The sequence below is a fragment of the Electrophorus electricus genome, chromosome 1, assembly GCF_041902795.1.
Source record: "Electrophorus electricus isolate QZ-2024a chromosome 1, ASM4190279v1, whole genome shotgun sequence".
NCBI lineage: Eukaryota > Metazoa > Chordata > Actinopteri > Gymnotiformes > Gymnotidae > Electrophorus > Electrophorus electricus.
The window spans coordinates 28,669,437-28,741,525 of NC_137497.1; the positions used below are offsets into that span (position 1 = coordinate 28,669,437).

General features: G+C 37.3%; 3 protein-coding genes across 4 annotated transcripts; 1 reads left to right on the forward strand and 2 right to left on the reverse strand.

Moving 5' to 3' along the window:
* Positions 1-2,393: 2,393 nt before the first annotated feature.
* fbp1b (fructose-1,6-bisphosphatase 1b) lies at positions 2,394-8,551 on the reverse strand. The gene is made up of 7 exons (XM_027007947.3): positions 8,311-8,551; positions 6,845-7,007; positions 4,031-4,123; positions 3,626-3,766; positions 3,225-3,362; positions 2,926-3,045; positions 2,394-2,647 (listed from the first exon to the last, which is right to left on the reverse strand). The coding sequence occupies exons 1-7, from the start codon at positions 8,478-8,480 to the stop codon at positions 2,459-2,461; spliced, it is 1,014 nt and encodes a 337-aa protein (XP_026863748.2). The 5' UTR covers positions 8,481-8,551; the 3' UTR covers positions 2,394-2,458.
* Positions 8,552-12,877: 4,326 nt separating this feature from the next.
* Positions 12,878-32,168, forward strand: ttc33 (tetratricopeptide repeat domain 33). 2 transcript variants are annotated; one of them, XM_027007952.3, is made up of 5 exons: positions 12,878-12,983; positions 14,181-14,402; positions 24,056-24,137; positions 26,428-26,559; positions 31,589-32,168. In XM_027007952.3, exons 2-5 carry the CDS (start codon positions 14,182-14,184, stop codon positions 31,952-31,954), a joined length of 801 nt encoding a protein of 266 aa, XP_026863753.1. In that variant the 5' UTR covers positions 12,878-12,983; position 14,181; the 3' UTR covers positions 31,955-32,168. The 2 variants fall into 2 exon arrangements, with proteins under 2 accessions (XP_026863753.1, XP_026863752.1); XM_027007951.3 differs by lacking the exon at positions 12,878-12,983 and adding an exon at positions 13,076-14,005.
* A 3,165-nt stretch (positions 32,169-35,333) lies between these two features.
* Positions 35,334-40,630, reverse strand: ptger4b (prostaglandin E receptor 4 (subtype EP4) b). The gene is made up of 2 exons (XM_027007955.3): positions 38,980-40,630; positions 35,334-37,983 (listed from the first exon to the last, which is right to left on the reverse strand). Exons 1-2 carry the CDS (start codon positions 39,754-39,756, stop codon positions 37,363-37,365), a joined length of 1,398 nt encoding a protein of 465 aa, XP_026863756.2. The 5' UTR covers positions 39,757-40,630; the 3' UTR covers positions 35,334-37,362.
* Positions 40,631-72,089: the final 31,459 nt, after the last annotated feature.

Consider the following 72,089-nt stretch of genomic DNA (forward strand, 5'->3'; position numbering starts at 1 on the left):
ATTTTCCTTTTATGCAAAAATATTTGTACACACCTCCTGAAGCTGTGCTTGTAAAAAATGAGTAGCCAGAGTCTCATCTGCATCTGGTGCACAAGAAACCAGTAAGCATAAAGGGCATAAATGGTATACCAGCTTATTATAGATGTTGAATAGGTGTACCTAATAATTTGATTACTGTGTATGTACAGCAGGTAAAATAAGTTTTGAACATGTCATCAATCTTCTAAGTAAATATATTTCTAAAGGTGCTATTGACATGAAATTCTCACCAGATATTGGTAACAAGCCATCCAATCCACACATGCAAAGACATCAAACCATAGATATTCATAAATTAAGTTATGTGTAATAATGAGAAATGACACAGGGAAAAAGTATTGAACACATGATGAAAGAGAAGTGCAAAAAACCATGGAAAGTCATGACATCAGCTGAAATCTATCAATAATTATAAAGCAACCCTGTCACTTAGTGCAAATTAATATCAGCTGGTTCAACTGATGGCCTATAAAAAGGTGTCTCATTTCCAAGGTGCCACACAAGAAACATCTCACGATGGGTAAAACCTGTGAGCTCTCGCAAGACTTTCGTAACCTTATTGCTGCAAAACATACTGATGGCATTGGTTACAGAATAATTTCTAAACTACTGAAGGTTCTGGTGAGCACTGTTGGGGCCATAATCTGGAAGTGGAAAGAACACCATTTCACCATAAACTGGCCACGACCAGGTGCTCCCCGCAAGATTTCAGACAGAGGAGTGAAAAGAATTATCAGAAGAGTTGTCCAGGAGCCAAGGACCACCTCTGGAGAGCTACAGAAAGACCTGAAATCAGCAGGTACAATTGTTTCAAAGAAAACAATAAGTAATGCACCCAACCTCCATGGCCTGTATGCATGCTCACCACGCAAGACTCCATTGCTAAAGAAAAAGCATGTTGATGCGCATTTAAAGTTTGCTCAACCAACAACATTTAGACAAGCCTGTGAAATACTAGGCGAATATAGTCTGGTTGGATGAGACTAAAATTGAACTCTTTGGCTGCTATGATACACAGCATGTTTGGAGGTCAAAAGGCTTTGCATATCACCCGAAAAACACCATACCAACAGTTTGGAGGTGTGAATATCGTGGGAATAAGTTTGGAGGTGGGAATATCATGGTGTGGGGCTGTTTTTCAGCATATGGAACTGGCATGCTTCATATAATTGAAGGAAGGATGAATGGACAAATGTACCAAGACATTCTTAATAAAAAATCTGCTGCCATCCACCAGGATAATGAAGCTGAAACAAGGGTGGACATTTCAGCAAGACAATGATCCCAAACACAGCCAAGGAAACTCTCAATTGGTTTCAGAGAAAGAAAATAAAGCTGCTAGAATGGCCCTGCCAATCACCTGACCTGAATCCCAATTGAAAATCTATGGAAGGAACTAAAGCTCAGAGTTCATAGAAAGAGCCCACGGAACCTTCAGGATATGAAGAGTGTTTGTGTGGAAGAATGGGACAAAATCACACCTTTTCTACGAAGTATTAAATAAATTTCAGTAAGCATGTTCAATACTTTTTCCCTGTGTCATTTCTCATTATTACACATAACTTAATTTATGGACATCTATGGTTTGATTTCTTTGCATGTGTGGATTGGATGGGTTGTTACCTACATCTGGTGAGAATTTCATGTCAATAGCACCTTTAGAAATATATTTACTTAGAAAATTGGTGATGTGTTCAATACTTATTTCACCTGCTGTATAATAACTATAGTTTGGAATAATATTTAGCTTTCTTTTTTTCCCCCTTTTTTACTTTATGCTTTATGTTGAATTCCTACTGTACCAAATCTTAAGGTAATAATGATAAGCTCATGTTCGACATGCATAGACTACTGAAAGGTTCCAGCTGATTTTTAACTTTTCTGAAGTACCAGCACATTTTCACCAAAGATAAAACTTCAACCACATCTGTAAAGTAAACCTACATAAAGAAGGAACTGTGACAGACTACTGCCACCTTCAGGTTTAGTGCCTCCCAGCAAGAAAGAGAATCTCTGATGACTCTGGTAAGCAAAATTAAGAAAATTATGAAGTAACTTTTATCTATTCCAATGTGTTTGTAATGTTTTTATTATTTTTTTAAATTCAAAATATACCCTTCATGCTTACATGGTTATGGCACATAATGCGAATAGTGGAAAGTGCTTGATGTGACCAGGGATGTTTCAAATACACACATTCATTAACAAAATGATATAATACAAGAAGGTGAGATGACTGGGGTAACTCCACACAACCAATGCAACACATTCCAGATAATGTATATTCCGCTCTCTATTTTAGATCCCAGTTATACTTTATACTACAGCTTTTTTGCTTTAGGTTGTCTTTACTGTTTTGTTTTTTTTTAAAGTGTGGAGGGGTCTGTGGCTAGTGATTTATAGATAACCCATGGATGTTTTACTTAGCATGCTTCTTGTAAATTGAAATATACTCTTTTACGTCATCAGGGGAACCTAGCACAATAGGAACCCTCTGGTGTATGTTCTCAGGCTGGATATCCAGTACATTCCTGTCTCCAGTGGTGGCCATTCCTCCTGCCTGCTCCATGATGAAGGCCATAGGATTGCACTCATAAAGCAGCCTCAGCTATGGCCCCATCAACCAGAGAAACGAGCCCGTGTCAATGAAACCAATCAGAGAAATAAGATAGTCAGTGAAACCAAACAGAAAGTTGCTTCACAACTAACCATTAAGTCAGCGGAGACATAATTATGTACTCCCAATCAATGAAAGTTGTGGATTCAGGCTTATCTGACATGAGCTCTCACACAGCTAATTTCAGCCATGTTGTGTTTTTTTTTTTTTTTTTTTATTACATTAGACTTGCTCTTTGCATTTTTCTGTATCATCCTGACATCTCCCACCTTGCCCTTTGGACTTTTGACGTTAGCTGGATACAGGAAGATCCCTCCATAGACCAGTGTCCTGTGAACATCAGCTACCATGGATCCCACATAGCGTCCTCCATAGGGTGAACTGCTATCCTGCAGACAAAACACAACACAATAATTAGGACATTAGGTATACAGAAAGGTGTGATCATTAATTTCACACTACATGTATAGGAGTTACAGTGCTCTAGTTTGGGCTATCAAATTGCGTTAGAATGAAGCACTCACTTTTACATATTGGCGATATGAATCTCTGAAAAATGGCATTTTACCTCTGGGAATTTTTTCTTTTGTAGATACTCTGTGACATCTGGGTAAAAATGCTGAGCATAGCCTTCGTTAAGACTGTAGATCTTTCCCTTCTTCTTAATCTTAACATCCCGGTCCACCAAAATAAATTCCCCAATAGCCTAGTGATGTAGAACGAGATGGTTAGGGGAAGATGAGGTGTAGGTAAATTAATCAAACAAAATTTTAGAGAGGTAAATTGCCAGATTTGCATTTAAATTTTAAATAAAAGTTAAAATAACCTTTTTCTTACACTTTGTTGACAAAGATTTATAAAAGTAATAATTTACAGTAATAATTTATCAATGTTAACCATTATCTAGTCCTAGAAAGGTGAAAATGGTAATGGAAATGAAGGTGGAAATGGCAATGAGAATTAACTCACTGGGTCGAGCATGAAGCTGTTGACCCCTGCACCTGTGGAGAGAACCAGCATGGTGGCACTGCCATAGAGGGCATAACCAGCAGCAACAATGTTTCTACCAGCCTGCAAAGCATCCTTCTCTGTGGGTTCACTGTCATTGTCCTGAAACATGCACACACACCCCACTGTCATTGTTCTGAAACCTACACACATGCCCTACTGTCATTGTTCTGAAACCTACACACATGCCGTACTGTTATTGTTCTGTTGCAGATGTGAACTATTAGCCCAACTAAGCTATTTCTTTCATGTTTTTTTTTTTTCAAGATTAGACTGGTAAAGTTTTACTGACAGAATGCTGTTTAAAATAAACTTCATATCCAAAGTAACGCGTTTTGAATTGTCTGTATAGTCTTTAAATAATACCTTTCTGTAAATGGCAAAAATAGTTCCAATTGATGCTAGACAGTCGATGTTTGAAGATCCATCCAGAGGGTCAAAGCAAATTACATATTTACCCTAGAAGAGAAAGATGGTGAAGGTCACTGCTGCGTGTTTTATGCACCATAATAATGTACACAACTACTATTTTAAAGTAGATTATGTTTAGTCTAATCCAGAGATAAGACAAAAAGTAATTCTATTAGAAACTCACCAAGACCTCCCAGTTCAAGTTATGGATTTCTTGAACAAAATCATGTATGTGCTATTAAATTCAGGAAACCTTGCAAAACCCTACAGTTCTATTCAAAATGTTCAACTTAGGAATTTTTTAAGTTTAGCCCTCTGAGCTAAATTTTATTACTTTAGCAGTTCTTTGTATGTGCACTCTCAGCCTCACCAATTGTCAATTTTCACTGGATTGGGTTGGAATTTTACTGAAAATCCAAGAAACCCTAAAGATAATGCATTCAAGTAAATGCATTAAATGCATCAAATGATGATAATTTTTCAACCAAATGAAGAATCAAGAAGAATCAAAAATGAATATTGCCTAGTTTTCACTTTCTTGAAACCAAATTTTGTTTCTGTGTAGCATTAGTACAGTTCTATCATATCTATACGTTATTTGGTTTTGCAAAAAAAAAAAAAAAAAAGGGAATGCCACAGATCTTTCCTATTAGATGTAAACTGTTTTATGGGAAATGTTAATATTCATTGTCTATATGAAAGATTTAAAAATGTTATTTTACTCAGTCATTTAATACTTTTATGTAAAAGAGCATTTCTTAAACTTGTAATGGTGGGCAAAGCGAAAGAAACATGAAATATTACATTTTATAAATTTAAATGTTATTGAATCTTAGAAATATAAGTGGGAGGTACATTGATGGGATCACACTACTGTTTCTGAAGAAAGCTATATTTCACCAAAAAGTACTTCTGGTAATGCAAACAAAATGTGGCATCATCTTCCAAGTCAGAATAGCCACTTGTCAAATTCAGTAGTTCCTTGTCTGTTCCCAAACTGGCCAAACATTTTTGCAATAGAGTGGGGCTCCATGAGCTCACTGTCATGTCAAACTGTGTAATGATGAAATTAATTTGGATTTCACACTTTTATATACTTCTGAGTATTAACAATCCATTCTGCAATCAGCCTAAACTTGTACCAGGTGGGATTAGCCCAGACTGTTTTTTCTAATACTATTAGTTGATGATGTGAGAAATTAGTTTATATAATTTGCTTACAAGCTATAACTTGTTAATACCTTGATCCCAATGGAAATTAAGCTCAGTGGGTATCACACAGAGATAGAAAACCCTGAAGTCATTATAGTACAAATATCTATTAAATAAAATTACATAATGAATATTATAGCCAGAACAAAATTATGAAAAAACTCTATTTTCCAATGATTATTGAATGATGGAGTAATATTTTTATTCTTTTATATATTGAGAATGAATATTAACACGTTCACATTTCCCAAAAATGTTTCAAGGAAATTGGAATAATCCCTCTTGGGAAAAGACTCTTATAGTCCAAATATCTTTACTATATTTAGCAAGATCTGTGGCACTCAATATTTTATGCAGCACCAAATAACTTCTAGATGTAATAGAATTATATTAATACTACACAGTAACACAATTTTAAAAGTTAAAAACTAGTGGAAAGGAAAGTGATTGGGTAAAAATTATTTATGTCTATTAATCACCTCATTAATACATCCCTTACTTCAGGTTATGTTCCTTCAGCTCTCAAAACCTGAGCTATAATTACCATTCTTAAAAAACCTGGACTTAAAGCGCACTCCTTGATAATTACTGGTCCATTTCCAATCTCACCTTTCTAGCCAATGTATTAGAAAGGATTGTAGCCTCTCTGCAGTCTTTCTGAAATACCCATCCTCTAATCAAACCTTTCCAATCTGATTTCTGCGCACTGAGGCAGCCCTCAATGATTTTCTCTCTACTGATTCTGGTCACCTGAGTATTCTCCTCCTTCTAAGTGCTGCATTTGATGGAGTTAATGATAACATACTCATCGCCCGCCTTTCAAACATTGGAATTACTAATACGGATCTTGATTGGTTCACCTCCTATATTTCTAATAGATCACATTTTGTCACTTGGCTTCAAAACTATGTAAAACATTACCTCAATCTCAGTCACAGTCTCTGCTCTTCACTTTCCTTTTTCATCATTTTTTTTTTCTGTTAACAGTTCTTAATTGGTGTTAAATGTGTCAATATGTATTTTTATTGTTCGTTTTTCTCTATCTGTACTGTTATTCTAAAGCGACCTTTTGAGTTTGAGAAATGCACTATATAAATTAAATGTATTATTTTTATTATTAATTTGATTACTGCAAAACATTCATCAACAAATATCATCCTTAGGATTTATTGGATGTTCTGTACAAATGTAATCCAATCCAGTGAAAAATTGGTGAGACTTGTATAATAAGCCTCTATGTCTTAAACATAAAGAATTGCCAAAGTGGTTAAATTTAGCTCAAATGGCTAAACTTCAAAAATTCATAACTAAAGAAAGTATTTGGAGTAGAGCTATAGGATATTGCAAGATTTCATTAATTTAATTTCTGTCATTTTTTTTTTTTTTCAAGAAAATCCTATGCCATGAACTGGGAGGTCTAGGTAGGTTAGTATGGAATGACACCAAAATAAGTGGAACAGTGTGGAGTGCATGAATTTTTTTTTCACAGAGTGATTCATATAAGAATATGCAACCACACACACACACACACACACGCACACACACATACATACTCACCCTTCTTTCTGGCTCTACAATAATGGCTTTCTCATTCTCCTCAGAAACCAGCACACAAGAAGTAAAGGAAGACTTGATCATGTTGATGACCAGGTCATTGGACAAGACATCCAGTTTCTTTACTTGGTCTCCAGTTACGTTTGTGCTTCCTGCAATGCCATACCTGAGAGATATTGAGGCATAATGAGACAAATATAGCAAAAGAATGGGAGAGACAAAGTGATTAGCCACTAAAAGCCATTTTAATGGAAACCTATGTCATGCAGACCACTAAAGTTTTGTTGTAGCGCCATTGTTACTGCAGTCTATCAAAGGAGGTCAGAAACTTTGACCCCTGTTTGAGGCATCAACAAAGGTCTAATCATAGCTATCAGTATTAGATTTGATTGCAAAAACGTATCTAGACAATATAGTAAATAGGTCAGCATTTTAACACACTATACCATTTAAATGTCATAATAATGGAAGTGCACAATCCCAGGGCAGAACTCAATACTAATAATATGTATTAATAAAAAGTAATATGTGGCAATCCTTAAAATATTTATATAATAGTAAAATAATTTATAGTTATTTTCTAGAAAATGTTGTGCAGAACATAATGTACAAAACACTCTGCAACAAAAGTTTTGTATCTGGTCCTAATCTATCAGCATCTATCTGTATTGTCTGAAAGATCATACTTTGTTTGTGTGTGTGTATGTATGTGTGTGTGTGTGTGTGTGTGTGTGTGTGTGTGTGTGTGTGTGTGTGTTTAAATAAGTCTAATAAAGACCTTGACAAAATAGTGATACAATAATCTTCATTCTGACATGTATAAATTATCATGCATAATTTATGTGCCTGTGTATTTTTTGAATAAATGAATGTGTGTGCAAACGTGTGAGTCTGTATACGGCAGAGACCTACAAAAATTATGAAGGATGATTAGTAGTTTGCCATAATGATCACAGCAAAAGCTCCTTCACAAAGTTATACATAAATTAAGAAAAAGGTGTTATCAGCTACCACCAGTATTTTGCATTTCTTTCCTACAATGCAAACTCACAAAAAGAGGAACCCTTACTACTCTACAGAACTGCATTTGCTCCTGCATATACACCTCCAAAGAAAAAGTTTTAACAACAAGAGTTAATCAGTAACAGAGTTTGTGGCAAAGTATATTCAGAAGACTTGCTCAACATTGACTGATGTTACAAGCTGGCTTGTTTCAAGTTGGCTAATACTGCAAATGAAATAAAACAAATTGTATTAATACATTGCTATATTGCATACAACATATATTAAAATGCAACCAAAAGTATACAGAGCTGGTAATGACACCGTATCAATTATCACCACGTTTCATATATGATGATTAATTGCAAGTGATTCATAATTAGAATCTAGGTTATTCTAATGTATATTAGTGTACATATTAGAGTATAATTTCATGTTGCAAAAAACAAATAATAGGTGACACTTACAAGTTAGCAATTCCTGCTTTTCTGACAGCAGAGGAGATAGCTTTAATGGCTGTGCACATAGAATTGAGCAGCGTGGTCAATTCTCCTGTCCCCTTGGCCTTCCGACCCTCTTCCAGGACAAACCTGGTCAGTGTAACCACATTGGTGTCGAAGGCGCCTCGATCTGACATTGTGAGTTGTGGTTTGTAGAGGTACAATGTAGTTTGTACTACAAATCAGACACTCAGCTATAGATTCACAAAGAGGCTGTAGATGGCATTGTTACTGGAGTTTAAGGGAATTTTTAGTGGGCGTGTAGTCGGTTCAACCAATTAGAACTGTAAATCTGAGAAGAGGAGGAACTTGCACATGTTAGGAAGGATATTGCAGTGTCTGAGTGAAGTTCATAGGTTATGGAATTTTAACTATTACAGTTTCTCTAAGAATGCTTATGTTAATATGCATACTATTCTTGACCTAACCATAGTGCCCTTAATTTAAAATGGATTTAACCAAAACTCAGTAATAAAAACTGACAAAATGATCACTTTATTAAAAACTATACATATCCATAAAGAGATACATAATTATAACAATAATGTTTTTCCTTTATGATGCTGCACAAAATGAAATGACAATATTGTGTAGGATGTTGTGATTTGTTTTGATTTTAATAGCATGTTGTTATAAACATGTCATAGGAATGTTCTTTGATTCATTAACTATTTCACTGATTAATTCATTGTCTGGGTTACAGTCCTGATGGAGTGTAACTGATAATTTGTTTTACAGTCAGCAAAAGCATGCACTGCATGCATGAGCACGTAAGGACAAGGTGCACTTAAAAGATTAAAGTGCTTGTTTTTTGTTCAGTGAGGCATGTCTGTAATAAGAACAAAAGCAATGGTGAAAATGGCAAGGTTAGCCAGGTTCATTAGACTTTGGTTTGTGGGACCTTATAAACAAGTTTGCACAAAAGGTAAACACATAGATACGCAAAGAAAGACAAAAGGCTGCACAATATATCACTTGTTAGTCATAATTTTATAACAACAGAAACAAATAGTGTGTGTTGTAAGCATTGTGACCCGGTGTTTGGATCAGAGACATTCCAGGTGAGATCTGTATTTTATATATTTTTCATTCCATTTACATGTAAATAATCTTAATGTTAATAATGCAGTTTTAACCATAACCTTTTAAATATTTAATGATGCTTAAATGTACTGCAAGCAAAGATAATTATAATAATTTCTCTCTCTCTCTCTCTCTCTCTCTCTCTCTCTCTCTCTCTCTCTCTCTCTCTCTCTCTCTCTCTCTCTCTCTCTCTCTCTCTCTTTCTTGTGTGTTTTGGTTCCATCCTGTAGTACATACACAAAAAAGCCTGGGACCTTGAGAGTTCTGCATAGTATCTTAGCTGTTCCCAGCCAGGACTGCACTCTTTTGGATGCAGATCTCAGATGTTGTTCCTGGGATCAGTTGGAGGCTTTCTCCCAGTTTAGAGGTCACAGCTCCTGGTGCTTCAATTACTGTGGGAACCACTGTTGCCTTCACCTTACACATCTTTTCCAGCTCTTCTCGCAGTCCATGGTATTTCTTGAGCTTTTCATATGTTCCTTGGTCCTAATTTCCACTTGGGATTGCAACACTTATCACTACAGTCCTCTTCTGATGTTTGTCTATCACTAATATATCCGGTTGTTTAGGCATTACCATTTTATCAGTCTGTATCTGGAAGTTCCATAAGATCTTAGCTTGGTCATTCTCCACCACCATCAGGGGTGTATCCCACTTTGGCCTGGGAATTGCCAGTCCATATTCAACACATTTCTGTATGCTATGCCAGAAACTTGGTTATGGCATTCCATGTACACTCTGCCTGCTGGCATCTTGCATGCCACTGTTGTGTGCTGGATAGTCTCAGGGACATCTTTGCACAAGTCTGCATCTTGGCTTCTGCCTGGTGTGGTAGATCCCAGTTTCTATTGATCTTGCATTCAGAGCTTGTTCCTGTGCTGCCCTGACTGTGCCTCCGTGCTGTATTTCACAAAAGCCTTTTCCAGTCATTGGTAGAATTTCTCCACATCAGCCACTTCCATTATTTCCCAGTGGTACATACTATCCAGCGGTTTACCCTCCCATGATGGTTCCTATTCCTCCTCACTCCAACCCTGCTTAGGTTTCTGTTGTCTGATGCTCACTAATCCTTGCCCAGCCTCCTTTCACTTAATGTATATTCTTATATTGTTAGGAGATTCCTTGCCTTGATGTCTTCTATCTTGTCCTTTGGCCATCTTATTATGCCAACTTTGGAAGATTGAAGACGTCGATCTGCTGCATTCTGGATAGAGATCTGATGGCTCTTAGAAGAAGACTAGCAAGTAGCAATTTGCTGTCTTTGAGATTACAAGAGAATGCACAAGCACCTGGGCAGCTTCTGTAACATGAGGCGATTCGGTGGAGGATGCATTCACTAAGAAGAATGACAATTATTAGGGACAAATCCAAAATCAGAGACGTTAGAACAGTCCAGGGTCAATAAGCCAACACGGAGAGTAGCAGGGTACAGTAGGAGGGGCCAATCTTGACAGGTTCCTGCAAGAGAAATGGCCGAATCCTTTGTATGTTACAAAGCAGAGATCTGCAAGACAAGGTCAGATTAGAAGCATGAGTTGAGAATGACAACTCGTTGTCCAAAGTTATGCCCAGGCTACTAGCAGCTTCAGATGGTGATACCAGCTTCACATGGTGATTCCATATGCTTCGCCATCACCTGTTTGATTACCTCAATGTACATGCAATCCTCCCAGCACTTGACAGCATACACTATATTGCTTTTTTTTGTGCCAGGGGACACAATCTTGGGGTAGACCAATTTTTGGCATAATGTGATTTAGGGATTGAAAGCAACAGATATGTGGTGTTTGGAAAATATCCATCTCAATTGTTACACTACTCCTGCCACATATGGCATCACCACTGGTTTCAACAATGTCATTCTCCACTCTTCAAACTGCTGAAGAGCTGTTTGGGTATCTTCCCAGCTTCAACTCATGCCTGGTTTGGAGAACCACATTGGCCTAGGGCCTGCCTAATATGAGCTTTCTCTCCTTCCCTAGTTTTCCTCCCCAGTGTCAGTGGAGACACTGCTGGCTTGGTGGAATAGCACCCCGATGACTCCCAGTTTGTGCTCTAGTAGGTGATAGAGTCAAACCTTAAATACTGTGTGTATGTGTTGGCGTATGTTGCATATCAGCTTTCAGTCGTCCCCCTTCTCCAGTCATAATTTTACAATACAGAAAGGCTAACCTGCCATTTTTCATGTCCTCCCAGGTAAAATTGATGCGTCTTACCACTGAGTTGATATGGTCAGTAAAATGTACTTCTTGAGATTTCATTTTAACCCAGGTATCGTCTTGGGTCTTTACAACTAGCTGAGGCTGAAGAATTCACCTAGATGGGTGATGAAATGTTTCTAAATAAATAAACTTGTGTCCAGATAGCCTAAGTCAACCTTCATGGTTTCTTCTACCTGAATTACTGAGTATGCATCAAGGCATTGATCTTATAGCTCGAGATAACAGACTCTCTCCATCTCCTTCACCTTTCTTCAGTTTCTTGTTTTGCTTATGTTTTGACACTTTAATATAATTTATGAAGTGTCCATAGTCACCAGGATCATTTCTGTTGTGAGTAACCTCAAATGCAGCATTTTTTAAATGATTTTTTTTTTACTTTGGGTAACGATGTTGTGTTGTGGTGTAATGCTAAGGTAATATCATGTCATGTTTCAGTGCATGTTTCATTTTTTCTTTTTTTTTGTGATGTTTTGTGTTCACTCTTCTGCCTTAATGTATTTGTGATTTTGCTCAATGAGGTCATGTTCTCAACATTTGTTTGCTTCATCAATAATACTGTGATTTGATCTTCCTCAAAAGCACATGTATATCTATGAGCCAGTATCTCAGAATGGGTATTAAGGTGCTATTATGAGAATTATAACTGAAGAAATACAATTATTGTAAATATTCTAGTTATTCAGATCACACATGAAGATTTCTGTGAGATAAACCAGCAACTAATGTTACACTTTCTGTGGCCTTTAAATTAAGTGCAGTTGGAATGTCAGTGTTTTCCAAAATGAACAAGATTTTCTGATTTGTTACATTAGTTAATGAATTCAAAAACTGTGAAAAACTATAACAGGTTTTAAAGGAAAGTCATGTCATCTGGCTAAATGCTTATACTACCAATCATTCGTTGTAATCTACTCTTGCTATGTTACAACAAATCATAGCAATCAGTATCTTTACCTAAGATGACATTAATCCTTAATGAGACCTAATATTGAATTTTGAGTAAAATGCTGAAATTACATTAAAGGTTGTTATTCTTGAGATTTGTTTTGTCATGACACCAGAGATGTAATAGTTGATGTTATTTCACGGTAGCTTGTTTTGCAACATCTAGAACGGTTCGTTCACAGACAAAATTTTATGAGGGTTATGATTGCTAAAGCTAACTACTGATGAACTCTCCGTCCCTTTGTTTCCGTAATGAACAAATTCTCAAATCTTATCATATTAATTTATCACAGATTTGTCATTGGCTGTGTACCTTTAAGAGTGTTTGTTTATATTGTAGTATTTCCGGTGCTAGTCTGGCGTTTCTGACGTTAGGTCCCTCTGTATAACGTGAGTAACAAATGTTTTCTTGTGGATGGCATGCCAAGCCAAAAACACCCACTTATTTTGTAAACCTATTTGTCTGTGATTGATATTGCGATTTTGCGTGTCCTTAACTGTGTTAAACTGCGCCACTCAGGTAGCTTTAGTCAGCTAAGATAGTTAGCTAGCAAGCTAGGCCAGGGTGTGAGCTGTGGCAAGGGTTAACCATATGGAAATGCATCAGCATAGATTTGTGTGGTAAAAGGCTGACTGTTGTTGTAAGAATAAATAATTTAGAAAGTGCATGACAACGTAATGTTAGATAACTCGCTGTATCTCGATTGTTACTCACCATTCCTCTATAAAAGGTCTATAAACTGGATAGTTTAAATGTTTTAGCTCAAGAAGTGCGCAGTTGAACCTGGCTAGCTAACTGGCAACGTTAGCTATCTTTAGTTAGCACTAGCCAAGTTATCTGGCTTAATGCATGTAGCTTTTGAATGATTTAAAAAGCAAGGAACGTACCTAGCTAGTGGAACCATAAGGATTTTGCTATATTGCTAGTCATCTGCCTCAGCGTCATGTCTTATTTAATAAATTTAGCCTTTTGCATCATAGCTACGTCATGCGCCACTGATTCACAGTACATGGTAGCTTCGTTAAACCGTTAGTCAAAACCACCCTTTCTGTTGTTTACCCTGCTCCAGTGCACATAACATTTTGGTGCGTTAATTAGATTGCTAGCGAATTGTTCTTGGAAACGCCTGTAAATTGATCTTACTTGTTGTTCGGTAGATGTGAACCATTCCATTCATAGTAAGAAAAATTAAGTTTACCTACGTTACTGATTTATTGTATTAGTATTTAGGGGCAAATAGATACTTTGCTCGCATGTAGTTATAATTTCTTGAGTGGCCTAAGACTTTTCACTTCGGTTAAATTTTAATTATATAGCACTTTTCACAACACTCATTTTAATAGCACCTTTACAAGAATCAAAGAAAATGGAGCTTGTAAGAAAGTGTCACATCAGGTTCCATGGAGAGAACGTGGGTGTATGTGTATGTGTATGTATATATGTCTGTATGTCTGTATATATGTATATGTATGTATATGTGTGTGTGTGTGTGTGTGTGTATGTATATATGTGTGTGTGTGTGTGTGTATATATATATATATGGAGTCAGTTATACACTGTTACATACGTGATGTCATCTTTAACAGAATGGCCTCATTTGGCTGGAAGAGAAAAGTGGGCGAGAGGGTTTCTAAGGCAGCAGTGCAGCAGTTTGAAATGGACTCAGAAAAGGTGGAGGATAATGGTCAGATAGAGGGAGTTGATTGGCTGCACGTGATCAAGCGTAGGCGGGAGTTGTTGTTAGAGGACTGCACAGCCAAGAGCAAGAGGTTGAAGGAAGAGGGAGTACTACTGGCTGAAAATGGAAGGTAAGTGTTTGAGCATGTATGCATGTAGGTGTGTTGAAGGGTGTACGTGCATGCATGCACATGCATATTCTTGTGTATTTGTCTACAGTAGATGCTCCTTTAGGCAGATATACATGCAGTACCTGCTGTATTATAAACACATACATTGCACTTCACTGGCTAATGTAGATACACTTGCATGTGCATTTTACAGATGTACAATTACACTGTAACTGTACTGTCATTTGGACTGTAACCCATAGGTTTCCATTCACACTGTCAGCCACCATTTACCCCTCTCACCTCTGCTGGTGTTTTTACATGTGAGAGCATCACTGCTGGGTTGCCACCCAAAAATACTATTCAGCAGTGGTGGTGTGGTCAGATATTTGTCCACAATAAAGCTGTACTTAATGGGAGTATGTGGTGTACGTGTTGAATGTATCTAGTGAAAACTTAGTACTTGAGATATTCAAGTACGGTTTAAATTTCTTTTGAATCTGCAGTTGTGGTTATTTTCTGAATGTACTGGTCCCATGGACTAAATTGGGTCCATTCTCATGTTTTCTACTTTTACTCTTTTTATTTTTGATGATTGGTTTCAGTTATGAACATTTAGGTTGGGTTAACATTTTCAGGTGGTCATGCAACACTTCAGCAGTTCATCTTTGTTTATTGTGTTCCTGGAATAAATGTGTTTCCACAGCATTAGTTTCTAGCATCTTTCTGACAAGAAAGCCATTCCTAATCTCACTCAGTAGTTGTTGGAATCCTTGATATGTCTGTGAAGAAATAAGGGTATTATGCAGTTGGAAACAAACAAACAAGAAAACAGTGTGCTGGTGATTTTGCTGATTTGTTGGCTATTTGGGGACACAAATATGAGGATGGGCAATAGAGGTTCAGTTATGTAAGGTACAGCAGCTTGCTCTGGCAGAGGCTGGGATTGTTTGTTTTTTTGTTTTTTTCTATAATTCACATTGACTTGTGAGCATGATGGTGGGGGGGGTTTGTTTGTTTGGTTTTTTTTACATGGAAGTTACATTTTCATGTACATTTTAAATTTAATTTGAATTGTTGTGACATATAGACCTAGTTCAGTTTTCAATAAAAATTGCATATATTGAGGTTGTTTTGCGTGAGTCCATCAGTGAACAAGTAAACGAACAGCTCTGGAAAAATTTAAAGGTCCCCATATTTTTAAAATGTATTCCAGTAGGATGCCATATTCATGTAGCGATGACAATATCAGGTTTTTTTATTTGGCATAAGTTTAATACCACTAAAGACTTTCCTGGAAAGGGAGGGGGGGGGTGCATGAGCGCACATCCTGAAGACCTTGTGATGGAGGGGAAAACTGCAAAGTCAAATCTGTTTTGGTAATCAGGTTTAGGATATAAAATTAAACTAAGAAAACACAGGTTGCATTCATCCCTCGTGGCTTCTTATCTGTCATTACTTATCCCCATGCCATGGCTTTACCTACTACATAAAAAACAGTTTAAAGTGTTTGAACTAACTGGTTCATGGTGGATCTGGCCTGAGCAGATTCTTTAGGTAATGTGGTGATTTACCGTAGGTAGTCAAAAGATGGTGCTGTTGTTCTTATACTGGACAGAGAGAGTAGGTTTAGAGCATGTAGTTGGTGTTTGGTGTTTGTGCTGGTTTTAGGAATAAGTACACTTTATTTGTAGTGTAAAATGGCATTTAAAAAACTCACATACTCTTGAAGAATGTTGAGATTATCCCCTAGTGAACATAAATACCCTAAAAATGTACCAGGCTGACGCTTTTATTCAAAGCGACTTACAGTTCTGAGTAAGATGCAGCTTGAGTGACTGAGGGTTAAGGGTCAACAGTGGCAAACTGGCAGTGGTGGAGCTTGTACTGGCAACCTTCTGATTACTAGTAAAGTAGCTTAACCACTGAGCTACCACTGCCCACTGGTAGGTGGGACAGTAGAAATCCTGCCAAACATCTACAATTATGGACAGTGCAAATCTTATATTAGGCGGTAAGACATGAAACCAGTACACACATGTATATTTGTTTATGTATATGTTGCATCATTTTATATTTGATGTCAGGGATGCATACATTTAATATACTGGTTTTATGCTCTTCTATTAGTATTTCTATTGTCTGTGCCTAAATTGGAAAAGCTATCCGTATGCCATCAAGCACACTAAAACTGTCATTTCTAGTGTCTTTTAGGATTACCTAAAAGAAATCAAAGTGGACAGTGAGTCTTGCCCTCAGTATAAGCACGGTATCATATATCAAGCAGCCCCCATAAACACTGGCTCTGTTGAATCAGAGCACATGTTGAACAAAAGCAATTAAGTCACAGCCCGCAACTGGTTTGAAAGAGCCAGAGAATGGCTCAGATTTCCTGGAAAGATGGAATTGGGGATGAGGGAATACATGTGATTAACAGAATCCAAACCTGTACGGGAAGTGTTTTGTTCTATATACGTTCTTGTATTGTATTCTTAGTCTTAAAAACTGTATCAATCTGTAACAATTTACTAGATAAATTGTTGGAATTACTTATTTTATTAGTTGGTATGGCATAACAGCAAAAAAGATAGAGCCAGAAGGAAACACGGGCATGAGGGCTCCCTGGAACATCAGCACTATTCCGCTCTGTCAAACTTGAGGACAAAAGAGAGGTGAAGTGACAGCATCATCACATCCCAGTTTACCCTATCTCTCAATTCCCCTGATCCACACCTTTACCTAAAATGGGAAGTATTTAATACAAATATGTTTTCAGCCTAGCTTTAAATATTGAGACTGTGTCTGAGTCTCAAACATTTACAGGATGTTTATTTCATAATGTGGGAGATTTTATAGGAAAAGGCTTTACCCCTTGCAATAGATTTTTATTCTTGGTTCTAGTAAAGAGCCTGCACCTTTTGATCTAAGCAGACGTGGCAGGTCATGATGCACTAGGAGTTTGTAAAGGTACTGTGGAGCAAGACCGTTTGGTGCTTTGTAGGTCATTTAGAAATATTTTATAATCAATATGCATATAGCTAAGATAGGAGTAATGTGATCAAACTTTTCTAGTAAACTATTTCTAGTAAATACTCTGGCTGTTGTTTTGAACTAGCTGGACCTTGTTTTAACTGTTAATGAAGGTGAGATTGGGAGACCATTGAGGTTTATTATGTAATTAAAAAGCAAAGTCCTAACTCTGTGGGCCTAATAGAAGCACTTCTGTTTTGTCAGGATTAAGTGAGAGAATGTTTATCAACAGTCAGTGTGTGAAGTTCTTTATGCCTTCCTCAATCATAGTAAGATGATTTGTCCTCTGGTTTGGTTGAGACATATAACTGTTATCAGTGTAGCAGTGAAGTTTAGCACAGTGTTTATGTATAATGCCATGTAGAGGTAGCATATATAAAGAAAAAAGTAGAGGCTCTAGAATGGATCCTTGTGGGACACATGGCTAACCATGTTTATGCTGAAAAGTCTCCATGTATGTTAACAAACTGATAGCAATCGGCTAGATAAGATTTAAACCAGGAAAGGGCTAGTCCCCAATCCCAACGTTTTCGAGTCTATCTAGTAAAATATTGTGGTCTGTGGTGTCTAATGCTGCACTGAGATCAACCAATATAAGGCAAAGAGGCATAACAGCAGTCAGAAGCCAACAACAGGTCATTAACTACTTTAATTAATTAGTGCTGTCTCTACTATGATGAGGCATAAACTCTGACTAAAAGACTTCATGTATCTGGTTCTGATTCATGTATGAGCTTAGCTGTAGTGTTACAGCTTTTTCTGGGATCTTGGAAATTAATGGAAGGTTTGAGATTGGCCTGTAATTTGACAGCTGACATGGTTTGAGGTTAGATTTTCTGATAAGTCATCTGCTTACTGCTATTTTGAATGATTTAGGTATGTAGCCAATATTCAAGGAAGAGTTTTTATTAAATTTAGTAAAGGTTCAATTACTTCCGGTAGGATTTCCTTAATAAAGAGTGTGGGCAGTGAATATAGTAAGCAAGTGGAAGATTTTGAGTGTTAGATCAGAGATATAACTTCAGGCTCTTGGATGGGTGTAAAGGATTCTAGAGTCTTTTTTGGCTTGGTTGTTCTGATCTCCAGTTAGCTGCCCAGTGTCACATTAATCTTTAATGTGCTTAATTTTCTCATTGGGGAAAAAAAAAATCATGAACTCATTACTACTATGTGATCTGAGCTTTGAAGTCAGTTTTACCCTAGTTAGATGTGCAGTTGTACTAAATAGAAATCTAGAATAATTTTTCCTTCCACGCGAGCTGGAACACAGTTTAGTCCACAGTTTAGTGTGGCAACGTTTACATTCTTTCAACTGTTCTTTTTTTAAACTGTGAATGTGATCATAATACCATGGTACTAATTTTGTCATTTTTAATTTTTTTTTTATTCCTAAGTGGCACAACCTCATTGAGTGTACAGCGAAATACTCATTCTAAGCATTCGGTCATTTGATCAAGTTACGCGGGGTTTGGGGATATCTCGGTCACAAATGATGACAAGTCTGGGAGAGCCACAATAAATCTAGATGCAGTGGCTGACATGATTGTGTGTCTAGTGTGGTAGCAAGGTGAGGTTACTGTATTGTGGCTCATATGTAGTTCAAATGAAATGAGGGAATGGTCCAAGGTGGCATCAGACTCGGATAGTATGACTGTTCTCTATGTCTACATTGTATATCGGTACTAAATTAGTAATTAGATTAGCACTCTTAACTCCTCATATAAGCAATTTAAGAATTAATCTGTTTGTACAAGTTGTTCTTTCATGAGGCCTATAGACACTGATGTGAATTACTACTTTATGCTGTTCACCAGCCCTTGTTTAGTGCTTTTAGTGCCCCTTTTGCAGAATCTTTGTCATGCTAAAGGTGTGAGGATGTTACAGAAATAGACAGAAGGGAAAATGGCCCTTTATATCTTCATGAGAGGTCAGAAGAAAAATGACACCTTTTGTCTAATCACCTACTTATAGTCACTTAAGGACATTTTCAGACTAGAATATTTTCTGGACACAAGTCCGCTTGCTCCGCAAGTTCGATACGTTTGCTCAAGTGTGAAAGCAATTTTCAGGGTACCGAGTGGTTCAGGATACCGATCTCTGGTCCTTCTGAAAACGCTGGACTGGGGTGCAAGCTCTATTGTGGTCCACAGCAAGTGTGGAAGCTATCTGCTCCTGGCACCGTGTGGGGCTGCATGATTGGTTAATTTTGTAATGTGACTGCTTCAACTTTTGTTACTTTCCTTTTCAAGTTTCATGTATTTTCTGAGTAAATAAATGCTTACTATCCAGAAAATGGATTCAGAAAGTTTTTCTCAGGTACCTAACTTTTTTTTTTTTTTTTGCATAGCACTGTAGAGTATATTTTACTGGAAAAAATTAAAAACTGTATATGCCCTCCTTGCACAGTGATTGTTTGTATCCAGACAAAATGTTAAAAAGCAGCAAACTGATGCTTTTTCCTACCACTTTATGAGCCTGCACACAGAAAAGTGAAGTGTGGACTTGTGAAACCAATCTACTGTTCAGATAGAGTTCTTGTGCGTCAAAGCAAACCAGTGAAAAAGAGCTCCTCCCTCAAACAAGCTTACAATCTGTCCTGGGTGCAGACTCGAGTATTTGGAACAAGTGTGAAAATCCCCCAAGTGTAGTTAGCAAGAGAGGTCTCTCTCTCTCTCACACACACACACACACACACACACACACACACACACACACCAGTCAGCAAAAATGTGAACCTTATTTGCAAATAGAATGGCTAAACTGTAACCAATATTGTGCTCTAGGCTGCTTCCATGAATTTATGACTATGTCCATATATGATACCACAGTTTGTTTGTTCGCTACTGTATCCTGTTGAAGCTGTGTTGTAAAGATCGTAGAGATTAGGTTTGCTTTTTCCACGGTTTCACTTGCGTATTATTACATCCACAGCATGCAGGAAAAGACGCTACTGACTGAGTCACCAGAATATCACATGATCATGTATGCATAAATTGGTTCCACAGGAGCAAATTGCAATTAGTGTAAGACGGAGAGTTGGGTTTCCAGTAACTGACATTTGGCAGAGTTTCAGTCACTTCTCTTCTCTCCACCTGCACATAAATTAGAAAAGTACTCTTTAACTTTTGTTGATTTTTAAGCTTGTCTCAACCAAATTTGATTTTTACATTTCGGCTAATATGACTCAGAGGTCATATGCATATGTTATCTCCATACCTTCCAGTCTGTTATACCAAATGCAAAAATAGGTTGCTCACCCTAAAGTGCTCTTGGGCAATATTTGTGTATTACTGAATACTGAGTGTCTCGGAAAGAAGCTTGTTGCCATTGACGAAGTGTAATTTGGTTTTAAGGTGCATAAGTTAATTGTAATGAGGAAATGATGTGGATCTGGAGAGTAGTGATGATGGTGGCTCAAAGCCTAACAATGTTTCAGAACAAAATCTAGATTTCTGACTGTTGCCAGAAGAAATAAAGGTGTGTGTGTGTGCGTGCGTGCACATTCTGTGTATTACTGTAGTTGGTGTTTTAAGAGAGTGAGATGATGAGAGATGCTTACTTCAAACTGAAGAAATTAATTTCACTTGTTATTAGTCCATGTATATTGGACCTGCTGACTTATGTAGGTGTCCTCATTCAGATCTTGGCCAATTCCTTTGGCATTGTTCTCTACCCTTGGAATGAAGGCATCCTTGAAAGCAGGATACTTTTGTGTAGCACAGCTATACCAGTTTCCAAAGTAAGGAGTATTACTCAAATCAAAATATTTTCCCAAGTTTTACATTGTTGAAATTGTCACACAAGTATATAAATATGACTTGAATCAGATATGAAATTATCATAGCAGCTGTTGCTGCTGTAATTTGAAAGTAAATTGGGACAGTATTGGGATGTGCATCATGCTTTTACGTGCCTTTTCATCATGCTGTTTTGTTTGCTATTGGTGTATATACACATAAAATGGCAAATAAAACAGCAATAGAATTTTTTGTTCATATGCATATTTTCTCAGAATTGGCTTCTTAAGAACACTTTTTTTTTTTTTTTTTTTTTTTTTTTTTTTTTTAAACATTTGTTTTAGTGCAGATTGGGTGTATAAGAAGTGTAAGAGTGATAGCATTACACCTGAATTAAACCCAAGGCACAAACACCTTTTGAACCTGCTTCATTGTACACCCTGTGAATTCAAAACTTTCTGCATGCTTTTAATGGTATATCCACTCAAATCTGTGTGTGTAATATATAATCTTTACTGATCATTCGCAACAATAAAACCACTGACCGCTGACGTGAATAACGTTTGTTTATCTAGTTACAGTGGCATCTGTCATGGGATGTGATATATTAGGCAGCAAGTGAAGTCACTACTTGAAGTTAATGTTAGAAAAAGGAAAAATCAGTTTCCCTATTTGACACGGGCCAAATTGTGATAGCCAAATGACTGGTTGTAATATTGAGAGGAGAGCAGGACTTGGTTGCAAGTTGATATATTTATTTAAAAGAACAAGCTAGAAAAAAAAGTATCCAGTAATGGAGAAAACAAATCACTATAGAACTTTAGTATTACAACGGACACTGAACAGACATGCATGAAATGCCAATTCTAAGAGATAAACAATAATTGACACCTACAATGGAAAACACAAGTTATAAATACACAGTCATCCAAAAACAAGATACAGGTGGGATCATGGATGTGTGGAGACGCACATAACTAGAAATGAAGGTGTTAATGAGCACAGACCACAAAAGAGTGCATGGAGCTAGTTGGAGTGGAAACCACAATATCAGAGGAGGGGAAACCCTGACAGACTGGTTCCCATTTTGAAGTGGTTAGGACCTACCAAAAGTGATCCAATGAAGGACAACTGGTAAATTGAAAACAGGGTCATGGGTGCCCAAGGCTCACTGTGTATGAGGAGCAAAGATTAGCTTGTCTGGTCCAATCCCACAGAAGAGATGCTATAGCGCAGACTGCTGAAAAAGTTAATGCTGGCTATGATGGAAAGGTTTCAGGACATATTGCATTGCAGCTTGCCCATGCTGATGTCCACGTCTAAAAGCACCTAGTCTGAGAAGAGACAGTACCAGGATGCATTATGCAGAGAAGTCGTCTTGTTTTTGTTTTTTTTCCACAATATTTGAGTGTGTCTGTGAGAACCTTTTGCCCATTCAGTCAAAAGAGCATTTGTGAAGTCAGGCGCTTGTGTTGGATGAAAAGACCTGGCTTGCAGTTGACATGCCAAATCATCCTAAACATGTTCAGTGGGGTTAAGGTCAGTGCACTGCGCATGCCTTCTGGAGTTCCTCCACATCGAAGTCGTCAATCCATGTCTTTATTGACCTCACTTTGTGCACATGGGCACAGTCATGTGAGGACAGGAAGCTCTTCCCCAGTCGTTATTATGTTCAAAGCATATGCCTGTCCAAAATGTCTTTGTATGCTTTGTCGCATTAACGGCCCCAGACCAGGGATCACACAATCTCTAGCCTGATGTCCTGTGGCAGTCAAGTTTTCAAATTGGTCTACCAAAGTATAACACCACCCTGCTAGATGGGCTATCAGAAATAATCAATTTGACAAGACAAATTATTTAAATTGTATAATATTTAAATAATTTCCTATTGCAATTGTGTAAATATAATTTTATCCTCATCATAGTGAAAATAATAATAATAATAATAAGAAGAAGAATTTTATTATTATTATTATTATTATTATTGTCATAGTGCCATATGTTAGTTTGGCAACCCTGTACTTCTCTCAAAAGTATGGTTGTTTCATCTGTGAATTTTTGTTTGTGCTGCCGTTCCTCCATGTTTGCTGCCATCATTGTCACTGTGTCGCTGGCTCACATTCAGCTTTCAGATGGAATGAGAGGGATTAACTTGATTGGATATTGCAGTGGTACACCTAACCGCTGTGGGTCATGTATCCAGTCAAACCAACCTTTCTTTCTAAATGAACCACTTTGTAAAGGATTAGTGTGTATGTGCCAGTCAATAACATGGTAAACAACATTTCTACCATGACCATATGTGCCTTTGGCTTATTTCTGCATTTTGTCCACAAAAATGGAGCCCTATGCATGCTCCTTGGGTTTCGAACCCATTACCTTAGCATTGCTAGCATCTTGCTCTACCTGCATTAACAGGTACTGTTTTCAGATGATTAATGGAGTTTACTTGAACTCCATTATTCATTTGGCATGTACATTTATACAATGTTGAGTATACATTAAATAGACATTGTTGCATACAAAATGCACATCTATCACTACTTTAAAAATAAAGATAATTTCAGAACAAAGTTGCTACTGCGTTTTGTCATTTACATGTACACTGCAATGTAGTATATCTTTATTGTGAGTATTAGGTTCAGAACATAATCTGAATTTCATATTGACACATACCTACCATCAAGTGGTGTATAAAATGTTGGTTTGTAATTGATTTAAGGTTGTGTGGTGATATTAAGTAACATTTGTAACAGGTGACCTTAACAGAGGCTTAGTGCTTTTATGTAAGCAAAGATCCCTTTTCATGTGTTAGCATGTTTGAGTATAAAAGAAGGAATCTGTGTCTGTGTCTTTCTTGTAAATGTTCGGCAGTATATAAAACCTGTTTTTGTGGGTTTCCCTCAGACATTGGGAGGCGATCAAGAAATGGGATGAAGCAATTCAGATGAATGCAGAAGAGGCCACCCTTTATGAAATGAAGTCACAGGTTTGACTACATTCTAAATACTTACAACCCTTTAATATGAAGTATGATCAGCTAGGCTTGATTTTATGAATAATTCTCTGTGTAAATGCTGATTTGGTAGGACACATCTAAGTGTCCTTGGCTTCGTTTAAAGGTGCTATATACATTTAACTTCATTCATTCATTCATTCTAGCTAAGCTCATTCTCTTGCTTTCTTCCAGAACAGCTATAAGCATGCTCTCTGTCTGTCTTCATATGCTGTCACTCCCTTTGTGGCTTCCAGTAAACTAACTCTCTCCCTCCCTCTCTCTCTCTCTCTCTCTCTCGCTCGCTCTCTCTCTCTCTCTCTCGCTCGCTCTCTCTCTCTCTCTCTCTCTCTCTCTCTCTCTCTCTCTCTCTCTCTCTCTCTCTCATACTCTCACCCCTGCTTACTTTTTCTCTGCCAAAATGATTAGCCCACTATCCCTGGATATGCTAAGCGTTTGGCAATGCTATTAAAACACTTGTTAAATTACTGGCGCAGTGGTAGCTCAGTGGTTAAGATAGTTGTAATCTGAAGGTTGCCAGTTGAAGCCAGGTTGCCACTTGCCCCTGAGCAAGACCCTTAACCCTCATTTGCTCAAGTTGTATTCAGTCATAATTGTAAGTTGCTTAGGATAAGTGTTGGCTAAATGCCATAAATATAAATGTACTGGGATGTACATCTTTGCAGCAGGAGCAATATAGTTGGTAACAAGTATATGCCTAAGGTTGATACTGGTTTGATTTACTATGGATACTGTGCATCAGTCACCAAATCAGTTTATTTGTATGTTTTGTTTTTATTACATCTGTTGGTCATTAACAGCAAATGCATCAAAGAGACAGCCAGTGCACACCCATCAGAGGTGCAGAGAGAAAAGATCATCTGTCTACCTCTGTCCTTTACCTGTCTACCTTCTATTTTTCTATTATTTCTATTTTCTCTCTTTCACTTTCATGTTTTCTTTCTTCTGCTGACAGATCACATGTGAATGGCATGTGAGGCATGCTGTGGCGACTTTTTTTTTTTTTTTTTTTTTTTTTTTTTTTTTTTTTTATGCTTTTGGTATGGTAAATGCATGCTGATTTACTTCATGTATTGCTCTCATTTTGCCATCTATGATCTTATCAGTAAGTTAAAACATTTTCAGGAAAGGCTCTTGATCCCAGATTCCCAGAACAAAGTTTGTAAGGACAGCCCCATATGAGTCTATTCAGCTGAATTGTAACCACAGTAGTCTGGATTGCTCCCAGGAAGTACTGGAATAGGGATTAAAAGCAACATTTTTAAAGATATTTCATTGTAATTCATGTATAATTTTATAACTTCAGGTATTAACATTTGAATTTATTTTGGTTAGGATAGTATTGAAAAAATGAAATTGCCTCCCTGTCAGTGATGGAACTGATTTTAGTGCTGTTCAAGTCTTTACAGGTGAGGGCAATGAACTGCATGGTACTGAGAATTGTCAAGGAAACTTGACAAGCTTCAGAGGTTTATTTGCAAATTCCAAAACACATGTAATTCAGGCATATAATTCAGTTAATCCTTTTTATGCATTACTGCTATTTTTCTTGACAAGCTTGATATTTTCCTAAGCAAAAGGTATGTATTGTCTGGTGATTTTGTCCAGTTGGACATGTTTGATATAATGAATCTGCATTCCAAGAAATTCAGTAAACCAACCATCCATCCATTGAGGGAGCCGATGTGGGAGAGTTTAAGTCTCAGTGTACGGAAGTAATAGTCATACTGGTTCTGATATTAGTGTCTTGTTTTGGCTGCTTATGGGGAGAAAATAAACCTCTGCAAAAGAGCAGGCTTCATGGGGCTAACCTGGGGAAATGGTACTACTAGAAATAAAGGAATATGAGCTCAGCAAGATGTGAAAAATAGAGTTCTGACAGATTGTTGCAATATTTGCTCTAACTAATCAATAGCTAATGAACAATTAAAAGCCTGAGGGCAGTAAAGCTCATTTTTCTAAAGTACTGCTTTTAAATTAACAGTTTTGTCTTTCTGTTTAAACCTAGATGACTTGCATAGTCATTCCTTTCATTTAATATGTGCATCATTGCCCAACAGTGTAGTGTTCCCTATGTGTGATTCTAAAACAATTTGTTACATGACACAAAAAGAATGTTGCAATTCTAAATACAGCTGACCACTGAAGGACTTAACTGAGGAAGTTTCAGTTGTGACCATGTGTAAACTCTACTCAAAGAAATTCTTTATAGACAGTTTTGTTCTTTGTTCTAGTCTTTGAATTCTGGCCTGTAAACTTGTAGGTGCTGACAATTCTTCAGGAGGTATTCCCTGCAGTGCAGGCAGCAGAAACTGCAGTCAGACTCCGCCCGAACTGGTGGGAGGCATGGCAGACTTTGGGCCGTGCCCAGCTAAGCCTTGGTGAGGTGGAGCTGGTAAGTATTCGTATCCTCAAGAAGTGTGTGTGTGTGTGTGTGTGTGTGTGTGTGTGTGTGTGTGTGTGTGTGTGTGTGTGTGTGTGTGTGTGTGTGTGTGTGTGTGTGTGTGTGTGTGTGTGTGTGTGTGTGTGTGTGTGTGTAAACCTTAAACATTTAGATTTAATCATAGTCTTTGGTATAACTGTCTGAAGTTAATAGTTAATTTGCTTGTTGTGCATTTTCATATGTAGATGTAATGGTGAAGCTTCCCTTAAATACTTGGATTGTGGGGTTTGTATTCACTTGTTTCTGCATATAGAAACATTTTGAACATTTACATATTGAACATTTGAACATGTGCTAATCTTTAAACTCCAGGATGTGCAGGGTACATTTTTATAATGATACATGGGTGTATTTTGTGTTTGTGCAGACATGCATGTCGACACCCCACTCACCTCCACCAATACTCAAGTTTTAAGGCATGCTAATGCCAAGAGTTGCATGGTTGAAGTGTTGTACATGCACAAACAGAAAAGCATTCCATCTCCCTCCCCTGAAGCTCTGTTAGGTGTTCAATTTTGAAGTCAGCGTGTCAAGTCAAGTCGAAATGTTTTATGTGTCTGCCTATTTGCGGTTCCTCTTTTTTCCCCCCTTTCTTTCTTAAATGTACTGCTGCAGTACTTTAGTTCACTGGCAGCAGTATTAATGGAAGAAAATGGCAATGAAATAGCAATGCTAATATTAACAGTCATGTCCAAACTTGTGCAGCAGAACCTTTGTAGAGAAAGTGTTAATATTGGGAATCTATCAGAATATATAAACTTAATGACTTGATGTTTTTCCAAACCAAATTTTGTTTTAATTCTGCTGATTAGTTTTTTAGGGAACCCGTAGCACACAACAAAAACTAAACTAATCTTTATTACTCAACTTTTTTTTTTTTTTAGTTCATGAACCACCCAGCATTAAAACTTTTGAATGACTCAGTTACCACCAACTGCGTGTGAGTACATGTCTGTTAAACCTAACCAGTAACACTGTAAAAATGGGGCAGAGACTCATAGTTGATATTAGGGGTGCCTAGTTTGGGGGGGGGGGGGTGTAAGTTTAAAGTCCTGGGCACGTCATTTTCTGCACACTCTTTGGTTTTCCTTAGTGAGATACCTGATACTTGGCTAAATATCCGGCTACTTATCCAGAAAAGAAAGAAGCCCTGCTCCCTAGCCTTTCATTGATTTAAGTAAGAGTTAAACCATCATGTCAGTGAAAATGACGTTTATGTTTTCTGGTAAACCTATTGTGGTTTATTATGAATTATTTCTCATGACTCTCAAGATGTGATACCTAATCTAGTGTTTCTATACAAGATCTTAATCCATCTTCTGTTGAATGCAAAGTGTACTGGCCACTTTGAACATTTCTACATGATTTATACAGGTGACATGCATGAAACACTTCTGCCTGTACTTTAGAAAGTCTCTGGCTCTCCATCTGTAAACGTGATTGAGCTCTTTAGAGTAAACTTGAAACCTCCCTTTTACAAGACAAACCATGAGCCCAGCTGAGTAAACGGCTTACTTTTCTGTCAGCACAGTGTTTGCTCATTTGAGAAATGTATGGTGAAGTGAGGTTAACTGGTAGAGAGCAGGTTATTTTAGAAATGTTTTCTACATTTTGTTTAGTGCTATTGATGGAATGTGTGAAAAGCTCTCATTATAAAGCTTCATAATACAGCTTTTTTTTAACTGACCATTAGTAAAATTTCAGGGGATAATTTGACTTGTTCACATATGTTTTATCCACACTTCCACATCACTCAGCATATACTGGGATGCTTATCTGGTCCCACATATCGTGTGTGTGCGCGTGCGCGTGTGCGCGTGCGCGTGCGTGTGTGCGTGTGCGTGTGCGTGTGTGCGTGTGTGCGTGCGTGTGTGCGTGTGTGTGTGCGTGTGTGTGTGCGCGTGTGTGTGCGCGTGTGTGTGCGCGTGTGTGTGCGCGTGTGCGTGTGCGTGTGTGCGTGCGTGCGTGTGCGTGCGTGTGTGCGCGCGCGCGTGTGTGCGTGCGCGTGCGCGTGTGTCAGAGTGCAGATCTAGGATAAGATCTCCAGATCCGTATAATCAAAAAATGATTATAGGTTTCTAATATGGTGTCTAAGAATTACAGACAACTAAAAGATGCTATGTGCTGCTCTAAAGCTTGGTTTGACCTCTCCAACATGACAGATTTTAAGGCCAAATAGTTTTAGGATGGTCTTTATTTAAATGTGTATAGAATGATTATGGACTGAGACAATTTATATTTGCAATGCATAGTTATTAAATGCATTCATTCAAATCATATGCAAGGAAAAAGCAAAGGTACTAAAACCTTTAATTCAAAACAACATTGTACTCAGGTGACATGAGTATTAGAAACAATTAAAAACAAAGAGCTTTAAAAATGAAAGCCATGAATATCAGTTAATTTTGCAGGTAATAAGTGAAGTGAAACAAGTATAGGGGAAAATAAAATCTTACAGTGAGGAACATGACTGTACTAAATATAGATGAGATGGATGGGACTGCGTAAGGCTGTTTCATGGTCTTTAGTGGAGATGAAGGATTTTAATTTAGCTATGGTCTGTAGTTGGAAGAAGCATATTTTCTTAAGTGTTACTTTCTTAAATTTCAATGCACTAAGTTGAATTCGAAAATTTGTAGGCAGAGGTCCTATCTTGTCCTTTACACTGTTTGTAGAGTCTGGAGATCCAAAAAAGTTTTTTTTCTTCATTTAACTGAAAAAATTGACACCCAATGTTTTACATTTATGAGTTAAAGATGGCACTTGGTGTGCTGTCATAACTAGGTTTTACTGGTAGGGATAGTCATGTATCGTCTGCATAAATGCAGTATAAGAGATTATATGTCTGGAAAATGGAACCGAGAGGGGGGATATAACGGGTATAAGAGGGTCCAAGATGGAACCATGGGTGATTTAATGTTTGAGAGGAGGAGAAACAACAAACCTTTCATAGAAGTCATTTACTTAATCTGTGAGGTTAAAGATATTATTTGGAAGGGACAAGGAATTTTGTTTTTTTAATTTTATAATTTGTCATTTGCTTAAGATTCTTCCATGTTGATGTGGAGTTTCTGGGTCAGAATTGTTGTTCCAGTGTTGTTGCATAGTTGGACTTTTCTTATTGCAGCATGCAACTTGTATTTGGCTGCTTTGTATTGATCCCTGTCTCCTTTTTGTGTGGTCATTACTTTTCTGTGTAGGATGTGAAATTCTTTGGAGAACCAGGGTTTTTCAGACATGGAATGTCACTGTTTTGATAGGGGTGCACATTTCCTTGCAGAGCTTGATGTATATGACATCACTGTATCAGTGAGTTTGAAGCAGTCATAAGCGCTGCTAAATATATTCCAGTTACGTGCATTTGAAGCACTCATGAAGCATTTCAGTAGCATCAGTGGACTAGGACCTGACAGATTTGAATGTTTTCTTGATGGAAGTAAACTTTTGTCTGTATTTTGGGATGAGGAGTAATACAGCATTGTCAGACTTACCCAGTGAACCCCTCAGGAATGCACAGCAAACATGCAGAATTGAGATGTAGCAGTGATCCAATGCTTTATTTTCTCTGCTATGGAAAGTGACTTTATGCTTGTAGTTGGGGAGTTTGAGGCACAGGTTTATTAGTGTTGGATCCTGGTGGATCGAATACACCAACTAATACAACTGAAGCAAGTTTTCTCAGAAGTAACATGCACTGCATTTCAAACTGATGCTTTAATTTCCTGAGATTAGTAGCAATGAAGAATTGTTGAGTGGTAACTAGGGAGGCTACTGCCTTATCAGGAATTCATTGAAGGAGCCATAAACTGAAGCCTGAGCAATCTGCATAGTCTCTGTTCTTTTGGTTTTTTATGTTATTAAAGCAAGAGCTTATCCATTTGATTCTTGAGGGTTTACACACTAGATAAGATCAGTCTTCTGAACCTGGAGAGCAATCTAGTTCTCCCTGTGCTAGGTGTAACCTCTGGAATGTTGGCAGATAGTCCCAAATCTCCAAGTGTAGTTAGTCTTCCTGATGTACAACAACTCATCATGGCTTTATTTCCATAGACCTGATACTTTTCTGACAGACATCACAGACAATAGAGAGCAGCAGAGCAGGTGCCAGGACAGGCCTCATGCCAGACCTCATGGCTGCCATCTTGGCCGTAAATGTTTCTGCAGCTGTCAACAAAGGCTGAATCATTAGAAAGGTTAAAATCATAGCTGTTTAATATAAACATTGCTGTGGTTCATGAAACGGTGTATAATACTTTAAAAATATTATGTAGATATTTAATTATAATATTTAATAAGATTTTTTTTAAAAACTGCATGATTGTGAAAAGCTGTTCTATGCAATTCTTGTTATTCTGTGATTGCATACAATGTGTCATTTGTTTGTTGTCCGTTTCATCTTGCATCAATCTTTTACTCAAATAAGCATGAAAGTGAGACAGGCTAGCTCCATCTGGGAGAAAATCGGAATTCCTTTACAAATACCTTTAGACCATGTGTTGGTATTTAAAAACAGATGACAACTGAAATGCAAAGACAGCATATGCTAGCAAAGGTTTTATGACCAATAAAAGTCATCCCAGGAAGGATAACAATGTCAGAATGGTAAGGGCTTAAAACAGTCTCTGCAAATATGCACGTGTTGGAGGTTATCAAACCCCAAGAGCCATTCTTACAGCACCAGATGTTGTGTAACAGTCTGATGACATAAGTGACTGACTTTGCACAGTCATCAAGCAGGATTTCAAGACTGATCTCTCCATCCTAAGAAACAGAGTAGGAATACTGTCCAGAACATAAAATGGTTTGACAAACATCTGTGTATGTGGGATGAGCAGAAGTATAAATGTAAGGCTAGGAATAAGTTTAGGAAACTGTTCTTACAAAAAAAAAAAAAAAAAAAAGGATTTTCTTTTAAGTTTACCCTCCTGCTGGGATGGTTTTGAGCACATGTCTATATTGTATGTGGTTATGTCCATTCTAGGCTGTGCGGTCCTTCCAGGTGGCAGTGCACTTGAACCCACTGGAGCGCACTCTGTGGGAGGAGGACCTGAGCTGGGCATTGCGCCTTCAGGATCAGAAGTGCACTGCCCAGCGGAAGGCCGCAGAGGAAGATGAGGCTCGGCGGCTCATTGACGAAGCCCCTGAACTGCAGCGAGACTATGAAGACTTTGAGAGTGACGATGTTATCAACGCCTGCACAGCTGTGGCAGAGCGCCAGAAAAGATATGAAAACTTGAAGAGAATGACTGTTGTTGTGAACACACAGGGTGTTGCCACAGAAGTTGCAGTTGGAGGAGATAACTGTCATGCTTCAAATAGTGTTTTAGTAAAAGCAAGAGTATTGTAAGAAGTGTGGATTATTTTTCTTTTTTGTGGGGGGGGTGATATTTTTAAATGGCATGCAAGGAATTATTACCTCATAGAAGGTAATATTTGGTTTATTGCTTTTTGTGGTTTCTTGTACAGTGCGCTGAAAATCTATGATGCTGATTGTAGTATATTATCCCCCTACACTGTATCGACTTTACCCTACCAAATATTTTAATAAAACCTTTTGTTCATCCAGGCCTTCATCTACCATTCAGAACAGATAAACATTTTATACCTGGATGTCCAAATCGGTGTGTACATTTTAAAAATCAGTATGTCTGTTCGTTCATTAATATGTCCATATGTAATATGTTCATACAATGGTAATTGAAGTAAACACAAGAATGCTATTGAGGGCTCTGTTTCTGACATACCAAAAGACTTTTTATTTAGCCTTGTTTGTTCTTCTCCTGCTTCTCCTGAGACAGATTAGGCCAGGAATGTCGTCATTCTCATCTCACTCTCTAGAGGCTCCGTTTAACTTGAGATCTCATGTGGGAAGATAGTGCTGTTAACAGTATGTATTACCTTGCCAGGGCTGAACGGGAACAGCAGCATGCACACATAGACACATTGATTGCCAACAGCCGAGGAGAAACTTGAGCTCCATAATCTTATTCGGTGTGTAGGATTTCAGTGTAGAGGTAACTTGTAGAATGTGCATATTACATTAGTTGACTCATCTTCTGAGGGTTATAGTATCACTAATGGATATAAAGCGGAGAGGTGTTTCAGGACAAAGCCACAAGCAGTACTTTCAGTACGTAGAATGGGGTGATGTCAGTTGTAGTAGATGATCTTTAGAGTTCTTTGATCCATTTTCTGAAGCCATTCCTATTCTAACCAGCTTTCAAGTCGTGAAATGAATGCTGGTATCTACTGACCACAGACTGGCTATTTTGGCATTTACCTTTCCAAGAATGCCATGAATTGAATAACTTCATATAATCTGGACTGTATTCTTGCAAACATTCCATGGGATTTCTTTGAAATCTAAAACACTTTCAGTATTTACATTTTTCTTGCTTTTCTTTTCAGGAAAACATTTACGTCTTCTACATAAAAATAAATTATACCTAAAAGCCAACTCCACAATTTATGATCATTATGAATAGCGTGAGTCTCAAAATTCACTAGTTTAGTTGAAGTTTGGTGCTGGGAGGATTTTTCAACAGAAAAAACATTAAACATGTCACACAGTAGGAAACCTTTTCAACAGATTGTCAAAAAGTACTACCAGTAACAATGATTTATGCATTTGTAACAACAAAAATATTTGTTTAAAATGTTTTCTTTAATAAATATTAATATGTTAATGAAAAAAGAAGGGGTCTTTGGAGCAAGCTCAGAACTTTGGGCCATATTATGTTGCAGTTTGTATACACTTTACAAATATGCACTGTGAATGTGCGAGTGGATGTGTTCTAATGCAAATTATTTACATAGGTGATAATTATTTCCCCCTTATATTTGTTGGAATACATCCTGAATCTACCCTGCTAGTCCAGTGTGATGCTTCATTTACAAAAGTTGTTATTCTTCAGCAACCCTAATGTCTGCAATATTACAGCCAGAGGCTTCATAAATCTAATAGCCTTAATGTAGCACCTGCAGGGCCTGCTGCAAGCCACCAGCAGTCCTCTGTCTCCTGTTGATCTGCACTAATTGTTCCTTATTCAGAATGAATGAGGAGCATCTATTTTGTTTTATTAATCATCATTTAGAGCTATATTGTGATGCAGTGGGGCAACATTTCACTGATGATAACTTAGGATTGCAGGTGGCAACGCTTATGTGTACCAAACATGATTCATACTGTAAGGGAGTTTAACAGATTTCCGCTTGATATCTAATAGAATTACAGAAAACCTACTGTGGGCATATCTGCTCACACACAAGAATCATCTTTGGTTTGGTTCTAGATGTATGATTTTTTTTTCCTCACTGAGTTGGGGGCAATACACCATGTGAACAATTATTAGGCAAGTTGTGTCAATCCAAAAATGTTAAACCTCAAACCTGAATATTCAAGCAAGTAAAAGTGAGGTTTTGGCTTTCTATGTCTGCGTAATTATTGGGCAACTAAATGAAAAATAGAAGATTTCCCATCTCACTTATTTATTTTTATCTGTTAAAGTAAGAATAATAAACAAATGACTCAATTTACAAATAAACATTTCTGACATTTAAAAAAAATCTCCAATATATCCACCCTTCCTTTCAATCTTTTTTGGCCCATTTTCCCTAAGGAAAAGAAGCTGCCTAATAATTATGCACACCTTAATTTCCTTAGGCCACACCCTTCCTCTTTACACAAATACACATCACCTGTTATGCATAAATCCAAGAAGCATTCAAGTTTATACAGCTTGGAGTTGAAAAATATGCATAAAAATGATGATATGGTGAAAATACTCTCTTGCTTTATATTTGTGCACATAGTGTATTTTATATTTACATACAGGATATTTTATGTATGCCCCTCATCTTAAAATACATGAGTAAAAAAAATTATTTGAGCCTAGCTTGATTTGTTTTGATTCTGCCTTAGTATGAAATTATGGCAGATACCAGCTTTGATCACTTCTGTTAGGTTACCACAGAGTACACAACTTCTGACACTTGTAAGATGATGTATTGAGGCATGTTATAATTAAATGCACTTGGTTTTTACATGGGTTAAGCAAATATCTACTGCTTTCACCATAAAAAGTTATGTGTTGCCTGCTAGCTAAAAAGCCTTTTAATAGCGTTCCCTCTGCAGATAAGAACATTGGTTTAACTGTTGCCATGGAAGTGTTTTCTTGTCCTAACAGATGCCATGACATTGCTGAATGATTATAGACCAGTCCATGTTAGTAGGGGGTGGCAGTAATTAGAGTAAACTTTCCTAGGGAGTCAGATTATTAGAACAAGTTCACTTAAAGGAACAACAAATCATTTTTACTACCAAAAAGTAGCAAACAATATTTATGAAAGTGATTATTTTTACATTATTATTAGAAGGTGCAGCTCATATTTAATTGCTTTATATTACTTATGACTCCTTTTATCCTGTACATGCCCTTTGGGTCCTATGACACAGCTGAGACAGATCTGTGTGACTTTGTTAGATCTGTTAGAAGTGTATGTTGTGTTTTATTTCAGCATTTTTGCAATATCCAAGGTTAAATACTATTTCAATCTGCTACTATTTCATTTTCATTTCTCAGGGGGAATCATTTTTAATGCTGCCCTGTATTTTTAATCCCATTTGACTAGGACTGGTGAGAAAAGAATTGAACATATTTACACAGGAGGAAGTAAACTGGTTGGAATCATTTGTTGTAGGTAATGCATTTAAAGCACTGAAAAAGTGATGCTCATATTAAAGTTTAATTTTACACACATTCGCATTTACATACAAAACATTTGTACAGCTCAAATTATGCCTTCAGAAACTAAAGTTTGCTATGTAAGACTTTGGCATGGGTATAACAACCTAGACCTTCTCACAGAGAAGATGCAACAAAACCCCTGTATTATAAATTTCAGTGGGATGTCATTCACATTTTCATATAACAAGTACATACAAACAGGATTCTCCAAGATGCCAAAGGCATCTTGGAAACAACAGCTGACATTAACAAGATGTATTTTAATGGTTCAGAAAATTAAAAAGTGGAAGAAACACCATCTCATGACTTTGCAATCTCTCTTACATATCGCCTTATGCATGGAATACACATTTCATCATTAAGACAAATTTAAAAAGCTTTTAATAATCTGCTGCTTATGACATTTGCGCTTATACTGTGTAATGTGTTGCTATATTAAGACACAGAGATGACATCTAGTCCTCATTTAACAGATCTGGGCCTGGTTATGATAATCATACTTTATCTGTAGGCCAATGGATCCTTATTTCAATAAACATTAAACAAACTCTTAAGTGATACAACAGAAAAGTGTTTGCCCTGTCATTGTGGCATTGGGTGTTCAAGCTCTGGTGTTGCCACAGCCATCTGTAGCTGGGAGCCCAACAGATCAAACTGGGAGGGAGGGGTGGCCACATACCGTCATTTACATGGGACTGGCTAATCACGGGTGTCTGTGAGATGAGCTCATGCATCAGAAAGGGCAGGGTAGCGGTGTCCTCTGAGTGTGTTGCATCCCCCTAACATTGCATGAGCTGAAGCTTGAAAAGATGTGACTGGTTGTATGTGTCTTACCCTCCCTTGTTGGCAGTAGTTGTGTGATAGGGGATACTGATGGTTATGGATTAGATATGAGAGGGAAAAGGGGTGACCAAAAAACAGGATATACAAAAGAAAAAAATAGTGGTACTTTCAACAAATGTTCAAAATCCATTTGTGTATTGAGGCTTCTATGAAATATAAACATAATTGGTTTATGTGATTTAAATTAACAAAGGAAAATGTCTACTACATAGTTATGTGTGGTGAAGTGCTGTATGTTCAAGTCAGTGGTTCTACACTTTCAAGTAAAGACTTCAGAGTGTTAATTATGGGAAAATAGCAACCCTCACGCACTTTGCTATTTGTTTGATCTAAATGCAGGGCAAACATCAGGTTTATATCCAAAATGTGTACAGGACCAGGGCAATCTGAGAAATCAAGCAATCTTGATTTCAGTCCCTTGTCTTGTGCTCCCTTATGCAAGTAATACACCCGCTAATCTGTAACCTCCATGGATCTGTGGGGCAGTTGACTTTCTCAGTCCAGTTATAGGGTTTACACTGACTTCTTATAAGGAATTCTTATAAGGTGTGTTCTGGTGCAAAGCATTCAACATTACATGAGCTGCCAATAATGCTATATATATGACTAGCAAGCTGACCCTTGCTGAACTCCAGAGGAACGTTTTCTGTGGTTTGGCAATCCCCTGGGTTGCAGTGCTGTCTCATGTAGCTAGAACTGCACTAAATCACCCAGTTCAATATTAGACTGTACTTAGACGTTATGTCACATGTTTATGACGCCATCATTATTAAAGTTTATCTCTCTATCATACATATATACAAGACTAAGTATGCACATTCATCATCTTTTGTTTTAGCAAAACATTTGTTTTACCAAAGTGAAAACCTCTCACTCTCTTTTTAGCTCTGTTTCCTTTCAAAAGCATTACTTCACTTTTACAACTTTTGCTTTTTCATTCACAAGTATGTAGCTTTCTTCCATGTTTTCTTTCTTACCAAAGTAACCTCTCCCACTCTATTACAGGCTGGCTCATCAATATAATTTAGTGTTTGCTGTCAATTTAGCTTATTGGACATCCTCCATGACTCATGATTTTTTGAACATTTCATTTTTTTTAATTCCTCTCCTGCAGTTTTATTTCTGTATTGTTGTCAACCATGTATAGTCCTGCATGCATAATATCTCATATGCATCGTTCTTGTAAATTTAATATCTCATCTGTGAATGTGACCTGAAGTGTTTGCTGCTTGCAACCCTGTCGTGGTCCACTTTTGTGGGAGGGCACTAGGATACCTGTCTCTTGTGATTGCACATTCACATCTCCCTCTTTCATTTCCTCAGTAGAGCTTTGACTGTTTTTGTGGTCTAATCCCCGCTTGGCTTGCAGAAATGCTTGTTCTGTGGGAGATAGATATGTCCTGCTCTCCACCAAGCATATGCTGAATCTGGGACCCTCCACTGAGTCAGATGGGTATAGGTATGTCTGAGAGGTGCTGACCATGTCTCTCAGCTCTCGTGACACAAGTGATGGTGAATCACGAGAAACGATGGGGGACATTTGTGGTCCTCCACTGCAGCGAAACTCGCCAGGGCTCGGCCCAGGGCCCCACCCACCAATACGACAGAACAGACACTTAACCTTCTCCAGAAGCTTTTGCAGGACTGTTTTTCTCAACAGAATGTATATCCATGGGTCCAGGATCGCATTGACTGAGGCAATCCGGATGGCCTGGAGGTCTGGATTCTGCTCTAACACCTGCTCAGTGTCAGGGTGAAGATATAGCTGGTTCACAAATACCCGCACCTACCAAAGAAAGACAGACATGACATATTTAGAGTATTTTTAAGGTTATAGCTTCAGATTTACCTTTCCTTTTGGTCTTCCAGTTAGTTTTAGCCTTGTCATTGATTCTGCAGTTATGTATGTAAGATGTGAGGCAGAATGTGCATGGCAGATTTTTTTTGTCTTAGAAACTTTGAAGCTATGTACAAAATTCTCCACTGATCTAATGCTTGTCTTGTGAGATTTCTGCAGGATACTAATAAAAGCTGTAATCTTATAATCCCCACATAGTTATAAATAATACTATATATTACCTTATTAGTTTTACTACTACACACTGTCACACATCAATACATAATTTCATATATGCTAATGTAGAATCCAACAGCAAGAAGAATGCCTGCACGTATTTTAAATTGACCATTATAAACTCAAAATCATATTAAACATGAATTTCTGTGTGTGTGTGTGTGTGTGTGTGTGTGTGTGTGTGTGTGTGAGTGTGTATATATAGATATATAGTTTTTTTATTTATTTATTTATTTTCCCCTTCACATCTGTATTGCAAACGATAAAAAAACTGCCTTGGATAAAAACCAGTCAGTCTGCCCTATGCACATTCATACAGAATGTCTTATTTATCATAAGTGATCAAAGTAAAGCACTTTTATTCTGATGTTTGTTTATGTGCGAGCAATCTTTCATAGTATGATTCATTTTTTAGTCTATATAAGTAATATAAATATTATAAATAAATAAATTGGAAGGCATAGACGGGAGACTTAGCTGCAGTAACTCATTATGTGTGCCCTCAACTAACGATTCAAAAGGCACCTTATCTTTAAATGTTTCATGTATACAATATCAGCAACAATAACTGAATCGAGCCATCTACTGGCAGTTAAACAAACTTGTTCAAATGATTTGCGCCTTACTTTTAATTGATACAGTTTCCGTTTAGATGGATAGATAAGACAAGTCGGTAATTTCCGAATCGTAAAATCGACCAAATCTTACCACTAATGGAATGGAGCAGATGAGTACTACTGCCGATGTAGCTATGAGTAAAATAACCATTTGGATCTCAGCGCCAGCCATGCGACTAAAACTCCGCCTGCGACGGAGGTCCGTGATGCGTCCCTGGTCAGTGCCAAGAGATGTCCTACGTACGAAGCGTTTGTGCATCATTATTAGAGCTCCACACACCAGCACATTGCAGACGACGGTAACCAAGATGAGCGCAGAGCTGACACCAGCGTAGGCGTAAGAGAAGGCTGCGTGTATGCTGTTGTTAGTCCGCCAGTCGATGAAACACCAGGTATGCGGGAACTGGAGCTTGACATGGCCGAGTCCTATGCTCGGAAGCGCACAGAACAGTACATTGGAAACATAGATTCCCGCGAGGGTTACGCCTGCAAGTTTCTGATCCACGTAATGACTGTAGAAGTATGCATGATTTATCGCCAAGTACCTCTCAATTGACATAACGCAGATGAAACTTAGTCCAGCCAGCGAGAAAAACAGTAGAATAAAGCCGAAATATTGACAGAGTGAATCGCCCCCAGGCCACCTTCCATTGACATAAGTAGCTATAGTGACAGGGCTCGCAAGAAGTGTACCTAACAGGTCTGTTACTGCCAGCCCACACACCAACGTGTAGAAAGTGGTTTCCTTCTGTTCTTTACGCGACTTTCGGAGCACTACAATGGCAATCACATTACCAACCACACCAAATATGAACATGATGACCGGAATTGTGGGGTCCTTCGGCTTCTCAGAAGTGGTGGTGTTCATCTTTACCTAGTTGTAACCTGCATTAATTTTTAAAACACCGCATTTAAAAAGTCACTTTACATACGTATCCGTTGCATTTCGTGTTGGGGTAACTTCCCCAATTGCGCGCACTCATTCAGTCTCTCCAGAGAACCCATTGTATATCCAAACTTACACTTCGTGTCTTGCTGAAGTGCGACTCGTCATTCCTTTAATAATTCTAGGCTCCCCAGCTTTCTGTCAGTATTGTCTGTTTGTCACAGCGTTGCCTACTCTACGGTTGTCCACACTCACTAAACTGACGCACGCGGTTTTTTTCCCTTGAGAAACCCATGAGAGTGTTTCGTCAACTCCGCCCTGTGGTTTAGCTAACCAGTGACAGTGCACTGCGCAGCCTGACACCTTGCTATTAGTCTATCACTCATGCGCGATCTCTTCCATGCGCCTAATTGGCCTCGAGTAACTTAGGATGCATATTATTTATTGGACAGAACTTTTCTATGCAATACACTAAAAATACATTATAATTTTGTGAGAACTACACATTTCTAAAGAACAGCAAGGGCTAGGAAAATTACCTGGCCTTTTAACAGAAAATTACCTGGCCTCTGTCACCAGATCTTCATTAAAAGATTCCTTAAGACAAATGTGTCAGGCTGTCAGGTAAAGTTGGATATTTTGATATATATATAGCATTTAGTAAATCAGTATGTAGTTAGCCTTTTTAACCTGAAGTACTCTTCTGTCACACAAAAATGTGTGCTGTACATTTTTGTTCATTTCCACTAGTGCAGTGTTTCATTTCTGATAATGTTATGTTTTGGATTAATGTATGTGTGTTATTCGTTAATTTTGTTATATTGACATGTTTTGTTTGCTTGCAGTTCCTGTTGTGATATTTAATTAATGTTGGTATAAGTTCTCTCTTGCTTTCACTCTCGCTTCTACCCACTCTCTCACACCCTCACCTTATTTACTTTTATGCATCAGTTTGCTATGTGAAACACAGCATCTGTGTGGCTAAAATAGCTGATCTATGATGAATATGTATTGTGACAACACCTTTAAATATTTATGTCAGGATTCTCTCAGATGCAAGACATCAGGACATCAATGGTATCTCTGAAAACGTGTTTAAACACAGGAAGTTCGGGGTGTAGTGCAAAGCACATTCTCGTGATTGGCACAAATTATAAAGAGAAGCATTAACTGTAATGAAAAAGGTGAAAATAAGGAAACATTGACTATGTTTTCTTATTTTCCAAGGAAGATCCCTTGTAATCTTATGATCATGCAATATCTATATCATTGGTAGTCACTGCCAAACTGTCATGTCATTGTCCTTGGTAGTCATTTTTGCACAGGGAACTATTTGGGAGAATGATAACTGTATTGCAAATAACTTGCAAATTTGATTGTTTTTTGTTGATTTACTTTGGAGCAGTGTCCACAGTGGAGGCATATACTGTAGTTGTCATAAAACAGAATAGAGTTCCTCTCTGGAACTGTCAACCCTTGCAGTAGGCCTCTTGCACACATCGCTTGATGCTCCCCATTCAGGTCACTGACGTGAATTCCAAATCTGTGCAATGGCAAAGTGAATTAAAGATCTTTAATTGACAGTTTCTGAAACATGAAGTCTTGGCTGCAAGCTCAGCTGTGATGTGACATCTGTGATGACTAACTCAATAAATTAGATTTTTAGTGCTTCTATGACTCAAGCAAGTAAGCAGTGATAAACATATACAAAAGAAAGCTTAGAATGTCATGGCAGGTTTATTTCACACATATGGAAGCATGGTCAAGCGGTCTTTTCAAAACAGAGTACTAAGGTGTTCACATCTGTAAAAGCACAAAGACATTCACACAGAGAAATATACACGAATATTGAGGCCATAGATCACAGAATCATGGCTCTAATGGTGTATCATTAAACTAGCATTAGAAGACACTGGACCAGATCCTGGTGCTTTAGTCTGAAAACATATTTGTTAAAATATAGTAAATGAATGATCACGTAGTGGGTGGTGGATGCCTCAAGTGCATGTCAGTCATGTTCATTTAAGGGAACTTAAAATGTGGTGGCAATCCTAAACTGGGATTTTTAATATGAACAAGGCCTCTGTCGTATATGCCCTAAACAACAATGATTTTGAAGCAGATTGCATACTGGACTGAGATTGACCATCTCAAAACTTTATTGTTTAAACCCAAAGCGCAATGCATTTATTGTCAAACTTAAGAAATATGTATACTGGAAAATTGTCACATGTAAATAATAAATGATTCTATAATAAATTATGTTCTAGCTGTCATTCTATTGATTCTAGTTTTTCAGCAGCCAATATGCAGTACGTACATCACACATACAAACGCTGAATACAGAAGCAGTTTCACTTCCTTTAAATATAGAACAGATATAGAACTCACACACCACAAAAGTGTCATATACAGTATGTATGCAAAAAAACACTACTTAGTCATAAATAGATTAAAATATGGTCCAAACTGTTTGTCCTCTTAGTTTGTTCATCAGGGAAGAAGAAGAAAGAGCACTGTGCATCCTTCCCTTGATGCCTGTATCAGTCTATATCTAATTTAGATTTCATTACTAGAATGTGAGTAAGATATTGGAAGATATTGGGCTCAATAAGCATTGTCCAAAACCTTTATTACAGTGTGTGTCTCCATGTACTTGGTGAAAAAGTTAGTTCACATCTTTCAATGGTATATATTTTAAGTGGTGTTTTTCCAGTAATGTCACAAATAAACAAGCTGCTCTACTTTGTTCTGTACTGTCACTTTATAGCTCCTATGGTGCAGTAATGCGTGTAGGCAAAGCAAGATGTGGGGACAAGTCACGTTGAACAGAAACATACGTTTATTATCACACATGACAATTAGACGTAGCTTGCAAGCTATCAGGATCAAACACCGAACACAGTAACACGTAAAGGATAGACCTTTATACACGTATACTAATGACACACATTTGGGCAGAGAGATCGTATTGTCACAGATGCACGTTACCACTTCCTTCCCTGATCAGCTACACCTCTTAGGAGATGTACTATTTTAGTCGTACAACAGAAAATACAGCAAACAATTCATAGCTACTGCTTTATCTTTTCTGACGCTGTGCCATTTACTCTGAAAAATAATGCAGACATCATACCAAAATGCACTGCAACCATGTGATATTTGTTTACAATTTATTTTATCAACAGACCATTACATTTTGCCTCTAAAATTCAAATTGCACTGTTGAGTTAGTATGGCATTAAATGGATAAATGGCTTCAACCAGTCAGGATAACACCATGTGTTATTAAAGACAATAGAAGTAACAGTAGTTTGAAGCATTTCACAAGCTGGAGTATGACAAGGTCCAAAATTCCAATTCTATATTTAGAGTGGTTCTTGTGTTATACCTTTTCTACATGTAAGCCTAAGAATTGAAAAAAAAAAAAATCAAGATTCTTACATGGTAAAATAGAAGATGCCTGGAAAACGTACAGATTCAAAAAGCATGCAAAGCAGATTTTGTATACAACATATATAAAGATGATCAAAGAAAAGCTGCATTTAGCAGGAACTTATTTGTTCTCACACTTAGTGGAAAGTGCATCAACACACGCAAATGCACACTCATACAGACACAAACATACTGGGTCTGCTGATCAAAGCTTGTTTTCTTACTCAAGAGATCCGGAAACTCAAATGGGATGAAAGACTAATATTTGTCCTTTGAGGATTTTTGAGAAATGACTGTCTACTTTTTGTACATGTGTTTGTTTGTCTGTTTGTGTGTGTGTGTGTGTGTCTGTGTGTGTGTGTGTGTGTGTGTGTATTTGAGAAAGAAAAAGAGTGTGTGTGTTTCACTGTGAGTATTCTGTTAAAGTGCTTCTCTTCAGGGAAACTCCAATCCACCATGTTAAAGTGACAGACATGTCACATATCAACCTTTATCATAAAGCTACACTGTATTAGTATAACATTGTTTTCATAGAATTCTCAGAACTTTAATTCCTATGTAGCCCTATAGTATAGATTTAAATTAACCTGATTAAAAATGGTATTAACCTTATTCAAAAATTAACCTGATAAAAAATCAGGTACGTTGGTTAAACAACCATGTCAGAAGACATCCTGTGGTGGAAAAGATGTTGCTCTGTTTCAGAAGGGTCAAATTATTGGCATGCATCAAGCAGATAAAACATCCAAGGAGATTACTGAAACTACTAAAATCGGGTTAAGAACTGTCCGACGCATTATTAAAAAGTGGAAGGACAGTGGGGAAACATCATCTTTGAGGAAGGAATGTCGTCGGGAAAAAAACTTGAATGATTGTGATCGGCGATCACTCAACCGTGTGATGAAATCAGATCGTAGAAAAACAACAGTAGAACTCAGGGATATGCTTAATAGTGAAAATAAGCGCATTTCCACATGCACAATGTGAAGGGAACTCAAGGGATGGGAACTAAACAGCTGTGTAGCCTTAAGAAAACCACTTGTCAGTGAGGCTAACTGGCAAAAACGGCTTCAGTTTGCTAGGGAGCATAAAGATTGGACTCTGGAGCAATGGAAGAAGGTCATGTGGTCTCATGAGTCCAGATTTACCCTGTTTCAGAGTAATGGGCGCATCAGGGTAAGAAGAGAGGTGGCTGAAGTGATGACCAGTGCCTACCATACAAGCCTGTGGGGGCAGTGCTATGATCTAGGGTTGCTGCAGTTGGTCAGGTCTAGGTTCAGCAACATTATGTGCCCAAAGAATGAGGTCAGCTGACTACCTGAATATACTGAATGACCAGGTTATTCCATCAAAGGATTTTTTCTTCCCTGATGGCACAGGCATATTCCAAGATGACAATGCCAGGATTCATCAGGCTCAAATTGTGAAAGAGTGGTTCAGGGAGTATGAGACATCATTTTCACACATGGATTGGCCACCACAGAGTCCAGACCTGAATCCCTTTGAGAATCTTTGGGATGTGCTGGAGAAGACTTTGCGCAGTGGTCCAAATTTCCCATCATCAATACAAGATCTTGGAGAAAAAGTAATGCAACTCTGGACAGAAATAAATGTTGTGACATTGCAGAAGCTTGTGGAAACGATGCCACAGCAAATGCATGCCATAATCAAAGCTAAAGGTAGTCTAACAAAATATTAGAATGTGTGACATTTTTTTGGCCAGGCAGTGTATATGGAAATAAAATTGCATTTAATCAAATCGAAAGTAAAAAGGCATACAAATGGGCAAACAGAAAACAATGATAAATATATTTATGAAGACATTCACAAAAGGATTCACATAAAACCATGCGGTGAGTCACACCATGTGGATGAAGCAGTACAGGAGGTGGCTGTGACATCTCTATTATGTCACTTTTAAAATGAACAGTTTGTAGCAGGGACTGATATAGCATTATGTCTCCTTCAAAACACACTGCTCTGTTTGCCAAGGATTTTTTGGCAAACAGTTTTGATTAATGATGCACATGCCTTTAGATTATGGAATGGAGACCTGGCTTGGGAAATATGTGAATTTGACAAAGTATCTTTGGGTACAGACCACATTTGGAGTAATTTAAAAATCGGGTTTGTGTGAACATGTCTATATATGATGTGTTTTATGTACCTATTAAGTTTGTGACTGAATAAAATGCTTTCATGCACAGCCTTTGCTTTGAATTTTGGGGTAAACTGAAAAAAATGAAAATGAAGTCTCCCCCTCTTTCCAGCTCTTTTGGTTTGTTTATCTCTATCTTATCTCTCTCTAGAGCTGTTTTATCATGACTTTAATGTGGCCTTGCATCGTTGCAGATATACTGTTAAGTCATGGAGCTTCTCTAGTTCTCAATCCTTCTCGCCTTCCTTTCTTATGCACATTTCATCAACCAAATGAACTCATCCATAAAATATTTCTCTTGAATAAATGTTTGAGAACCTTTTAAGCATTTTGGACTGGTTCATTCAGTTGGATTAGATTTTACATAATTTAATGTAAAATTGAATTGGACCAACATGAAGTGAAGAGAAAAGCATGTGAGCATAAACATTTCAGTAAATGACCTAGTATACAGCCAAGGTAATGATTAACCTAGGTAAGCAGTAGTTTTCATATGTTCACCATTTTAAGGAATTTAGCGTAAAATCAGCCATAGCTGGTCACCCAAAAGGTTTTGTTTGCATGTGCCAACTTCCATCTTATCATTGTAAATACACTGTTTTGTTATATTATTCAATACAAAGCATAAGCAAGAATTCCTAGAACAGAGGAAAAAGCTTGATATAGGCAATATGTTACTATGTTGAAGATAATCATGCTTTAAATGCCTTACGTTATTTGTTAAAAATGATTGATTTTATCTATTCATCTTCAGAAATAGGTTTGGAAACATTAAAACATTGTGTAACAAAAGGAAAAAATTGTAACTGCATGGCATGTACAACAGCACACATACTGTGCCAGAACATTCTCTTTGTGTTAATGGGAGTACCTCTATAGGATGTGCCTGACTGGCTTGCAATTAAAATCACTATTGAGACCTTCACATGGGTATAGCATAGAGTTTGTGAGAGTTTAACATGTTTAATGAGGACTAAATATGTATTATTTTTGTCTGTTTCTCATCACTAGTTTACTCAGGCACTTTAACTGCTCCTCTCCTCCGCATGCTTCCCATGCTATCATATTTGGGAGGGAAACCACTGGAGAGGAAGGCCATGAGATTGAGTGCCTTCATGACCCCAAAGCCCTGTATTTGACCTCATTAAAGTCACAGTGCTCCATGGAAGACAGCCAACAGAAATATAGCATTAGAGAGAAACAGGGAGACAGACTTCAGTGAGCAGAGAGAGAAAGATGAGGAAAGAGAAAAGTGAAAAAGAGTGTATTTTATACTCCACATTTTATATTGTAATGTTAAGCACATGTTCTTTCAACTAACATAAACAATGTAGCTAGCGATAAGAAGTCCACCCAGCCTCTTCCACTAATTGTCATCTATAGGCTACCAGGACAGTTTTCGGGATTTATTAATGAGTTTTCAGATTTTCTTTCTAACCTAGTCACTCTAGTAGAAAGAGCTACTATTGTTAGTGATTTTAACATTCACTTTGATAGTGCCCAAGACCCTTTGAGATCGGCTTTTAGTTCTATACTAGAATCAATTGGTTTCGCTCAGTGTATAAGAGAACCCACATACTCTGGTGGACAGCCATAGAGAACATAGTCAGACTATCCCAGTCTGATGCCATCTCAGACCATTCCCTCATTATTTGAACTACATATACAATATGTCACAATATTTTACCTCACCTCACTACCACACTAGATGCACAAACATATCAGCCACTGCATCTCGATTTATTGTGAATCTCCCAGACTTTGCGACTAGGATACCCTCAAACCCTGTGGAATTTGATCAAATTACTGAATGCTTAGAATGACTATTTCACTGCACACTCAATGATGTGGCTCCACTTAAGAATAAAAAATTAGAGACAAAAAATTAGAACCTTGGTATAATGATCACATTTGCAATTTAAAACAGAACACTCAAAAATGTAAATGTAGCCAGCCTTCCAGCTCACATGGAAGGAGAGCCTTCTCAAGTATAGAAAAGCAATTATTACAGCTCGAACATCTTATCTCTCAACCCTAATAGAAAATAACAAAAATAATCCTAGATTTCTATTTAGTGCAATTGCACATCTAACTAGGAATAAAACTGACGCCAAAGCTCAGATTAGATCATGTAGTAGTAAGGAGTTCATGAATTTTTTCATTAAGAAAATTAGGCACATTAGTGATAACATTCACAGTATTATGATGACATCAGGCAGCTACTTATAGATCAGAACAACCAAGCCAAAAGAGACTAGAATCCTTTACTCCTATCCAAGCACCTGAACTAACATCTCTGACGTTACACTCAAAATCTTGCTTTTTAGATTTGCTGCATTCACATTTTCTTTCTTTCAAATTCAAATGAAATCTTTACTAAACTTTTAATAAACTCCTCCTTGAACAATGGCTATGTACCTAAATCATTCAAATAAGCAGTAACAAGAACCTTCCCTTTAGATCCTCAAAAAATCTGTAGCTCAGCAGCTAAGCTCATACCTGAATCGGAACCAGATACATGAAGTCTATCATTCAGGGTTTAGGCCTCATCATAGTACAGAGACAATACTAATAGTAGTTAATGACCTGTTGTTGACTTCCAACTAGGGTTAGGTCTCTTTGCTTATATTGGTTGATCTCAGTGTAGCATTGGACACCATAGATGACAATATTTTACTAGATAAACTCGAAAATGTTGTTGGGATTAGGGGAATAGCCCTTTCTGGTTTAAATCTTATTTAGCCGATCATTACCAGTTTGTCAACATAAATGGAGACTTCTCAGCATACAACAAGGTTAGCTATGGTGTCCCACATGGATCTCTTCTAGGGCTTCGATTTTTTTATTTATATATTCTACCTCTAGGTGACATTACATGTAAACACTGTTCTAGTTTCCACTCCTATGCTGATTATGCTCATTTATATGTCTCATTCAAATCAGAGGATAAATATCATCTTACTATTATTGAGTCTCTATAGGATGTGCCTGACTGAATGCATAAAGAACTTCACACACTGACTGTTGATAAACATTATCTCACTTAATCCTGGCAAAACAGAAGTGCTTCTATTAGGCCCACAGAGATTTAGGACTTTGCTTTTTAATTACATAATAAACCTCAATGGTTTCCCAATCCCACCTTCATTAACAGTTAAAACAAGTTCCATCTAGTTCAAAATAGTTTACAAAAAAGTTTGATCACATTACTCCTATCTTAGCTATATGCATATTGATTATAAAATACTTCTAATGACCTACAAAGCACCAAACGGTCTTGCTCCACAGTACCTTTACAAACTCCTAGTGTATCATGACCTGCCACGTCTGCTTAGATCAAAAGGTGCCGGCTCTTTACTAGAACCAAGAATAAAAATCTATTGCAAGGGGTAAAGCCTTTTCCTATAAAGCTCCCACACTATGAAATAAATATCCTGTAAATGTTTGAGACTCAGACACAGTCTTAATATTTAAAGCTAGGCTGAAAACATATTTGTATTAAATACTTCCCATTTTAGGTAAAGGTGTGGATCAGGGGAATTGAGAGATATGGTAAACTGGGATGTGATGATGCTGTCACTTCACCTCTCTTTTGTCACTCAAGTTTGATTGAGAGCGGCATAGTGCTGATGCTCCAGGGAGCTCTCATGCCTGTGTTTCCTTCTGGCTCTATCCTTTTTGCTGTTATGCCATAGCTAGATCTGCCAGAATCCATCCTCGGAAAATTATAGTTTCCTGGTTTACACATCTTTGTACCTGGATATGCGTAATAACCTATTCTCTCTTTCTGCCGAGGTACACCTACTCCTGATGTCATGTTGGTACTGAGCCTCAAGCCATCTCAGCTGCCATGGCTCCTCCAACCACCCCTTATGGCCTCTGTTGTAGCCCACCACACCTGCACTGCAGCCAACTACTTCTCCATTGCCCTTGATTAATCCTATTGTACTGTCTGTTGTTGACCAGAGGAGGATGGGCCCCCCCTTTGGAATCTTGGATCCTCTCAAGTGTCTTCCTCATGCCCTAGGGAGTTTTCCCTTGCCACTGTCGCCCTTGGCCTGCTCAGTGGGGGTGTGGACTCAGACATTTGGAAAGCTGCTTTTTGACAATGGCTATTGTAAAAAGTGCTATATAAATAAATTTGACTTGACTAATCCAGTTTTTCAGTTCCAAAAATTTGACTTTGTGTTAAAAATTCACAACATTGTTTTTTCATCTGTCACATAGCTGACTATGTAAAAATAAAGCACAAGGCAAAATGTCTACAGAAAGAGTTTATTTATTTATTTATTTTATGTGGTCTGATTTTATGTTGTCAGCTTCCTGACTCAATTGGATGCTCCTCCATTGCAGCAGCATCAATCCTTAACTTCGAGTGATATCTATGCATCATGGTACTATGCAAAAGGTTTGATGTGTTAATGTTAGGCTTTGTGTTTTGAGCTATGATTGATGGGAGAAAATGATGAAACAAGTAAAAGGACATCCTTTGTCTCAGTATTATGCTCAGCTGCTACTTCCTAAAACTGGTGTCTGTTTCCTGAATTTGACTGAGGTAGGCTGGGAAAAGGGGATGTCTGGGGGAAGCCCGAGCCACCAGTTTGTTAGTACTCAGTGAGTTAACATCAGTAAAGTCAGTTTTTTTTTAATAATATTTTTTACAACCGCTGATGTCAAAAGCAGCTTTACGCATGTCCGTGTCCAAGCCCCCAGTGAGCAAGCCAAGGGCAACAGTGGCAAGGAAAAGCACCCTAAGAGCATGAGGAAGAAACCTTGAGAGGAGCCAAGACTCAAAAGGTGGAGCCCATCCTCTGGGCTACAATGGACTGTCAGTAACAGTAATTGGCTGCAGTTACTTTTTCCACTCATATAGTTAAGGCAACAATTTTCTTAAATTATTCCAGCTGTCAGGGCAGCCATATATAGTTCTGATTAGGAACTATATAAGAAAAACATTTCCACCAGTCGAGTTGCAAACAATTCTAGAGATTAAGAGTGCACTGCATTAAGGTGTTAAAAACTCACATTTTATCAAACAATTTCTCAATTTGTCTCTGTTGAGGGATTAACACTGATGAATATCACCCTCTGGCTGAGCTGATGGATGGAATAATTTAAGAAAACCATTGCCTTAATTATATGAGTGGAAAAGTAACAGCAGCCAATTACTCTTACTAACAGTAAATCTGCATCTATTGTGGACTACAAAACTGAAATGTGTAAATTAAACTAACAACTTGTTTTGGTTCCTATTAAATATGAACATCAACTATACATGTTGCTCCATTGTCAATACCTACAGAAGTGTTGAAGTTTCAGCTGTGCCTGGGGTAGAACATGGCAGCTGTTGTATGCAAATTTCAAAGGTGTACATTTTAATCAGTTAAGACTGTTATGTAACAGTCAAAACATATTTGAATTGGTCCATTTTATGATTCTGTTCTGCTTATGCAAGATTTATATTTGAAGAAGGTGACAACAGGGTTTGAGGTTCACAGTATGTGAATTGCATGTACTGAGCTCTCCTTATTCAAGATAAATACAGGATAAATACAATTTTCCATTCCATGGCACATTGTGTCATCTTTGCATATTGGCACTGTTTCACGTTTCGAAACCTAACAAAAAAGGCCAATAATTTGGACTAGCATGTGGAAACAACCTGTCACACACAGCAGATGTAGTGTTACATATTGTAGGGGCAGCACAGCACAGAGAAGACTCCAACAATTTTGTTCACCTCTTTTATTAAGCTTAACATTCAGCAAACAGCAAATATAAGAAGTAAATGAATTAGGGAAAAAGGGCAAGAGTACTAAAAAGGACAGAAAAGGATGAGAGAACACTCTAATAAATCTAATATCAAGATTGAAAAGAAATGCAGGGAATTCTGAGAGTCCTTTCCATATTCTGCCCACATTCTCTGTGTCCAAGCCCAGTGGTGGACACCATGGTATGTCAACCTTACATAGTTGGATGGAACGTACACAGAAAGGTGGCTTCTTTTGGGGAATTTAAACTCAGTGTACACATTTGAAACACTCAAAAATAAAATCATTAACACTGTGCTAAGTTCTAAAAATACACTTTAAAGATGAATGTTCAATTTGTGGAAGAAAAAGCCAGTTCAGGCAAGGTGATTTTGAAGTCTAGCTTTATTGTTCAAGCATGCGGGTGAGTCCCTTTCAGAGAGTGAGTCACTTTGAGGTTCCAGAGTTTACATACAGTTAGATATTACATATAATAACTGTATATAATGACATACAGTTAGAAACAGGATATTCTACGCACAGGTGTTTGAACCCTGTATACCCTATATATCCCCTACAGTGCAGTCATCACTCAATGTTTGGTCCATGATTGTCTGAGAAAGCAGTGGAGGAAGCTGAGCATTGGCAAATTTTGGCCTAATTAGCTTATCCGGATGATGTAAACGAGAATTAAAATATTACAATTACAGTTACAATAAACAGACAGATGTTGCTGGAGACAGAAACGTGAATGTTTAATGAGCTTCCACACATTATAATTACAAATACAATTAATCTTTACAAAAGTCTACATTAATTATGATTTATACATCTGAGAAATGTGCATCTAAGTGAAAAATTAGGTAGAACCACAAGAAATATGCTTGCATACAGTAACCCTTTGTAAGATAGATAAATTGATGGAACGCCTGAACTTCAGAATTTTTTGGAAAGTCCTGATAAGTAGATTCATACATAAATGGCTGTATGATTCAGATCCTCTGATTACAACATTATATTCAGTTCATCTTAAGTTCCATAAGAGGCTGTGAGCCTGTAACAGCAAGCCCTCAGTCAAACCTGAAAAATGCAAAAAAGACCATGACCAGAACCACTGGAGCCAAATTATATATTGAAGATTTGCTGAATATTTAATGAGTCAAAACTACAAAATCAAATACATGAATTTGAATGAAAATAAACAAAAAACAGTCATTCATCTGGATAGTTACTCTCTTGGAGAGTTTTACAATGAATTTAACAAATCTTTTTGGATCAGCGTTTTAAATAAGGAACAAAACTTAATTCAGCAGAAAACTAACTGAACAGGAGAAGTGTCAAAGCCTACAGCCTTTGTAAAAGAAGCTGCCAAGCCTTATGAGGAAAACAAGCAGTTTCACTTCCTTATTTGTCTCCTTACCCTTTTCCTTGACAATTTTCAATTATTTTATTAGACTTATAACAAGGAAAACACAATTATGATGAGATTGTACACTGGGTAATGTAAACCTGATCTTTGCCTTTTGGAGTAGTTCCTTTAGTTGACTACAAGTTAATAGTGGAAATATCTCATGTTTTGCCTTATATCTAATAATTAGGTAAATAGTATCCTCGGTCAGAAAACTGATTGGCTGATGGTAGAGCATGTCTCAATATACAATGAGTTGAAAGATATGAAAAAAATCAAAAGGATGACTAAATTCCACATTGAGTGCATTTACGTGCCATCAATAATCGTTATGATTTCTGCAATTCTGGATTTCTTGAAATAAAGGGAGGTGGATTTCTGCTCAGTAACTGGGTTTCTCAGTGCATGTATATGCATAATGTGATTTATTTTGGATTTGTTAGAGTACTCGTGGGACACGTACCCAGATAGACAAAGCTGTACTGGAAACCGCAAGCATTATTTTGAAATGGCAACAATGAAACACTTCTTGCGCAATAATGAAACTAACTTCAAGATTGCTGAAAAGGAGAATTTGAATATTATTCATCTTCTAGATGGTAGGAAGTATACAAATGGACATTAAAACTGATATGATAGTTTGAGTTTGCATGAAGTGTTGAGCAGATTTGCACACATTGGATTTGCCTAAGATGGATTTGCACACAGTGGAAAGCTCTTCGGCTATCTCATTATAAAGCCATAAGGCTAAACACCAGTGGGGTGAATCCAGTGGAATGCATGGATAACATATTTAAACTTCATGCAACTAGTGTATTAGCCTAGTGTATAAACATAAAACTATTATTCTATGAACAGTGTGACAGATGGAGCTCTGTGTAAAACTACCACATACTTGTGACCTGCATATTTCAAACAAGCGTATCCACAAAGCAGATGACAAAGCAGGTAACTCAATTAGGCGGGAATGGCAGTACACACACTTTAGAGGACCCAGTGAGTGCATTTACATACACTCAATCATTTGATTATTGGGGTTATATGATTAGTTAAGTGCTCATATAAACAGTATACTCTGATTTTTGAGATCAGATTAAAGCAATAATCATAATTATTGATATCTAGTAATATTTGCCATTAAAATGACTCCATGCTTTAAAAAAAAAAAAAAAAAAAAAAAACATGACAGGAAGTTTTATGTTTGAACCATGTCTTCTGTGTTTATTGGTGGAATGCAAAGCAGAAATAAGATTACTACCAGACTCCATTAGGTTTTCCATTATCTGAAGTGTAAATAAACATTAAGTGGATTACTGACTAAATCTGCTTGGATTATTGAGCACATGTAAATTTACAGTGGTGTACATATAACAGCCAGGGAACCCAAATCTATATGTTTTTCTAAATACGTTAATCTTGAAATACATTACTAATTTATTTCACCAGAACTTCTGCTATTATGTTGCATAAAACCTACTTACACCATAATTTCTGCCCTAATGTTGTATAAAATTTATATTTACTATCAACACTAATGTTGGGTTAATGTTCCTCTCACAATCTGCTTTCCTGATTTCCCCCTAAATCAGAGCAATTTAGCTAGCAAGCAAGTACAGTACAGGATAATTTGCAGTATAACTCAGTACAGTATAATTTGCATCACACAAATTAGGACATCCCTGTGACACCAAGATTATGTCTAGCAGAATCACAAACTAATTCAAAACATATCAAAACAGGAGTTAATTCATGGTGCACTGACATTAAATACAGGAATACTTGAAAGTAGTAAATGCTAAGTTATTTTGCAGTGTAGTCGATGCAGTTTTCATAGTCAACAGAGGTAGCTCTTAGTGTCTAAGTCTATCATTCAATTTCTATCTTACCATTCTGTCAGCACCTGTGAACGAGCCTTATCTGGTGCCTTAACTTCAGAATAATTTGCATTGGTATCATCACTGGTAGGTTTTCACATGTATGATTGTATTACTCTGATTCTCCATGTTTGTGCCATTAAATTCAGTTCTGCATGAGTAGAGTAGCAGGCTATGAGTCAAATCAACCGTGCTCAATGGAATGTTAGGGCCATGCCTAGACCATTCTCAGCTAGGATTGATGAGGCAATTTTATTGTTTTTTTGAGCATCATATTTCTGTTCTGTTTCAATTTATAGAGTGGTTAATTTAACATTCTAGTTTAGAATAATACAAACATTTTTAACAGTAATAATAATCCCTGGGTCTTTAACATTGCACATGCTAAAATATGTCACGGAAAAGGTGTTTTTTGGCTTACAGTGCTCCAGTGCAAAAGAAAAAACATATCCCATCAGCAACAAACAAAAATATTTAAAAATGGAAAAACAACCATTTACAACCATTTACAAGTTCATCGAAAATTCGAGCAATCATATATTCTCCAATAACTTCAAACACCACTCTTGAATTTTACCTTAGAAACTTATATAGGGAAAAACAGAAAATTAGGTGATGTCACTTCCTGTCTTTGAGCAGGGAAATATTTTTTTCTCTTAACCTCTATTTGATTCATCTACTTAGTGAAAATATGCAAAATTTTCTGCCCAGACAAATATTAAACTTAAACTCTAGTAACATAATATAAGAACAATATTTAATCTCAAACACTTATAGTAAAGTTCTCTTCCTCTGCAGGTCCTCACTAAATAACACTACTTTCCAACAAAAGTAACTCAGTGACAATTACTGAGGGCAAGGGGTTAGTAAATTGTTTGACAGAATGGCTAAAGGAGTCAGGGATGGAAAAATCGGGGTGGATAGGAAAATTGGCAACTGAACTAATAGACAGTATTATAGACCAAACTTGCTGACACTACTGGAAAAAGATGACTGATAGGGATTGCTAGCATAGGAACTAGCATAGGAGAGAAAGGGAAGCAGAGCAGGTCATATGAGGAAAAGCAGGGAGATCATCTGGGGGCTACAGGTTGACGGGAACTTGCACTCACACACAAACTCGCATACAGTCTCGGGGGAAAAGAGGGAGACTGAGAATTCCATGAAGGTCTGACAGAAACTGAGGTGGGACCTTGTGTTACTGTGCAGAACAAAATAACAGTGTAATGGAGATGGCTGATGTTCATATTCAACAGCATCCCAGACAAGCTGTTTGTTTGCGCTGCACATTTCATCAGTAAGGTTTCTTAAACAATATAAAGGAGTCTTCACTGAGCAATTAACACTGAAAAGATAGGCATCACAACCCTCACCGCAATCTGTAAGTAACTATGCAGCTATGTTATCTTATCCACTTTTTGTCAGTTGAAGCCAGATCAACTTACATTGGAAGTTTCATAGTGAACCAACAACTTTAGCTAATTAGGTAACCTTAGCTACTAGCAAGAGCCAAACTCGGTAGCTATTTAACTAAATAGTATGTTGACTTAGTATTCAGGATCCCTCAAAAAAAGCAGAAAATGCTTTTTCTGAAAAAAATGCTTTTTCAAAAAAAGAAGAAAATGGGTCATTTCAATTTAGTGCCAAAATGGGTGTGTAGAATTGCAACTGGGCATTTTTCACCCTGATCAAAATTACTTAACTTCTATATAGACATTAATATGCATGCGCAAACATATATTATGGAACCTTTAACTCTTTGTACATGAAAAACTAAAGCCAAAACATGAAGTAAATGGGAACAAAACAGACACAGCTGAACAGTATGCAAATCAGAATAAATGCCAACAGTAAAACAACAGTAAAACAAAAGCTCAAACACTGTAAGCATCAGCCAGCAATGTTTTCTTGACAAGAGTATGTGTCAATGAATCAAGCAGGGGGTGTAGGATTGTCTGCCAACACCTCATAACTAATTGTAATGTATGTTTATAAGTTCTAACAGCATTTAAACATTATGTACTTACTAACATTAACAATTGCATTATTATTACTGCACTTGGTCAACTATGTTTTTATTAGTAACAAGACATTCAACCAATATATACCTGCAATTGTAATGTCATGTTATTCATGTGGTGATAAGATTTACTTATCAACAATTTACTTGCATTAATGTTATTGACGACCTTACAGCAAGTAACACCAAAAACCTTAATATAGCACACTACCTCATCTGTTAGTGTTAGCTAGTGTTAAATGGCCTAATTCCTACAAAACTGCAGTAGTAAAAAAATGCTTAGTTTGAATCCTGTAAAAAAAAATGTTCTAATTTCTGTGTTGTACTGACCCAGATTGGAATAACAGTCACACACAGATACAGGTTTTTGCCAAATGGGAATGGGATGTTGCCATCAAAAAAGCTCTTTTTCCACTCAGTTATTCTATCGTCTAAGGCTAGGTGTTGAAGCAGACATGTGTGCTAATCTGTGCAGCCAACAACAGGGTGGTTCCTATGCTTAGCTCTTAGCTTCGACATAATGCTAGCTCATCCGGCACTTGTGAGAAAAAATGGTGAACCTTTGCAAAGGCCTTTCTCAAGCCATGGGTGGACATACTCAGACTAGGTTAGCTATGCTAACTAAACATCAGTCTTTTTTAGCCATTTAAAGTATTTAATAATCAATATTTAAATTTTTCATTTCATATTTAAAAATATGACAAAGCGTTAAAATGTTCTTAATGGAATGTTTTCTTTGACAAAAAACCTTTTTCGTCTAGCTTTCTTAAGCAAGGTTAAATCTGCATGATATATATAAATGGTACAATGATGTCGGTGTAAAATGTAGTGCAAAAAAAAGCACTACACAATGCCAGGAAGCAAGCAAAAAAGTAAGCTGCTGTCTCCTTTCACACAGTTTGTGACCTTTTTCACAAGCACTAGACTCACCCAGAATTGAAAGCTTATTACTGTGGCCTAACCAGAGTTTCATGTCACAGCCTAGATAAGCAGTGGATGGTTTTTATCACTTAAACGACTTAGAGGATCTAGATTATGATCAGTTAAAGGAACATTTTACTTAAACATACTAATTTGCAAATAATGCTAATAATGAATGTAATACAAAAAAAGATATTTTATCATTATAAAAAAGATTATTCTACTGTGTTTGTTAAACAATATTAAGCAGGCTGTCTGTATGCTCAGGCCTGATCTTATCTCTGTGGGAAAGGCAATGGAGATGATAAGGACAGAATCTTATCATATATCCAAACAGTCAAATTGGCTATTCTAATTGGAGTTTATTGCGGAGGGCACTAAATACTGTTTAACTGTGTATAGCAGGAGGGTGCTGGCTTGCCTTTGGTTCTCCACCAACACGAGCATGGTCATCTACTTGTCTGATCAACCCAATCCATAAACTGATTTTTATTTCTGCTATGATATCCCATTATGACAACTGAAAATTCTCACTGTGGATTGGTTTGGCCCAGCAGTAGCATGAGGTCGGAATGATAAATTACTATTGTCATCTGTAGAGCCAGCATGCAGAGTCATGCGAAGAACAGAAGAAACCACCTGTATTTTGTAGCCATGTCTTCCTCAGGATACTGATACTTTCTTTCTATCATTTCTAGGCATTACACTAAGCTATGTCATCTAGGCTGATGTGCTTGAATAGTATGAGCCAGACATACATCGTCAGGTCTTTACCTAAAAGTAATCAACAAAAGCAGGTGTTCCCAGCAGTATCGTTTGGTTTGTTTACCTTATATTTTTAGATATTTATTGCTTATTGGATTAATTTTTGCTTTTACCCCCACCACCACTGCCACTAAAGGGACCACATAAATGTCCTATTTTTAACATTTGTTAAAATGGTGGAAAGCACTCATAAGACATTGTAAATTTGATCCTTCTTGCTTAAAAATGGAAACAATTCTTCTTTTCCCAGTTGAACAAGGTACTGTCTTACTGTACTAGCTTACTGAGTTCTAATACTTTGTCCTATGTGAAGGAAACACTCACAAAAAAAGTTATGACTAAAATTATATCCCAGTACTTTCTTCTGAGCTTTTAAGAACAAGTCTCAGCAGTATTCAAGTATTCTCCCTCTGGCATTTCAAAAGGCCCGTAATGACAGAGACATGGCCCTTCTTTATAATATGTGGCTGTGTATGTGTGTGTGTGTGTGTGTGTGTGTGTGTGTGTGTGTGTGTGTGTGTGTGTGTGTGTGTGTGTGTGTGTGTGCGTTTAAGGAATTGTATTTCATCAAATTCTAAAAACTGGATGATAAATCAAGAAATTAGTTATCAGAGATCTTAAATGCATCTTTTGGAATTATCCTTACCAGAGGATTAAAAAATTAAAATCAAGTTTGTCATTGATCTCCTTACTGATTTGACAGCTTATGTGCTTTCAACCAAGTCTTTGACATGCAGCCCAGCCATAATCTTGGCCATTAGGTACACTTTACTTAATACTATTCCTTAACCCACAGTGTACCCAAGATTTATCGTGTAGTTCCAAACATAAACATGTCAAGTTACTAATATACTAGTATATTACTGTATTAGTATAGTAGTATCCTGGTAAACACATGTACAGCATATGTACTATAGGTGCCTGGGTATTGGTATGTAAACAGTGCATGTGTTGACATGTTATTACTTTGCTCTATGTCTAGCCAGTTGTCACAGTTTGTCAGCCAGAGAGCAGGGGAGACACACCCATTCCTGCTAAGGACTACACCTCGCACCTGCCCCGTTCACAATCCCCTGACTACTGATTGCTTTCAGCTGTTCCACATTCATTCCCTGCTCTATTTCAACTCACAGCTCCCAGGAGACGGAGCTGCACATTAGTGGTCCTACTACATCAAGTCGAACAACGTATAATCATTTGTCTAGAGGAAGACTAGCTCCTCTGTATTTTGTGTTTGAGGTTACGTGCTTCCATCGCGGACAACCGATGGAAAATAAAGAGTACCTCTTTGCTGACCCGCCTCTTGCTTCCATTTACCAGCCACCGTCACACCAGTCATGTTCAATGTGTACTAAGATAGATTTCCTTAGGCAGAAATACAACAATTTACTGAAACACCAAACACCACCTGAACCACAAATATTGTGCATGTCTCATGGCCTCTCTCTGTTTTTTAACTTTTGCTTTCTGAATTGTTGCTATTATCAAAATATGTTTTAAAAACTGGACCTTTCTTGCCTTTCTATCTGTTTAACACTCCTGTGCATCCTTAGAGTCCATTAAATACTTTAAGATGCCATTCTGTTTCTTTATTATTGATTTATTTACTTACTTTTAGATTGTATGTAATAACTCCTAAATCAGGTTTTCTCTTTTCTCATAAGCATTTCATCTGTACTATTATGTCCTTAACAAAGCCAAATGAAGGTAGTTCCTTTTCTGGAGGTTTGCTCCAGGCAGAGTACAAAAAGAGCCCATACAATAAACACTATGACAGTGCGCCAGGCACCTAGCCGGAGGACCACATTGCCACACACACAAACAGTCCCTGCCCTGCTTCAAGTCACCCAATTATTGATTTATTGCACACACCTGTCCCTTGCTTATCTCGCTATTAAAGTCCACAGAAATGCTTCTCCACTGGTGTGTGGTCCGTATTCTCCACTCCTACCACGCATCGAGAGATCCTGCAACTACTTGTTCACACTGCCTGTTTCTCTACTATTGTGTCTGAGCCTCTTCTCTAGATGACTCTGCCAGCAGCTTGTTTGCTGTTTTTATTTTTATTTTTATTTGTTTTTCCTGTTATTGCTTGTATGGAGTTCAATAAAGACTCCTGACCTGCATTCGTGCTTCATTTCATGCTTGCCCCATCACAAAAACAATAGTCTGTTACAGTAACATGCACAATGTTATCATTATCAAGTGCAGACAGTCTATTTGTCAGGGTTTATACAATCACAGACAACCTGGATGTGACAGTGGCAACACAGAGGGAGCAAGAGGCGATGGAAGGTTAAAGGTTGAGTCTTTAGTCTCAATGACTTGAATATACACAAAATATAATTAAGATGCAAAGCAGCAGTATGAAAAAAAAAAGAATAAACAACATTGTAAGGAGGCATGAGCACCAACGACTGCTTGGCAAGGACTGTGCAGCACAGATGGTAGGAACCTGGTGGCTTAAATAGTGCGAAACAAGGAACAGGTGTATACACGTTAATAGACATGAGATTGGGACCAGTGCAGTGAGTGTGTGTGTGAATGAGTTGGTGTTTCCACCCTTCCAGATGGCCGGCCTACCATGACATAACCCTGCCTTCCCCATAGGATCCCACCAGCCTCCTGGAGCATGGCCTTTGAGGCCGACGTGGTGTAGCCTTTTTCGGATATTCATGGTGGAAGGAGGCTGTGAGGTTGGGTTCCAGAATCTGGGAAACCATTATCCAGCTACATTCCTCCAGGCCAAACCGCTCCCAGCTGTCTGCCTCTCCATCTGGACTCGAGCAGTGTATGCACCTTGTAGGTAGGTACTTATTCCAGCTATAGAAGTGGTGATGGTGGTCCTGAGAAGTCCTTGACTTCGGAGAGAGGTCACTCCACAAAAGCGGGAGTAAAAAGGAGCATGTGTACATGCTAATAGTCAGGAGATTGGAACCAGGGCAGGTGAGGTGAGCATATGTGAGAATGAGTGGGCATTTCCCTCCTGCTGTATGACCAGCCTACCGTGACACTGAAAAATTCAAGGAATTTGAAAATAGCAATTTTCAGGCCTGGAGAAGTTTTGGAAAAATAAATAAACTTTGAAATATTTGGAATAGTCATGAAAAATTTGCTTCACAAATACTTGCATAATAGAGTGTATGTGATTCAGATAAGATCAAATGAAACCTCTGAAATGAAATTAAATTAAATCTATACTAGTTAAACAACACTTTAATGTTCAGGAAGATCAGTTATGTAACTTCATATTATGTTGTTCTCTGGAGTAATGTCAGACTCTGATCTGAGTTGCAGCTTGTACTTTGATGACATGTAAATTTGCAGAATGCCAGACAAATGCTGATTTAATATCTTTAATTAAATTTGATTTGATGAAATGTGGACTTTGTAGTAAAATGTTCACAAAGGCCACTTGTAAGAAGCCCCATCCACACTGAATCTCCTCCAAAACCTGAACTCAGGTCTTCTAAAAACATTTCAGACAGGCAGAGAGTAGAGATTAAGATGGGCTGCAATATACTCTTGATCACACTCCTTGAAGTTTGTGTAAAAGACTCCAGTGCATAACACATTAGTGAGAAGCATGCAGTGCCTTGACCCAAGATACATGGCTGAAACTATGGAGCTGTGCATAAGTCAAATGAAAAGAATGTTTCACATATTGGTGAAGCTAAACACACAGACACAGGTTATGTATGATGATATCCTCAGATAGTTTAGGGAGTTTTGTGATTCTGCTGCTCTACAGACTAAATTCAGAGAATTTAACCCAAAATGAAGCTACCCATGGAAACTCAACCACACTGAAAAGAATTAACATGGGTAATAGAAGGCATCTAGCCTGGAAAGCCACCACGGAAGAGTAAAGTCACTGGATGTTCATTTTCTGTTCCTGATAGTCACTGATCATAGAAATCTGGAGTATATGAAAGCAGCTAATCACCTCAACCCACATCAGGCATGATGGGCTCTTTTTTTTACCCAATTCAGTTTCAATCACTTGCAGGCCAAGGTTGAAGAATGGCGAGGCAGATATCTTATGATCTATGTATGAGTGTGAACAAAACAAACAGCCAGTTGATACTATAATCCCCACTTCCTGTATCATTGCCTTTGTTCGATGGGAAATAATGGCCATTCTTGAAGCAAATGAACCAGGTCCTTCTAACTAACCCCTCCAAGGTATATTCCTAGGTGTATATGGTCCAGTTTATTACACTGTATTCAGGTCATATACTGTATTTGTTCAGGCCACCTCAGTACTCAGTGAACACTGGGTTTTGTGCAAAATAAGTTTTAGTAGCCATCCATGAACAAAGTTGTTGGTAAATTTGTTAATGCATGTTAAGTGGGTGCATGGTAAAGTGCCATGACTGTTAGAAAGTTTAAGTATGTGCACATTCCCAATAGATCATGCTCACATACTTGTAGATTTTATTACTGTCCTGTGCCCCTCTCAGGGATTTACCATCATTCTAGTTATCACAGGTAGCTTCTGTAAGGCCTGCCATCTGGTACCCATGACAAAGCTAGCTACTGCCCTGGAAACCCCTCTTTAAGGAAGTTCTGTGTGGTCTCTCAAAAGACATTGTCTTGGACAGATCACAGTAACACTTTACTTGGATGGTCCATTTTTTACATTAAATTGAATATACACCAACTATCACCACGTGTCAACTGCAACTAAACAATTTTTCTATAGCAAGAAAGTTCTATATCAGTAAATGTTCAGCTATTTTCAGCTAACACTATCCACTGCTTCTCACCTAATGTATTTTGAAATCCATATATTGGTTTTGGACCTCCTAATGACCAAAATCTACACTGCTATATAGCAAAAATACAAGTTGAGGTCAAGTGAAAAGGCTCAACCAGGAGACTGGAAGGGTCCTGTGTTCTGTTGTTCCTAAATCCCCAGTTAGCTAGTTAAACATTCCAGTAGAAAAGAAAGTTGCAGACTTCAGACTTAGTTGAAGAAAATAGCTGGTCTCCTCCTTCATCGCAAGTCAAAGATAGCATGCATTTGAGGCACCCTCTGGAGATTGTCTGAGCTTTACACAAGAGTTTAAATTTTAGACACTTTTGTAAGGGTGGTTATATAATCACCCTCCTTTTTCACATATAGTTCTTTGAAGTTTCCACAGTTATGTCCAATTTATACATTATTCCCATTATGCAAATCGATATTCAATACCAGTTGTATCATGGTACTATTACAGTCCAAGCAAAGACTTCTCTTTTTTTAATGACTTAATCTTATATAAGGTTGTGTTTCTGTACGATCCTGTACCTGGTGGAGAGATATGTTGTACCTAGAGGTCTGCCCAAGCCTACCCAAAATCCTTTGCAGAAGCAATTTTATAAGGTCCTTCTCCTCTGTTGGATGTTGATGGTAGTCCTGCCTACTTGGTCATTTCCCTTTGGGACTCCTGGTGCTGGTGTGCTAGGCTGCAGTATTTGGTGGACTAGGAAGGTTTAGATCCTGAAGAGCACTCTTAAATTTCCATGACATCCTGAACTCATGATTCTTCATGTCTGCATGTTTTTTTGTTTGTTTGTTGTTTGCTTGTTTTGCCTTTCTGTTTTTCGGCACTGCCTGTTTCCTGGATATTGTGATTATTACTTAGCCATATTGCTTTGTCTTTTCTTTTCTTTTTTTTAGGAATTTTGGATTCCCTGGACTGTGCTTTGGACTTTGATCTTCTGTTTTTGCCTTTTCCAGTGCATGTTTCCAGTGCATGTTTCCAGTGCATGTCTGAGCCCTTTTTGTCACATCTGTTTAGCCAACAATCCTTTATTTATCACAGTATTTACAAATGAAGCAGAGACCTCAAGATGCAGATCTTGAGATTACATGCTGCAACCTCACACTGCCTGGAAGAAGCATTGCCTGAAATGTTCGCATGCTAATGTCAAATTTTCACTGGACACATCAGTGCAGACATCTATTCTTCCTGTAGTGTGTAGTAAGTAGAGATAGGCATGGTACTATGTATTTTTATGAAGTAGGGAAGTGTTGAAAGAAGACTTTATTAGAGATATTATTAAGCTATACAGTTATTGAATGTAAATGATTCAATTGCTTCAAAATGGATGATTTATTGAAATTGCAAATTTAATTGGAGGTTGCATTGAAATAGCTACTCTGTGTCTAGGATGGCAATATGTGCAGGAACTGAATTTAGATGGGGAACTATTTATAATTAATAATATAGATGCTTCTTCTGGATATTGTGAATGGGTTGTTGTGTGTGCGTGTGTGTGTGTGTGTGTGTGTGTGTGTGTGTGTGTGTGTGTGTGTGTGTGTGTGTGTGTGTGTGTGTGTGTGTGTGTGTGTCATGCAGGGAAAACCTGAGTTCATCAAAATCTGTGGTATCCTGTGAATTTTTCAAGTGAATTTCCTGTCCTCTAGGCAAGTGTTGAAATTCCTTTCCTCTCACGATGTTTTGATGTCTATCAATGTTCCTTGTTTTTTTTAGTACAGGAAATACAAGTGTAAAAATAATAAGCAAAAAAAAAGTGACAAGGACACTAACCCACAGAGACCAATCAATTCAAACTTTCCAAGCCTTATTGTATCCTCCTGCTGAAGAGCAGTAGTTGTTCAACTCTTTTCTGACCCTACACTAGAAGGCCCTGCACAATAGATGGCAACAGTGAAAATAGCATTGAGGAAAAAGTCAGTTCTGCTAGTTGTTCCCACATAAAATAAGAGATTGGTTTGTTTGTAACAGCAGGAACATACAGAATGAAATGTTTTTGGAATGACTTCAGGCAGTGCAGCATTGCACAATGTGTTGCTCAATGTGTTCCTCTTTTCAGTTAGCAGTTTCAGCTCATGTAACATTCTAAAGACGTCCAGTGAGAACTGAAACACAGTTGATGAATTGATTTCTATGACTTAGTGTTGGTGAATGTTGGAGACCTTTAGATGTTAATTTTACTTTAACTAATTTAATTTGATTGTAGATGATTGTACTCTGTGGTAATGCCAGGAAACATAAAGTTTACCAAATTCACTCAATCAGTTTAGAACCTGGATTTTTTAAACATATTTGAAAAATGAAAATTAATAGTGCAACTATTCAAGATGTTTGTGTAACAGAGGTCAAAATCATGTAATTTGATTAGAACAACGGTTGTTATTTAGCTTTGTACATCTGGACAGCCCAACTCAGCTTGTTTTGCACTTTGACCACATTGTGTTTTTGCTAAAGTGTTTACTTACTCAGTCTCTTGACCTACAACACTATAACTAGTTATTTAGCTAAAATCTTCGAATGTTCAGGACTACATCACACTGGTAGGTAGAAAGGAACAACCTTTCATATTAACTGTGATGCTGTGATGAAATACTTCATTATGACACAGACCTTCCTGTTATCACTATTATTTCCTGTGTCAGTCATAAATGTTTTGGTGAGGCCCAAGTATTTAGCCAATGGGCATACAAAAGACTTTGCCACTAAAATCCAACAAACTGTGTCTGATTTTGTTAGTCTTCAACACCGGATGGGATAAGCAAGGAAACTAGCCTTGTTTAAACAAGCTGAGACATGAAACAAATGTAGAAAATAATATGTATAAGGCCTACAGAGAAATGTGCATGTTATCAAAATGGGTGATGTTCATGGAATACAAGAAAAGCATAAAATTGTATTGAAACAATAAAATAATTAAAAAAAAACAGACAAAGCTTTAATAATGATACTTGCATGTTTGATACTTGAAGGTTGTAGAGCAATAACAATTATGTGTATCAGGCACCATGTCTCCAATAGCCTGAAACCTTATTTCCATTCAAACAACCCTTTACTGTTTACAATAACTAGACTTTTAATAATCCCAACTGACAGCCATTAAGGGTCTACTTCCTTCTGCCTTTCTGTCAACCATATCTAAGCATGGTTCTCATTCCTGCATATAATCCTCCTGAAAAGCATTCCATGTGACTTAAGTTTTCAGTTGCCAATAATGAAAAATAACCACATTGCATCGTAAAACTACTCAGAAGGTTTTTTTTATTGTCCCATGTATGTGAAAGTCAACAGGAATAAACAGTGGTATGTGTCTTTCCATTGACATGGCTCTCTTCAACAGCTGTGGCTGTGTGAGCATTTTCTCATACCTATTGTGTTATCAGTCCTTTGCATTTCAAAAAGCTTGCATCTTACAAGCTCAAAGATTGTCACAATATATCATACAATACATCTGAAACACACTTTAAATCCTCTCATCAAGCTAACAAGAACATGTGCAGTAGTCTCATGAGGTATTGGATTTCCTAAAAATCCCTTTTAAAAAGACACCACAGATAGTTAGCTAGGAAACCTGGTCAGCTCAGCCATTTCAGTAAACCCTTGCCTTCCAGATATGGTTCTTGCACTGCTAATGTAAAGGTGATGATATCAAGTATAAGTTATCAAAAATGACTGAAAGTATAATCCTACTTACAGACTCCTGAAAGTATAATACTACTATCAGGCCCCTGCACTATGGTTAGTAGCAAAATCAGCTACATTTATGCATGTTTTACAGGTCCATATCATTCTGCAAGTCATAGTTTTAATAAGTCAAGCTTCAACTGTGCTGGTCTTTCTTCATTTCCTTCATTCTTTGATAATTTATTTATCTGACATCTGTCAAGCATAAATCTCATAAAAGAAGTTCTCACACTTATCACAATAGCATGCCAAATAAAAATCACATTATGAGTTACACATTATGACTTACATAAAGGTTGTGCTTTCTTGCATCTCCCAGCAGGAGCTGTTACATTCTGATGACCCATCAGGTAAACAGAACGACTTCTTGGAAAACCACAGAAAATCTGTTTAATTATTCTCCCTGGTTTGATCCAGTTAACATGGGTTAAGTTCAGAAGGTTAGAGGTTAGAGGCTTAAGATGAATAGTGACTTTAGAGTGACTAGAGAGGCTCAATACAAAAGCATAAGAGAGCTTGTTCCCACGAATGCTGCATTTCTAATCTGGATTTAATCATTATGCCGATGTTTGGGAATTGGACTTTAGGATTTACTGGAATGCTCATTTTCTGTTAACCCTGTCTTGGACATTTTTGGAGCTTTCATTCTTTTGGTCGGTTCAACTTGCCACTGAAAATATTTCCAAGGAATGCCACTGTATTCTTCAGAGCATTTTAGTGTAGTTCTGCAATGTTAAGATTCCCACAAAAGCTTTTACTTCATTGGAACTGTCAAAGAGTGGACAGTATATCATTACAGATGAGTTCTGTTTTAATCATAGAAAATCAATTACAGTGTCCAAAAAACACAGAGCTCAACTCTTAGGTCATTTGGCTCATATTACCTTTTTTGCTTATTCTTCTCGTCTCCCTTTTTTTAATGAATCATTTTGTTGAAATGTGTTCCGCACGATGACTTTTAAAGATGTAGGAATAAAAAATGCATTGATTCAGCAAAATTTATAAAGCAATGTGTTGTACCTACTCTGATTCATAGCCATGATATTCCCGAGCTCCTTTGCTTTGTGATTCTGAGCATCTGTCCTGAGATGACTTCGGCCCTGTTTCCCTGCAACACCAGTGTTAAGATGATTTTAACAGCTGTAATGAAAGAGGATTCAACAGGATATTGGCGCTACAGTTTTTTTTTCTTGTAGCACTTGAGAAAATATCCTCACTTTATAAACTTTGAGGATATGAGGAAAGTAATGAAAACTCATATCAAAGTAACTATTCATTTGACTGAGTTGTGCCACCTTCTTGGGTACTAAAAATAAAATAATAGTAAATAAATAGATAGATAGATTAAAAAATAACCACTCTTTCAAATTCCCCACTTCCCAGTTAATGGTTTAATAGTCATCTAAAGTGAAACATTTCAAACAGCTAAGTCAAAATGCTTTTCTGTGTTGGATGTGTATGAAAAATAACATGGAAACAGGGGAACAGAATGATTAATTGATTTTACACTGTGAATTGTTAATTGCTCAAAATTCCGGAGAAACAACCAAAAATTCTCTACAGCCTTAGATTATACATTTTTACATGTTGCTATCTATCCAAATTAGGCTGAAGATCTGAATTTGTTATATAGATTTTTGATCAGCTGAAATGTCAAAGGTTTTTTGAACATCTTATATAGTTATATATAATATAGTTCTGCATAAATTGCATAAATATATATTGCATATAATATAGTTCTGCATAAATTGTTACTGGCACACACACACACACACACACACACACACACACCAATATTAATATTAACATATTCAGTAAATGTATTGGTTAAATATTAAATATTCAATGTGTTTTATCTTGTAAGGCTATCTTTGAGAGGGCTGTAGACAATTTGTATTTTAATATTGAACATTAACTACACTACTCTCGGTCAATCCAAAATGTTAATAAACCTCAAACCTGAATATTTAAGAAAGTAAAAGTTAGGTTGTGGCTTTTCTTAAGAGAATATCTATGTGTGTATAATTATTGGGCAACTATTAGTGTGCAGAATTATTATGCAACTAAATGAAAAATGGAAACTTTCCCATCTCACTTTTTTACTTTCATCTGTTAAAGTGAGAATAATACACAAACAACTCATTCAACTATACATTTATTTTGGGTAACAGTGCTGCACCAATATGAGTGTCACAGACTGCTCCCAGTCCCACTGGTCACATGGTATGGCCCATCACGTGATGTGGGAGTTTGTCTCCGTTTGTGACCACACCCATGTTCACACCTGCACTGGCTTCTGTGTCTAATGTCTGCATGTATTTAAACTGTTGCAGGAGAGTGCAGAATTGTCAGTCTTTGTTTATGTTAACGTTCATGTTCAACTCACGGTAGTATCGTGTGGTATGTTTGTAACCTCTTGTCCATGTTCACCTACCTGGTTTTCTGTGAATATGTTCGTCATTTGTGTCTGTCTACGTCAAGAGATCCCGTGTATCCTGCTCCTCACCCTGCAACACTTGGGCCATTACAATGAGCTGATTTACGAAAGATCCCATAAAAGATTTAAGAAAGATCCCATAATAACTGCTGAAACATCTGTAAATGATTGGATGTCAAAAAGTCAGAGCAAGCATATTGATTATAAGACTGTGTGAAAACTGTCCAGATATGTCTCAGTGTAATTGTTATGTGAGACCTTTTTCCATTTTATGCGATCAATAGATGGCATTAAGTTGGCCACACAAGAATAGGAATAGGATGCGGCATTGATTTTCAGTCTGTAAGTCACAAAAACACTGTAGGAAGGAATCAAATTATTTTTGGAAAAAAAAGCTTTGAAATGAAAAACACTCAAATAGAATTCAATAATCACAGAGTTCATTGGGGGGTTTTTTACTGGGAAATTTGTAGATATTGTGTATTTATTTTTCTCCTAATGCAGATCATGATATGCTTCCACTGAAGTGGAATTCACTTAAACAGGCTACCCACAATAGGAAAAAGTTCATCATTGAGACAACCGGTGAAGCCCTCAGGAAGTTAACAAAATGACCTATTTATCAGCTAATACAGTAAAACATCACATTATAAATTCATTCTGCCCAAGCTTCCACAGTGATTGACAGTGCAAATGATGTGTGGTGGGTCAGTGTAAGTTTTGTCATGCTGTGGCTTGTAATGCATTAATAAAATGCATATGTAGCACTTTAGTTTACTGTTTATACTGGGATTTTTACTAACTAGCATGATGCAGCAGTTCATTAATAACTGGAGACTAGACTATTTCAAATCTATGTTTCTGGGATCATTCCACTGTGAAAATGAAAAGAGTCAAGTCAAGTAGATCTTTATTGTTATTACAGCCATATACAGTCTGTAGTACACTGTGAGATGAAATAATGTTTCCTTTGGACCCAGGTGCAGGATATATGTATGCCTGTATGACAATGACAGACAATTCTGACAGTACATTAAGACTGCAATTGAAGTTGGAAGTGGGGGTGATGGGGCAGAGTGGTTGATAAGGGTAGGGAACAGACTGACAAATCAAAGCTACTGGTAGCCAGTTGAGTGGCATTGGTCAGAGTAGCTTTTGTTCAGTGTTTTTGAAGAAACTGAATTTATGTCATTTTATTATACTTGGTAAATTAAGTGCTGTTAAATAATCCTGTTTCATTCATGCGGTGAGACAAGAAGAAGAAATGTTAATGTTTGTCACAACATTAACATTTTGCTAATGTTGATGACAATCATTGTCAATGTTTTGACTATGAATTGTGAAAGGTTGTGAGTGCATCATTTTTCTTGTTTGCTTGTTAGTTTCTACATTTATCACCTGAGCTCATCTTTAGCCAAAAAAGAAACTGTTTACCCACTAATCCAGTCAACTTTCTTTAGTGTTATTGCTCCTGGAGTGCATGGTCTAGGAGAAGTGTGTGATGCATCATGGAATGCACTGTGGTCTGCTGTGTTGATGACAGAGACATCTCATCACCAAGACTGTTAAGACACCAAATAAAAGACATTGAATCCATGCACACATGTGGACATATATGGTGTACGAGATGTGTTCACTTATCCAATTGCCTGCAGGAAGTGGATTGTGAGAAATTCCACCTCCTTCTAAATACTAAAAGGTTCCACAGTAATCCTAGCAGTAGGGGGACACTGAAACCTGTAAAGAAAGATATGTTAAAATAACCTTTTGTAAATATACTTATCTGTTAATGGTAACTAAAGAAAACATAGTGATGTACAGATATGCCTTATTGATATTAAAATGCCTTTCTAAATATTTTAGTTAACTCTTGTAGAATGGCATTATACAGTTCCTAATTGAGGGTGTTGTTACATGCAGCTAACAGCTGCTTACCTTTACCAGTGCTGCTGAAGAGCTGGTGATTAATTGCTGGAAATTACCTATGGGGTTAATAGAGTCACCAAATGTTTTCACACTGTTATCTTTTAACACGCTCTTTGTTTGAGTTTATGTTTCAGTTTCTCATTGTTTTGTTTCCATTTGGCTTCTATTTTCTAATAAACTCAAGCATTCGCATTAGCCTCTTTTGTCTGTGCCTGTGTGTTACCAATTTCATCAACAGCAGTATTAAGAGCAGATTTCGATTTTAATAAAAATAAAAAGATCTTGTTAACAGTCTTCTTGTTAACAGCTTTGTCCACAGGAACTTGAGAGTTTTCACAGATTATCCTTGTAAAGATTCCCGTGAAGTAAATTTATGACAGCTATAGCATAATATATAATTTTATATAACGTCGTATATAATTATCTGATAAATATATTATAATAATAATAATAATATTGTTATATAACTATCATGATGATTATACATATGTGCAATGATTATACATATGTGCAATTTTAAATTCAACATCATCCAAACAGATAATAACAGCTTGTCATGGTTGCCCATCCCATGGCATTGCAGTTCCCAAGGCGATGCCTAGCCACATGGTCCTTGTTTTTGTTTTGGTTCTGTTATTGTTTCTCCCCTTGTTTTGGTGTTCCCTGCCATGATTGTTCCCAGCTGTTCCTAGTTTTCCTCATTACTCTGTCTATTTAAAAGTGTGTTTCTTGGTTCTCATTATTGGTCATTGTTATCCTGTTAATCTGTTAGATGTTTGATGTTAGAAGTACTGTTCTATGTTAAGACAGTTCTTGTACTAAGTTTATATCTGTTTTTCTCATATTCTTACTCCAGTTTTTCTTTAGTTATTTAGTTATACTCAATTTCTTCTGACTACGATGATGGATTTGCCCTCAGTAAACATTGCTCCTCTAAGCATATGCGTCCTGCCTCTTATCACTCAGCATTACACAGCTGGTATGTCTGTGGAGAGATTTCATTTATATAGTTTTGCATATATGTTTTTTCTTTTGCTTTTTAGAGACTCAGACACACATAACAATAGATTCATAAATTACATTTCCATGCTAGTATCATTTCTGTCAGAGATGACCTTGCAGACCTCAAAGTAATTTACTGAGCTCATAATAACTAGCAGGAGAAAAGTTCTAG

Coding starts and splice junctions, on each gene's coding strand:
- fbp1b (XM_027007947.3), bottom strand. CDS start 8,480: ATGTCAGATCGAGGCGCCTTCGACACCAATGTGGTTACACTGACCAGG. Junction 7,008..8,310: donor AAAGCAGGAATTGCTAACTT/GTAAGTGTCACC, acceptor AATATCTCTCAG/GTATGGCATTGCAGGAAGCA. Junction 3,046..3,224: donor AAAAGAAAAAATTCCCAGAG/GTAAAATGCCAT, acceptor TTTTGTCTGCAG/GATAGCAGTTCACCCTATGG.
- ttc33 (XM_027007951.3), top strand. Junction 24,138..26,427: donor TTTATGAAATGAAGTCACAG/GTTTGACTACAT, acceptor GTAAACTTGTAG/GTGCTGACAATTCTTCAGGA. Junction 26,560..31,588: donor GCCTTGGTGAGGTGGAGCTG/GTAAGTATTCGT, acceptor TGTCCATTCTAG/GCTGTGCGGTCCTTCCAGGT.
- ptger4b (XM_027007955.3), bottom strand. CDS start 39,756: ATGAACACCACCACTTCTGAGAAGCCGAAGGACCCCACAATTCCGGTC. Junction 37,984..38,979: donor TCTGCTCCATTCCATTAGTG/GTAAGATTTGGT, acceptor TTTCTTTGGTAG/GTGCGGGTATTTGTGAACCA.